This window comes from Bos mutus, chromosome 15, assembly GCF_027580195.1.
Source record: "Bos mutus isolate GX-2022 chromosome 15, NWIPB_WYAK_1.1, whole genome shotgun sequence".
Lineage (NCBI taxonomy): Eukaryota > Metazoa > Chordata > Mammalia > Artiodactyla > Bovidae > Bos > Bos mutus.
Window position 1 is genome coordinate 41,525,476 of NC_091631.1, and position 72,089 is coordinate 41,597,564.

General features: G+C 37.6%; 2 protein-coding genes across 2 annotated transcripts in view; both read right to left on the reverse strand.

The window, feature by feature from the left end:
- Positions 1 to 24,707: 24,707 nt before the first annotated feature.
- Positions 24,708 to 59,420, reverse strand: COPB1 (COPI coat complex subunit beta 1). The gene is made up of 22 exons (XM_070383987.1): positions 59,295 to 59,420; positions 58,401 to 58,554; positions 54,666 to 54,895; positions 54,078 to 54,247; positions 52,226 to 52,340; positions 50,924 to 51,016; positions 49,078 to 49,215; positions 47,127 to 47,246; positions 45,652 to 45,759; positions 45,422 to 45,568; positions 44,002 to 44,147; positions 42,450 to 42,546; positions 41,212 to 41,372; positions 40,270 to 40,390; positions 35,361 to 35,588; positions 35,023 to 35,202; positions 32,542 to 32,686; positions 31,474 to 31,593; positions 28,760 to 28,905; positions 28,081 to 28,170; positions 26,985 to 27,140; positions 24,708 to 25,054 (listed from the first exon to the last, which is right to left on the reverse strand). Exons 2-22 carry the CDS (start codon positions 58,489 to 58,491, stop codon positions 24,995 to 24,997), a joined length of 2,862 nt encoding a protein of 953 aa, XP_070240088.1. The 5' UTR covers positions 58,492 to 58,554; positions 59,295 to 59,420; the 3' UTR covers positions 24,708 to 24,994.
- A 6,358-nt stretch (positions 59,421 to 65,778) lies between these two features.
- Positions 65,779 to 72,089, reverse strand: part of PSMA1 (proteasome 20S subunit alpha 1) — a 12,943-nt gene continuing 6,632 nt past the window's right edge. Inside the window, exons 8-10 of the mRNA XM_005887549.3 lie at positions 70,946 to 71,025; positions 67,289 to 67,399; positions 65,779 to 66,149 (exon numbers count right to left, since the gene is read on the reverse strand). Coding sequence (XP_005887611.1) covers positions 66,093 to 66,149; positions 67,289 to 67,399; positions 70,946 to 71,025 — 248 coding nt within the window. The 3' untranslated portion in view covers positions 65,779 to 66,092. The remainder of the gene's footprint in view (positions 66,150 to 67,288; positions 67,400 to 70,945; positions 71,026 to 72,089) is intronic.

Sequence of the window (72,089 nt, forward strand, 5' to 3'; positions counted from 1 at the left end):
ACAGAGCCAGTAGAGATTTTTGGTTTTGGCCCCCAGAGTATTTTTAAACTCAGGAAATTTCACACAAAAATCAAGTGTTTGGCTTTACTTGAAAAATCCAAAGATCTGGCAACGCTGGACTTGCATTCCAGCAGGACAAAACCAGCTGGAACGGAGTCGTGTTCGGTCCTTTTAGGTGTGGGACCCTCTTTATAGTTTGCTACAGTCCTCGCATGTCTTAGGCTTGTTTGTAACACTCATATATGTCACCTGCCTGGGTCCTGTTTTCACAGTTTATGAATTTTTAGTCAAACAAAATGAGTCTCACTATACAAACGGTTCTGGACCCTGCTTTTTAACTTACTTTTATTAAGCACCACTTTGTGTCTGTTTATCTGCCCCACTTACAGCTGTTGTCCTCTTACTGTGCAAATGATCAGGTACACAAGTGAAGGCCTCTTGTAATCAGGTCCTTGCTATTTGATCCTTTTCCCTTCACCCAAAGTTGACTGATCCAGGGACAGACACCTAATCCAAGCTGAGACAATCATATACTCTTCTGGGAATTTGAAACTTGGACCGTCAAAATGATCAGAGCTGCCCTCATTCCTCTCCTACCAAGATTTGGTTATTTGGTAATTCATTGAATTCTGTGAATGAATTATCCCAGTAGCCTTCCAATAAATTCCTTACTCGCACACTTTTGCTTTTGCTTAAGCCAGAGCTGTATGTTAGTTTTTTTTTTATTAACTTTTCTCTCCTTTTCGCTACTGATGCTGCTACCCTTTTCCAAACTTTATAAAAGCAATACCATTAACATCTTTAAGTTAAAACAGCTTTACTGAGATGAATTCATATTCCATATAGTTTGCCCATGTAAACTGTACAGTTCAATGGTTTTTAGTGTATTCAGAGTTGTGCAATCATCATCACGGATTTAGAACATTTTCATCTCCCAGAAGAAACTCTGTACCCATTAGCAGTCACTTCCTGTTGACCCTCAGTGGTCCTCTACACTCAGCCTTAGAATACCATGAATGTACTTCCTATTTCTACAGATTTGCCTATTTTGGACCTTTCATATAAATGGAATCTTACAACATGTGGTATTTTGTGACTGACTTCTTTTATTTTGCATAATGTTTTCAAGGTTCATCCAAGCTATACTCTGTATCATGAATTCATTTCTTTTTATTACTGAATAATATTCTATTGTGTGGATATGCCATATTTTGCTTATCTATGTTGATGGACATTTAGGTTGTTTCTACTTTTTGGCTATTATGAATAATATTGCTGTGAACATCCATATACAAGCTTTTGTGTGGATATGTGTTCATTTCTCTTGGATTTACACTTACAAATGGAATCACTGGGTCATATGGTAACTTGATGTTTAACTTATTGAGGATCTGCCAGACTGTTCTCCAAAGCAGCAGCACCATTTACACTCCTACCAGTGGTATATGAGGATTCCAGTTTCTCCAAATCCTTGTTAACACTTGTTATAATCTGTCCTTTGATTTTTTCTCGTGGGTGTAATGTGGTGTCTCATGTAGTTTTGTTTTGCATTTCCCTGATGTCTAATGATATTGACCATATTTTCATGTGCTTATCAGCCATTCCTATATCTTTTTTGGAGCAATGCTGATTTGGATCCTTTGTCCACTTTTAATTGGGTTGTCTTTTTATTGCTGAGTTGTAAGAGTTCTTTATATATTTTACTTACAAGTCCCCTATCAGATAAATGATTTGCAAACATTTTCTCACATTCTGTGGTTTTTCTTTTCACTTTCTTCATGGTGACTATGGAAATCAAAAGTTTTAACATTTGAAAGAAGCCTAATTTATTGATTTTCTTGTCACTTGTGATCATTAACATTTTGACACTTCCAGATACTTTCCCAGATATTTTCTATGTATTTGAATAAATATCAGATGATGTATACTTCATTGCTTTTATGTATTTAATAAATTGTGAACAATTTCCATGACTGTATATCATTACTAACATCATAGTATACACTGCATGAATTTACTATAACCTGTTTACGCAGTTGCTTAGAGATAGACATTTAGGTCATTTCCAATATTTTGTTATTATAAGCAATCCTTGTACCAGTATCTTTGCATACATATCTAGGTTGTTTGATAGAAGAAACCAGGACTGAGACATATGACAGATGCATGATGAAAGTCAAAGAGGAGGAGAGCTCATTAAGCTTGTATTGGATAAAGTATAAGTTATGCAAAGAAGACTTGAAGTTAAGGCTGGAAAGACAAGACTGTGGCTAAATCACTGAGGGTCTCAACTGTCAGCTTAATAAATGTAGATTTGGAAAGCCATAGAAGCCTTTTAAGTGGGGTTTTGACTTGATAAGAGCCATTCTACTCCCTTTGATAATGTTAGAAAAAAGCTGACTTCCAAAACCTATGTTCTAGAGAAACTGGAGGAAAACCAAGGGATGCTACTACCATAGCCAGAAGAGTAGAAGCTTCAAGAAGGGTATAGCCAACTAGGTCATACGATAACAGAGAAATCAAATTACACAATTAAGCAATAAAAGAATTGTTGTGGCATTCATCTGAGTAAAATATCAATGGATAGGAGGAGTCTGAGAGCTGAAAGTATAAACAAATAACATAATTTTTAAAAAAACACATGGGAAATGAGGAGGTAGAGGCAGTAAATGTATTTGTTAGGCTAGGCTCTGCGGTAGCAAGAAACTACCCTCAAATTTCAGCGCCTTACATTGCTTCTTTCTTATGCTCCATGTCCTGGGTGGAATGCTCCACATGGTCACTTAGGAGCTTGAAGTTTTAACTTTTAGAAGACAGAACCCCCTCCACAATTGTCCCAGTCATTGAAGAGTCAATTGGAAGGTCACATGTCAGCTGCTCTCTGCTTTGGTCCAGAATGAGATACTAGTCCCAGTCAAAGGAGCTGGAATATGGGGTGAGCACCACTATCCCTGATATAGGCAGTGTAGACTATATAAAATGTGTTATAAAGGGAAGGAAGGAGATAAGGTAGTAGCTTGGGTGGCAGGCAATGCGTGTATTTTTGTTCTTCTGATTTCCAGAGAATTGAGTTTGTTTACAGGACAGGTGTAGATAAACAATGGAGCCTGTTATTGGTCCTGGATAAGGTGGAAGAGGGAATGATGGGCTTCAGAAAGAACACGTGGCCCTCTTTCTTTGAGATTGGCAGGAAGGAAGAGAAGGAAGTGTAGAGAGCTAATATGTGGGTGTACAGGCAGGAAACTGAGGAAGCTCACACCTGATATTTTTAGTTTCCTAAGTGAGTGACTGAACTGAACTGAACTGAAGAAGTAGGAGGCAAGTCAACTGATAAAAGTGGTACTAGCAGTGGTGCTGGCGGGAGGAATAAAGGCAGGTTGTGAGCATTCTGGAGTCTGGAGAGTGTTCTCAAATCTATCTCCAATAAGCCATCAGCCCTCGACTGGACAACTATGATAGCTTCTTATCTGGTTTACTTACCTGCACTCAACCCTTCTAACATACTACTAGTGGGTTGACCTTTTTTAAAAGACAAGGGAAATCAGATAGTGCCATCTTCTGCATAAGGCCCTAAAAACCCACAAAACCCCACTGTTTCAAAAATCCTTAAAATGGCCCAAAGATATGGCTCACCTTGACTTTTCCAACCTTGCCCTCAATTCCCTCTGTACATCCTTACAAGGTCACCTTTCATTCGCTTCCTCTTTCTTGTCTCAGGTCCTTCACAGATTCCCCTCCTTCTACCTGGAAACCCCTTCCATTCTGCTTCCGCTGCTTCCACTATGCTCATTTGAGCCCTTCCTTTAGGTCTGAAATTAAATGTTCCTTTCTCAGGAAGGTCTTTCCTGACCCTTCAGACTAGGGTAGCTCTTCCTGTAGTACATTCTTGTTTGGAGTTTTTTCCTTTGCAGCACTCTTTGCAACCGTAATTATACATTTATATATAGAGGACAAAGTGTCTCTCCTCTACACTGTAATTCCATGAAGGCAGACACTGCGTCTGTTGTTTCTAGCTACTGTTATGTGTTTAACATGCAGCACATTGCCTGGTGCATAAGAGACAACAACAACTTTGAAGAGATAACCACGATTACAATACCTCTGAATGCCCCATCAGGGGTAAAGAGCACAGAATTGTTTCAGAGCCAATCTGCCTGGTTGAACTCAGCAGCCCACATATAGGGTTGGATGATTGGACTGACACAAGTTTAGGGTTTTCAGAATCGGTGTGTTGACAGGAGGGAAATAAGGCTGGTTTTCATGCAGCATTATCAGATCTAGGCAGCGTAGGGAAGAAAAGGAAATATTAAGGGGAGTGAGGGACTAGGGAGAAGATCGTGAGGACAAAAGCCCGGTGGTATTCTGGATGTCAAGGGGGAGGTACGGTGGGAGTGAAAGTGAGAGAGCTGGGGAGTCAGGAGATGATAGTATACTAGACCTTAAGATAGCTTAAGTGGAATGGCTCCAGGTCCAGAGAAGGCCCAAGATATAACTGTGGCTGTGAAGTGGTGGTTATTGTTGCCAATATTAAGAAAGAAAGAGGCTAGAGTGTTAAATATCTTCACATAGTGAAATCACCTGGGTGATGGCAGGACTTGAAGTAGAGAATTTAGGGACAGAAGTGGTCAAAAGATAACCACTGCAAAGATAGCATAAATGGCATGAGTCTCAAAGACAGGTCCTCCCCTCATTCCTTCCATTCTTGGATCATTCATTCAAGAGTGGAGGTCCCAAGACAGAGTGTCTGATGGGCTGAACTGGATGGCATAAGTCTCAAAGGAAATAATTTTGCATGTGACAGAAGCGTGGTGGTAGGTTAGTATCAATGGGGAGTGGAGGCTCCAGTGGAATATGAGAAAATAGGCAGTTTTTAATCAAGAGATTGGAAGAGGACATTGGGGAGGCATGGTCTTGAGAGCCAAGTAAACTGCCATGAACTTACAGTTTACAGGACAGCTTTTTGTCTGTTTGTTTTACAATGGATCAAGGGTTCTTCCAACGGTGAAAGTAAAAGCAGCAATGTGTAATAATGAGAGGGCAAGCTCTGGATTAGAGATCAGAGTTCCATTTATGGCCCCACTGCTTGCTAGTTAATCAGCCTTAGCTAGTTATTTCACCTCCTGGAGCTCAGTTTTTCCATTTGTGAAACGATAGTGTCATAACTGGCTTACTGTGAGGATTGAATACATGATTGGATGCAAAACCGCACTGTAACCTGTAAAGCGCTGTCCACTTATGAGCTGTTATTATCATTATTGCCCAGTGAGTTAATGGTAGCATGTGGACAAAAGTTTGTAATTCTTAACTTTTAGAACATCATGGGAGGAAGGCAGGACAAAGGCTATCTCCATTTTACAGGTTCATTTATTCAAGAAACCTCACTGAGCACTAATCCTATGTCAGTTACTGAGCTGGAAAAGGGATAGTAAGGTGGATCAGACACAATCCATACTGCTGGAGTTCACAGACTAATGAAGAAGACAGACACAGTAACATGTTAAGTTGTGCTACCTGGTATAATAGTGGAATAGAGAGTATAGTGTGAGCACAAAAAAAAAAAAAAAAGAACTAGGGACAGCCTGAGAGAGCTTTATAGTAGAAGTGGCATGTGAGCTGGGTCTTGAAGATTAAGCTAGGGAAGAGGATATGCCATGCCCAGTAAGTTAGTGATGGAGACCCCACTAGAACCCAGGGCCACAAACAAGCAGTTCTGTGCTACCTCCCAGAGAAAAAAGCCTCTTTTGTTCCACCCAGGATCTTATTCTCTGTTTTGCTAAGGGCCTGGCTGCCATGGGAACAACACCGTCTTTGCTTAGTCCCTTTGCAATGTGCTGTTAGGGTGCAAAGGTACAGCTCAGATCCTCCAGACATGAGGCATCCTGCTTGTTTCCACCTCCTAGCCTCTTCTCAATTGCCTGATGATGCCTGTTACTGGCTGACTGCCCTGCCCTGATGTGGGAACCAATGAGAGGCCAGGAGGTCAAATCTTGAGTAGTTTCCCCAGGAAACCAGCAGGGCATTAAAGCAATCATGACTTGTCAAGCACATCCCTTCTCCCTTCACTGTTTCCTTCAATAACCTTGAGGAAAAACCAGATCTTGCCTGGTTCCCTTCCTCCTCAGTCTTTTAGTTCCCAAACACTGCTGGTCCCCTTCTCACTTCTTCAAAGGGCACTGAAGATGACCAGCCTCATTCTTGGAAACGTGGGTCCTATTCCTGTTTAATAGTCAACAGTAATAAAAGCCATGGTCTATCTATTTTATAGAGAATGTAAGAGCCTCAGAGCCTCAGAGAAGGTAAGAGATGAGGGCCTTAGGGTGGGGGAGTCCTCTTGGAGGGGCAGCAGAATATGGGACTGGACTGCATCATAAGGCATGGGAATAAGGACTGCCAAATTTTGGCTGTCTAGCATCCATCCTCCTAACAACACCTTGATTACGTGCAGTCTTGGTGGGAATGGGCATCCAGGTGCCTATCCCCCACTATGGTTGCTGAAGGGTTACAGAGTTCTACCTTGTGAGGCTGAAGGAAAATAGCAGAAGCTGTCTTCCTGCTGAGACTAGCACCACGCCTAGCCAGCAGTACCTGCTTAGCAGATGTCACCTCTTCTTCAGCACTGCCACTTTTCATCTGTGTGGTGTGAGACAAGCCACTTCACATTCTTTAACTCAAAAATGATATGTGTAAAATTTACCAGCATTCCTAATGTGTATTAACTACTATGATTGTCATAATTATAACTTAATTAGTTCTTAAAACAGTGAATGAGTTGAATCAATTGTGGTTGATCATCACAGTAGTGACTGAAATTAAAGTGATGCAGATGCAGACATTGACTTGCTGATATAGAAATTTATATCATTCATATAAAGAGATCACATTATGACCATTTTTTGAATAAATATATAGAAATAAATACATATCTGAAATGTTATGTCTCAAAGTGCTAACCAGTATTTATCTCTGGGTAGTGAGATTGTGGACAATTTTTAAAAATTTTGCCTTTATTCATTTTCTGTCTTCAGTGAGCAGACATTGTTTAACAGCAGTTAATTTTTAAGTTCAAAAAAGGCCATCACATAGTAGAGAATCAAGGACACTGGCTTGATTTAAGCCAGGGGCAAATTTAAGGGAGTCGGGCAAGGCAGCCAGAATCTATGCAATAGAGATGGACCCAGGTTGGCAGTCACAGCATACTCCCAGATAGCACACTTCTGGTTTAAAGGAAGGTCTTGGGAGTGTCTAGATGCAGAATCCAACCCTCCAGGGGACTTGAGGCCAGAGCTCAAAAAATAATTTTTGTCTCTTCCCTGTCTATTTCTCCTACTGCATCTTCTGCCATGTCATCCTTCTAATGCAAAAAAGCAAAAACAAAAGCAGCCATTTGGTTCCTCAAAATATGCCAAATTCATTTCCACCTCAGGGTCTTCTTACCTCCTTACTTCTCTGACAACCTTTCTAAGTTATTCTCCATCTACCAGGCTCTATCAACCCCATTAGCCTATTTACTTCCTTGGTAACACTCATCCACTCTGAAAACATCTTATTTGATTTTTGGCACAAAAATGTAAACTCATGAATGCAAAGATTTTTCTGTCTTGTTCACCATATACAAGCTGTCACAAGAATAGTCTTGCATAAAGAAGAAGCTCAACTAAAAAAAAAAACTCAATTAATGCAAAAGCAAAACTCATCAGGGAACAAAAATATTAAGCAAGGGAACTGAGGCAGAAATCTAGTTGTGCTACTGGAACCTAGAAATAAGGAGGGTCAGCAATTGTGAGTTTACGTTTTGGGGTTGGATTCAGAGTCAGGAATATAAGGAAATAAATACTACTTCCTTTGCACAGCAGTTATCATATTAAAAGAAAAAAAAGGTGACACTTCCGGGGGAATATGACACAGCCTGTATGTATGAGTTTATTGGAACTGTGGGCTAAATGAGTAATTTCCTGAATGATGTGAAAAGTGATGAGGCTTGTGGCATTCCGGAAAAATTTGACACAAATCATGCACTAAAGTAATCCCATGGAATGATGTTTGATAGTTTAAATGGTCACTTCATTTAAAAGGTTTTGGCCTGAAGTTATGACAACTGAAAAATTTTCACACACACCAAAATTCCTGGTAGACAGCTGTAACAGCTTTTCTGGGACACAAAGAAGCAGGTACCTAGAGTTCTATGCCACACTCTCTGTGAACAAGTAGGACCAAGGAAGAGAGGGTATGGAGGGAAGAGCTGAGACTTTTATTCAACACTTTTTACATGCCACAAACAAGGAATGAATTTTCTCATTTAATAACCCTGCAAGGCAGGCATTATTTATTTCCATTTCCAGAAGAAAAAAAATTAGGCTGAAGCAGACTGACTTGCCCAAGACCACAGTTAATAAATTACAGAGGAAAATCTGATTCCAGGTTTACTTGACTCCAAAGGCTGCACTCTTTCTACCACACTTGCCTCCCTAGCATTCCTGGAAATCCCCTTGATGAAATGTATTGCTCATCTTTAAAAAAAAAAAAAGAGAGAGAGACAGACAGAGAGAGAAGGCAATAATATGGCCTAAAAGCAGGCAGGAAGTAACAGGAAAAACTAAGTAATCCACAAACTATTAGGTTGAATCACATGACATTGCTATTAGTAGTTTTTTTTTTAAGCCCATAAAAGAGGCAATTTCACATCACCCAGCCCCATGGTATATGCGCTGTGGATGAAGATCACAACGAAAATACTATTTAACGGGGACTTCCCTGGTGGTCTAGTGGTTAAGAATTTGACTTCCAATGCAGGTGACACAGGTTCAATCCCTGGTTGGCGAACTAAGATCCCAAATGCCGTGGGGTGACTAAGCCCATGCACTGCAACTTCTGAGCCCATATGCTGCAACTCCGGAGCCTGCATGCAACAACTAAGACCTGATGCAGCCAAAAAGAAATACTTTTTTTTTTTAAGAGATAAAACACTACTGATAACCACTCCACCACTCATTTGTCCACACCTTTATATATTTTATTTCATTGCAATTTCAGTAACCCTTTTGAATGGGAAGGGTAATGATAATCATTTTCACTTTATATATGAGGAAAAGCAGGTTTGGCAACCCAACCTAACTTACCAGAGCAACTTTTGCCCTTAGGCAAACCTATAATTTTTTTTTAAAAAAGGCTTCTACCTGCCCCCACCACTATCCCACTCTCCACCTCTCATTCTGTCATAATAATTTTGTAATTTGACTCATATGACAGGCTCCTAACTGGTCTCCTACACCCCCAAACTATTCTCCAAACAGTAGCCAGAGGTCTTCCTAAATGCAAATCTGATCGTTTCACTTGCTTTCTTAAAATTCTCAGTACTTCATTCCCTGCAAGATGAAATTCAAAGGCCTCAGCCTTCACAACTGGATCCTTATTTACCATTTCCAGTCTCACCACCTGCCCCCAACACACTTTACGTTGAATAGGAGTTGCCTTTCTGTGCTATGCATGTCTGTGACTTATCCAGTTGTTCTGTGGCTGGATAGTTTCCCCATACTTTCTTCCCATTCCTTACCTGACATTCAGCAGGCAAATTTATGCTTTCCAAGGCTTACTTCAAATGTCATCTCTGTGAAAATTTTCTTGACTTTCCTCTGATAGTTTTCTGTGTTCTCATAGCTTGTCAAATAGTCCTTGATTGGGTATTCTTAAAATACTCACCAAATTGTATCTCATCCTCCGTAACTTCAAGATAATGAACAGCACTTACAACAGGTATTACAGTCAGAACCCAAGGGTCTTGGTAATGCCCTGCCTTATGGCTTAGGCTGGGGAAATAAGAGGAAAATCTTACTTCAGGTTGAGTGCCCCAGACCAGGGCACATTCTTCCATGGCTTTTCCAAAGTTCTTTATGTTAAAGGCATAAGCCAGGGACTACTTGAACTTGGGTTTATTCTTCCATTTACCAAGACTTATTTTCATTGAATAGCGCCTGTGAGTATACAATCTGCGTGAGTTACATAATAACATCTTGAGTTTATAAGTTACATTTCACACAGACACCTAGGCCAGTGGTGGAGCATCTAGAAATCAAGTTGTCCTTTGTTGCCACCATGATGGTGACACATTTAATTCAATTTGATGAACAAGAAACAATTTACTAGCAGAAAATAAAAAGCCACCGTGAGCACAAATGGTCACAAAGACAAGTTATTAGATCAAGAACATTCAGCTAGCCAAACACTCCCCTGAAAGTGAAAAGTGAAAGTCACTCAGTTGTGTCTGACTCTGCAACCCCGCAGACTATATAGTCCATGGAATGCTGTAGGCCAGAATCCTGGAGCAGATAGCCTTTCCCTTCTCTAGGGGATCTTCCCAACCCAGGGATCGAACCCAGGTCTCCCACGTTGCAGGCAGATTCTTTACTATCTGAGCCACCAGGGAAGCTCAAACACTCCTCTAATGCTTATTACTTTAAAATTTGGGAGCTGGTTTTAACATTTATGGAGAAGAAACATAAAATTGACAAACTTCTATCAAATTTTCTTGGGCCTGGAAAAAAAAGACTACCATTATTTGATATTAGCTGTGGGAATACACTGGTCCAGCTTGTGAATTATAGTGTACTAGCAGATATGTTTGAAAATAAGCTCTTAACAGTCATACCTTTACTCAAAGCATGAGTAATAATCATACTTTTACTCAAAGCATGGGGTCATTAGGAAAGAAAAAGTATGACCTTAAATAACCTCATAGAAAGAACATTTTGGTTACAACTAATTAAATTCACTTTATGTTGTTGGGCTTTAAGAAACTATATGCATAGCTTAGCAGAGTTCAGAAAATTTTCTGGACAGACTTTTTGAACCACATAGCATTTCCCCCACATTCTGGCTGGTGAAGCCCCATGTGGTAAGATTCAGTCCCCACCCTCTTTATAGGAGAATGCAGTGTTCACTTACAAGGAGATGCTAGCTCTCCGGGTGGGTTTTAAGACATCAAGATTACAGATCTAAAAATCACAAGAGCTAGAATAAGGGACCCCAGCTAATGAAATATCTTAGGCACACCCAGTGATTTGAGGCAGTAAACAGCATTTATTTTCAAGAGGTACCACTGACATGACTGATGTGATATTTTGATTTTTTATTCACCTTCAGAGAGAGACAGGCAGTATATCCATGACACACCCTGATTCGTCTCAATATAGGAGACATTCTTAGAGAGTGGGGTCTTTTTTCTCATCTAACACTCTTTTTTTTAACTGAAGCATAGTTGACTTACTACATTGTGTTAGTTTCAGGTAATAATACAATGATTCAGTTATACATAAATACATGAATATATAGGCTTCCCTATATATAATAGCCAGGAAGCATCTGCCTACAATGCGGGAAACCTGGGTTCGATCCCTGGGAAGGGAAGATATGAATATATATTAAGAATTCTTTTTCAGAGTCTTTTCCCTTTCAAGTTATTACAAAATACTGAGTAGAATTCTCTGTGCTATACAGTAGGTACCTGTTGATTATCTATTTTATACATAATAGGGTGTATACGTTAATCCCAAACTCATAATTTACCCCTTCCTTTCCCACCTAACACTTCATATCCACAACCTGTTATCTCTTATGGCTACTGTTATCTCTATAGCTACAGGCTTCACTCATTTGGTTACTCAATAAATATTTATCTACTTATCTACTGGGGACTCTGGTACACATCATATACTTAACACCATTTGCTTATCAATATTCATTTTAGGGTGTCTCAACATTTTAAATTTTCATTATTTATAATGTTTTTTTATAATGTCAAAGTTTTTGGACATGTTTTTTTCTTTTTTAAGTTATGTCTTCCAAAATGTTATTACCAGGGAAAGGTCTGACCAGGTCAAAGAATCACATAGCTACTGTTGTGTATGGTCAGGACTGCAGTGTCAGCTTTCAATTTAGAATCATTTGTGAAGTTTATAGTTGGGCCAGTGTAACAGAACACAATAAAGATGATGAAAGTCTAAACCAGAGCAATGGCAATAGGAGTGGGGAAAAAAGATGAGAAAAATACTGAGGAAGGGAGAACACTGGGCTTGATGTCTGATGGGATATAAGGGGTGGAGATAGAGCTAACAGTGACTACTGGGTTTCTAGCATAACTAACCAGAGACTCAGCAGAGGAACAAGTCTGAGCGGTAACATAAGTTTCACTTCATAATGTGGATTTTGAGGCATCTCTGGGTAATAGCCAGCAAGCGGTAGGCGCTGGAGTGGTGGCTGTGCATCGCTGGAGCAGCTGCGAGGAGATATGCCACGTCCAAGGGCAAAGGAGAAGCCCCAGCAAGATGGTAGGAGGGGCGAATTCGCATTTAGAATCAAACCCCATTCCTGCCAGAGAGGCTCAGAGGGCTCAAACAAACCTTGTGTGCCCCAGGACCCAGAGACCCCACAGAGACTGAGACAGAACTGTGGTTCAGTGTCTCCTGTGGAGGGATGGGTCAGCAGTGGACTACTGCAGGGGCAGGGGCTCTGGGGGCAGCAGACTTGGGTATGGCTTAAGCTCTCTTGGAGGAGGTCACCATTAACCCCACCATAGAGCCACCAGAACTTACACAGGACTGGGTAAACAGACTCTTGGAGGGCACAAAGAGAAACTCGTGTGCACCAGGACCCAGCAGAAAGGAGCAGTGACCCCACAAGAGACTGACCCAGACTTGCCCAGGAGTCTCCAGCAGAGGTGTGGGTCGGTGGTGGCCTGCTGCAGGGTTGGAGGCACTGAGTGTAGCAGTGCCTGCATGGGACCTTTTGAAGGAGGTCGCCATTATCTTCATTACCTCCACCATAGTTTGGCCCCTGGTAAATAACAGGGAGGGAACACAGCTCCACCCATCAACAGAAAATTGGATTAAAGATTTACTGAGCATGGCCCCTCCCATCAGAACAAGACCCAATTTCCCTCTTAGTCAGTCTCTCCCATCAGGAAGCTTCCATAAGCCTCTTATCCTTCTCCATTAGAGGGCTGCTGCTGTTGCTGCTAAGTCGTTTCAGTCACGTCTGACTCTGTGCGACCCCATAGATGGTAGCCCACCAGGCTGCTCCGTCCATGGGATTTTCCAGGCAAGAGTACTGGAGTGGGTTGCCATTGCCTTCTCCCTGAAGCATATGTAAAAGCAGATTAATATGACTGTTCCAGCCTTCAGTGACATTCAACTTTTCATTAAAAGTTCTCCTCTAAAATGCTGTTCTCTACAGCAACCATCTAATATTGATGGCCAAAGACACATGCATCTATATCAGGTCAGATTCCTGCCCCAGTGAGCAGGTGACCTCTTCAGGGCTCCATCTCCATCATGGTGCCTAAAAAGACCTTCAGCTTCATCTAGATTCAAAACCAAGTCTTTTGAATCCAAGTATGTTAACTTTACCAAACCATGATGCTTGTATATGTTTATCTTAAACTTTACTTTAAAAACACAGTAACTATAAGAGATGTTCAACTACCAGTAATGAAGGGAGGGTTATTTGCTTACTTCTAAATTTCTCTCTGGTGACCACAGACAGGAAAGTACTCAATTATTTTCTTAGGAGCAAGATAAGTGGATAATATGCAGCAGAAGCAATTTATGTGGCAGAGCACAGAGGGCGTTCATAGATACAGGGTCATCTTTGAGTACCACATGAGAAAGCAAGCCAAAAGACTTGGTTTTGAATCTATGCCTCTCACTTCCCTGGGAAATGTGTTCTGACACCAATGCTCCTGATATTCTAGGAGACAGCATCCTAGCAAGAGACAAGCAGAATGTGAAGTTTCTTCATGTGAAGCCCCACAACTCAGAAGAGACCCCAGATTCAAGAGAACAGAGAGGCTTGGGTCTCCTTGACATACAAACCTCATGGCTGTCATCCCATTGGTTGTTTTGTTTTCTTCATCCTTCACCATCATGCACACAGACTGAAAACCACAATCACAGAAAACTAATCAATCAGATCACATGGACCATACCCTTGTCTCATGAAACTATGAGACATGCCCTGTAGGGCCACCTAAGATGGACAGGTCATGGTGGAGAGTTCTAACAAAATGTGGTCCACTGGAGAAGGGAACGGCAAACCAATTCAGTATTCTTGCCTTGAGAACCCTATGAACAGTAGGAAAAGGCAAAAAGATAGGACAATGAAAGATGAACTCCCCAGGTCGTTAGGTACCCAATATGCTACTGGAGATCAGTGGAGAAATAACTCCAGAAAGAATGAAGAGAAGAAGCCAAGGCAAAAACAAAACCCTGATGCGGATGTGACTGGTGATAGAAGCAAAGTCTGATGCTGTTAAGAGCATAGGAACCTGCAATGTTAGGTCCATGAATCGGGGCAAACTGGAAGTGGTCAAACAGGAGATGGCAAGAGTGAACGTCGACATTTTAGGAATCAGTGAACTTAAATGGATTCACCCATTCACTTAAATAGGTGAATTTAACTCAGATGACCATTATATCTACTACTGTGGGCAAGAATCCCTTAGAAGAAATGGAGTAGCCATCAGAGTCAACAAAAGAGTCTGAAATGCAGTACTTGGATGCAATTTCAAAAACAAAAGAATGATCTCTGTTCATTTCCAAGGCAAACCATTCAATGTCACAGTAATCCAAGTCTATGCCCCGACCAGTAACGCTGAAGAAGCTGAACAGTTCTATAAAGATCTACAAGACTTTCTAGAACTAACACCCAAAAAAGATGTCCTTTTCATTATAGGGGACTGGAATGTAAAAGTAGGAAGTCAAGAAACACCTTGTGTAACAGGCAAATTTGGCCTTAGAGTACAGAATAAAGCAGGGCAAAGGCTAATAGTGTTTTGCCAAGAGAATGCATTGGTCATAGCAAACACCTTCTTCCAACAACACAAGAGAAGACTTTACACATGGACATCATGAGATACTCAACACTGAAATCAGATTGATTATATATTCTTTGCAGCCAAAGATGGAGAAGCTCTATACTGTGGTTCAGATCATGAACTCCTTATTGCCAAATTCAGACTTAAATTGAAGAAAGTAGGGAAAACCACTAGACCGTTCAGGTGTGACCTAAACCAAATCCCTTACAATTATACAGTGGAGGAGAGAAATGGATTCAAGGCATTAGATCTGATAGACAGAGTGCCTGAAGAACTATGGACAGAGGTTCCTGACACTGTACAGGAGACAGGGATCAAGGCCATCCCCAAGAAAAAGAAATACAAAAAAGCAAAACAGCTGTCCAAGGAGGCCTTAAAAATAGCTGAGAAAAGAAGAGGATCGAAAAGCAAAGGAGAAAAGGAAAGATATACCCATTTGAATGCAGAGTTCCAAAGATAGCAAGGAGAGATAAGAAAGCCTTCCTCAGCGATCAGTGCAAAAAAATAGAAGAAAACAATAAAATGGGAAAGACTAGAGATCTCTTCAAGAAAATTAGAGATACCAAGGGAACATTTCATGCAAAGATGGGCACAATAAAGGACAGAAATGGTATGGACCTAACAGAAGCAGAAGATATTAAGAAGAGGTGGTAAGAATATACAGAACTACACAAAAAAGATCTTCATGACCCAGATAGTCATGACGGTATGATCACTTACCTAGAGGCAGACGTCCTAAAATGTGAAGTCAAATGGGCCTTAGGAAGCATCACTACAAACAAAGCTAGTGGAGGTGATGGAATTCCAGTGGAGCTATTTCAAATCCTAAAAGATGATGCTGTGAAAGTGCTGCATTCAATATGCCAGCAAATTTGGAAAATTTACCAGTGGCCACAGGACTGGAGAAGTTTAGTTTTCATTTCAATCCCAAAGAAAGCCAATGCCAAAGAATGCTCAAACTACTGCACAATTGCACTCATCTCACATGCTATTAAAGTAATGCGCAAAATTCTCCAAGTCAGGTTTCAACAGTATGTGAACCGTGAACTTCCAGATGTTCAAGCTGGATTTAGAAAAGGCAGAGGAACCAGAGATCAAATTGCCAACATCCATTGGATCACTGAAAAAGCAAGAAAGTTCCAGAAAAACATCTATTTCTGCTTTATAGAATATGCTAAAGCCTCTGACTGTGTGGATCACAGCAAACTGTGGATAATTCTTAAGAGATGGGAATACCAGATGACCTGACCTGCCTCTTGAGAAATCTGTATGCAGGTCAGGAAGCAACAGTTAGAACTGGACATGGAACAACAGACTGGTTCCACATAGGAAAAGGAGTACGTCAAGGCTGTATATTGTCACCCTGCTTATTTAACTTATATGCAGAGTACATCATGAGAAATGCTGGGCTGGATGAAGCACAAGCTGGAATCAAGATTGCTGAGAGAAATCTCAGTAACCTCAGACATGCAGATGACACCACCCTTTTGGCAGAAAGCGAAGAAGAACTAAAGAGCCTCTTGATAAAAGTGAAAGAGGAGAGTGAAAAAGTTGGTTTAAAACTCAGCATTCAGAAAACTAAGATCATGGCTTCTGGTCCCATCACTTCATGGGAAATAGATGGGGAAACAGTGGAAACAGTGACAGACTTTATGCTTTTGGGCTCCAAAATCACTGCAGATGAAATGTGACATGAAATTAAACAACACTTGCTCCTTGGAAGAAAATTTATGACCAACCTAGACAGCATATTAAACAGCAGAGACATTACTTTGCCAACACAGGTTCATCTAGTCAAAGCTATGGTTTTTCCAGTACTCATGTATGGATGTAGTTGGACTATAAAGAAAGCTAAGAGCTGAAGAATTGATGCTTTTTAAACTGTGGTGTTGGAAAAGATTCTTGAGAGTCCCTTGGACTGCAAGGAGATCCAACCAGTCCATCCTAAAGGAGATCAGTCCTGGGTGTTCATTGGAAGGACTGATGTTGAAGCTGAAACTCCAATAATTTGGCCACCTCATGTGAAGAGTTGACTCAGTGGAAAAGACCCTAATGCTGGGAAGGATTGGGGGCAGGAGGAGAAGGGGATGACAGAGGATGAGATGGCTGGATGGCATCACCGACTCAATGGACATGGGTTTGGGTAGACTCCAGGAGTTGGTGATGGACAGGGAGGCCTGGTGTGCTGTGATTCATGGGGTTGCAAAGAGTCGGACACGACTGAGCGACTGAACTGAACAGAACTGATATCCCAGTTGATTTACAAGGTTTGTTGACAAGTATATGTAAAAACACAAGGCTTCTTAGTATGAATTTTTTGAACTAGAAACTCTGGAGTCAGTTATTATTTCATTATTTCATTTTACAGATAAAGAGATAGACCCAAATAGATACATCAATTTTCAGAAAGTTAGAGAACTGAGATTCAATTTAGGAAGAATCTCATTTAGGGGTGTTTCAGCCCACCATGCTGCATTTACTTTGTGTATTTTGTTGGGTTTATAATCAAAAATACATAGTTTTCTCAGAATCCCACAATTATATACAGAATCAGATAAAAGGCACAATCCCACTTGCCTGCTTTTGTCACTGTATAACTAACTTCTTAATCAAAGAGATTCTGTCATGCTAGATAGAGAAAACAAGAGAAAGTGGTCAATTATCAGAAGTGACTTTTGATCCAAGCGAGCAATTCTAAATAATTGTTACTGTGATCTAGCTGCACATATTTCTGTACTCAGTTGTTAATCATTCTACTATCATCCTGAAAGCAAATAAAACCAGTATGTTCATCAAAGACCATCTATCACATGAGGTGTATGGGTTGTGACAGTTTCATTTAAGTGTGAAAACAACAGTTTATATGCAAAAGTGCTAAAGCTAATTAAAAAACTGACATGATGAATACTATTATAAAGAATTCTTGAGAAATGAAGCTTCTTCTAAGTAAGTTTCTGATGTTAAGAAAAGAAAAAAAAAGCATTCAAACAGAGTACATAATTAGTATTTAAATTCTGAGGGAGGTATGAAGATAGTTTGAAGAATAGGTTTCAGTCTTTTCTGTAGTGTAAGGAATGTGAATGGGGAAAGAAATAAGAGTGAATACTTATTAACATCTACTATGTGCTAATGTATAATACAATCTATGATTTCATCCCTCACATCAATTCTATGAAATAGACATTTTAGTGAAAGTGTGAAAGTTTTAGTCGTTCTGTTGTGTCCGAGTCTTTGTGAACTGCCAGGCTCCTATTCGTAGCCTGCCAGGCTCCTGTCCATGAAATTCTCTAGGCAAGAATACTGGAGTGGGTAGCCGTTCCCTTTCCTAGGCAATCTTCCAGATTCAGGGATCAAACCCAGGTCCCTTGCATTGCAGGCAGATTCTTTACTGTCTGAGCCACCAGGGAAGCTCCAGATATTATAAGCATCTCACAAATGAGGACACTGAAGCACAAAGAGATGAGGCAGTAGTGTCAATGTATGACTAGTTGCAAGGTTCTTGTGTCAGAAGGCTTTATACCTGAGTTGACTCTTAAAATTAAACCTTGATAGGATGTAACACCCTCTCTTATGACTGTAATCATCATCTGTAAATGATGATTTTAATAATATGTGCCTGATAAGGGTCACTGAGGGGTTATATATGCCACTGAAAAAGCACTCAGTGCTATGCCTGACACATGTAAGCACTCAATAAATTAGCTATTCATGATTGTCTAAGACCACAAAACAAGTACATTCAGACAGGATTCTACACTTCTTCTGATTCTAAACTGAACTTCTGCACTGTAGCTGGTTACCACGTCAGGCTCCTGAGATTCCTGAGGGTAGAGAGTGATGTTCAAGGATGGGAAAAGATAACAGAGTCTGGAGAGGACTGTAAGGCAGGGAGATGATATGCCTGACCCTACTTTGAGGACAGCACTCAGAACTATTAGGACAAAAGACTGTAATTGTAAACTTGATCTTGGTTTGAGGGAAAGGATATAAATTATAAGCTAAGGGACATTCTCCAGTGTGGAAGAAAAAGGTCACCAGTAGAACTACTTACTTTATCCAATATATAACACAGATACTTCATACTTGATGTTATTTGAGTTTTCAAAAATATTTTGGGGACTTCCCTGGTGGTCCAGTGGCCGGGACTCTGCGCTCCCAGGCCTAGGGGCCTGGGTTTGATGGGCTACAATTCATGGAGTCGCAGAGTTGGACACAACTGAGCGATTATCACTTCCACTTCTTCCTTTCAGAGAACTACATCCTATTTGCTGCAATTAAGACCCATTACAGCCAAATAAATAAATACATATTTAAAAAATAATTTTGGTTCTGTCACTTTGCTACTGCTGCTGCTACTGCTGCCAAGTCGCTTCAGTCATGTCCAACTCTGTGCGACCCCCTAGACAGCAACCCACCAGGCTCCGCTGTCCCTGGGATTCTCCAGGCAAGAACACTGGAGTGGGTTGCCATTGCCTTCTCCATTGTGTGAAAGTGAAAAGTGAAAGTGAAGTCGCTCAGTTGCATCCGACTCCTAGGGACCCCATGGACTGCAGCCCACCAGGCTCCTCTATCCATGGGATTTTCTAGGCAAGAGTACTGGAGTGGCTTGCCGTTGCCTTCTCCGTCTGTCACTTTAGGTATCCTAAAACAAATTCCTTTGTTTTCTATATTATTTACAAATCAAGTGGAAAATTTTTTCACAGCTAGCAAAATATCACAAATATCAATCTCCTTGCTAATAAAAAAAAATTATATTGGTTTTTCTTTGTATAAAAAACTAAACTCCAATCTCTTCTAATCCCAAAATGAAAGTAACTGCACATGGCTCCCTCTAGTGTCAAGACAGCAAAATATCAAGGCCATTTAATTTTCTTGTAAGATTTACACACTTACTCAATACATTTATATATTAAGCTCTTACCTGGTATCAGATACTTTGCTTATCCTCTTACTAGATATTATGGTCCTAATTATATGATATTTTATAATGTGAGCATTGCTGTTATTTAAGTCTTGCCCCACTCTGAGACCCCATGGACTGCAGCACGCCAGGCTTCCTTGTCCGTCACCATCTCCTGGAGTTTCCTTAAGCTCATGTCCATTGAGTAGATAATGCTATCTAACCATCTCACCCTGTTGCTCCCTTCTCCTCCTGCCCTCAATCTTCCCAGCATAAATGTCTTTTCTAATGAGCTGGCTCTTCGCATCAGGGGGCCAAAGTACTGGAGATTCAGCTTCAGCATCAGTCCTTCCAGTGAATATTCAGGACTGATTTCCTTTAGGATGAACTGGTTGGATCTCCTTGCTGTCCAAGGGACTCTCAAGAGTCTTCTCCAACACCACAGTTCAAAAACAACAATTCTTTGGCCCTCAGCCTTCTTTATGGTCCAACTCTCACATCTGTACAAGACTACTGGAAAAACCATATGGACCTTTGTCAGCAAAGTGATGTCTCCGCTTTTTAATATGCTATCTAGGTTTGTTATAGCTTTCCTTCCAAGGAGCACCTTTTAATTTTGTGGATGCGGGCACTGTCCACAGTGATTTTTGAGCCCAAGTAAAGAAAATCTGTCACTGTTCCCACTTTTCCCCCATCTCCTTGTCATCAAGTGATGGAAGTGGATGCCATGATCTTAGGTTTTTGTATTTGAGTTTTAAGCCAGCTTTTTCACTCTTCTTTCACCCTCAAGAGGCTCTTCAGTTCCGCTTTGCTTTCTGCCATTGGTGGTATCATCTGCATATCTCAGGTTGATGTTTCTCCCGGAAATCCTGATTCTAGATTGTACCTCATCCAACCCGGCTGGATGATGTACTCTGCATGTCAGATAATAAACAGGGTGACAATATACAGTCTTGACATACTCCTTTCCCAATCTTGAACAAGTCCATTGTCCATTTCTGGTTCTGTTGCTTCTTGTCCTGCATACAGGATTCTCAGGAGACAGGTAAGGTGGTCTGGTACTCCCATCTCTTGAAGAGTTTTCCAGTTTGTTGTGATCCACACAGTCAAAGGCTTGAGCACAGTCAATCAAGCAGATGTTTTTCTGGAATTCTCTAGCTTCTTCTATGATCCAATGGATGTTGTCAATTTGATCTCTGGTTCCTATATTTTCTAAACCCAGCTTGTATATCTAGGAGTCCTTGGTTTATGTACTATTGAAAAGCCTAGCTTGAAGGACTTTGAATATTACTTTGCTAGTATGTGAAATGAGCGAATTATATGGTAGTTTGAACATTCTTTGGTAGTGCCCTTTGGGACTGGAATGAAAACTGACCTTTTCCAGTCCTATAGCCACTAAGGTACATGCTCAGTTACTTAGTCACGTCTGATTCTTTGCAACCCCTTGGACTGTAGAATGCCAGGCTCCTCTTTCCTTGGGATTCTCCAGGAAAGAATACTGGAGTGGGTTGCCTCCTCCTCCAGGGGATCTTCCCCACCCAGGAATCGAACCCACACCTCCTGCATCTTCTGCATTGCAGGCAGATTCTTTACCTCTGGGCTATTTGCTGAGTTTTCCAAATTTGCTGACACATTAATTAAATCCAGCAATTTAACAGCATCATCTTTTAGGATTTGAAATAGCTCAACTGGAATTCCATCACCTCCACTAGCTTTGTTTGTAGTGATGCTTCCTAAGGCCCATTTGACTTCACATTTCAGGATGTTTACTGTAGGTGACTGACCACAGTATCGTGGTTATCATTAAGACCTTTTTTTGTATAGTTCTTCTGTGCATTCCTGCCATCTCTTTGTAAGATCTTCTGTTTCTCTCAGGATGTTTATTGTAGGTGACTGACCACACCATTGTGGTTATCATTAAGGCCTTTTTTTGGTCTAGTTCTGCACATTCCTGCCATCTCTTTGTAAGATCTTCTGTTTCTGCTAGGTCCTTACCATTTCTGTCCTTTATTTTGTCCATCTTTGCATGAAAAGTTCCCTTGATATCTCCAGTTTTCTTGAAGAGATCTCTAGTCTTTCCCGTTCTATTGAAAAAGCCTTCTTACATGAACAATGCAAAGAAATGTGAGCATATAAAGTGTATTTTAAATCCCAACTGAGAGCACAATGTAAACAGCTTTTCTAAACAGTGCTATCCCACTCAATTTACATTTAGTAAAGGCACAAAACCAATAAAATGCTAATAAAGTATAAATATCTTAATGTAGTATCGATATCTGACAACTGTTTTAACTTTTTTCTCTTTTGTTCTCCTTATTTATGAATTTAAGAAAATGGCCATGTGAACCAATTTTAGCCCAAGAAAATTGACCAGAGTGTTAGACAATTTTCTGAGCGTATCAACAGAGATATATTTTTGGACATACAGAAAGATAAACCCTTGAGATTTAACATGAAATCATGGTTGTGAACACAAAACCAAAATCTTTAATGTGCTAAGCCACTTTTCCTGTCCTGTGTTATCATCAATAGGTGTTCTATAGAAAAAGGATTCCCTGGTTATATAAGATTAAGATATGCTGGGTTAAACCAAACTTTACTGAAGGACCTCTCAACATTTTCAGTATGCTAATGTGGGTGGTGAAACACCAATACAGAACAATATAAAGCTTTTCCAAACTGACTTGACTGTGGAATCCCTTTTCTCTCATAATATCTAATGGCATCAAGGAAACTAATATTCATGGGAACAGAGCCTGGGAAATGATTTAATCCGAAACTGCATCAGTTGTTCTGCTCTCATCACAAATCTCTAACGCTGGACACTGCACCCACCTGATCCCTTTTTAGCATTCCCAGTATCTTTCCTATTTGGTAGCCACTGACTCTGCTTTGAGATCTTGGTGTTCTGGAATCTCAAATGCCCTATGACCCCTGGTTCATTTGATTAAAAAAGCAAGTGGCTTCAAAGTTTCTGACATCATACGATGTATCCGTCTCCTTCACACTTCAAACAAATCATTTCATTCTCACTCAAGTGCTGAAATAGGAGATGCCGCTTTCACTCTTTCACAGACCTGATCTATGGACTCATCCTGAATGCAGCCTGAATCTTAGCTGGAAGGCAAAGTGTAATAGTTTAATGTTCAGACTTAGGTAAAAGAGCAGACTATCTCAGTCATCCCCAAGGAAAGCAAGGGCCAAAAGAACAACACAATCTGACCTGAGGGAACTGAACTCAGCTCACAAAGGCATTTAGAATCATCCTGGGGATGGTGCCCAGCCCTGGCATAAAATGAGAGAAAAGGGAGGAGAAGGTGAGGCACAGAGGCAACATGGAAACAGGACAGCTCTCTGAATCCTCTGGAGTTGAATGCTCCCAGTGCAGCTTCAGTAACTGGCTGGCTGGAAGCAACTTAATTCCTGACAAACATAAAGGAACACCCAAAGCTAAATGTGAAGATTAAAAATCTATTTTGGATTATCTGCTTTTCACTATGATTCAGAATAATTAAGAATAGTATGTTTATTTTAGGCAGTTTATAATCCTCTTTTTAAAATGAAGATGGATACAGATGGCCAACAAACACATGAAAAAAATGTTCACTCAACATTACCAATTATTAAAGAAATGCAAATCAAAACTACAATGAGGTCATCACCTCACACTGCTCAGAATGGCCATTATCAAAAAATCTACAAACGATAAATGCTGCAGAGGGTATGTCGAAAAGGGAACCTTCCTACACTGTTGGTGGGAGTGTAAGTTGGTACAGCTACTTCGGAGAACAGTGTGGACATTCCTTAAAAAGCTAAAAACAGAACTACTACATGACCCAGCAATCCCACTCCTGGACATATACCTGGAGAAAACAGTAATTTAGAACTATATATGTACCCTAATGTTCACTGCAGCACTGTCTACAATAGCCAGGACATGGAAGCAACCTAAACGTTCATCAACAGAGGAATGGATAAAAAGTATGTGATACACATATATAATGGAATATGAGCCATAAAAAGGAACAAAACTGTGCCACTTTCAGAGACATGGATGGACCCAGAGACTGTCATATAGAGTGAAGTCAGAAAAATAAATATCATACAACGTCACTTATATGTGGAGTCTAGAAAAATTTTTACAGATGAACTTATTTGCAAAGCAGAAATAGACACACAGACGTAAAGAACAAACATATGGATACCAAAGGGGAAGAGGGGAGTGGGAGTATGGAGAGACTGGAATATATATATATATAGACTACTATGCATAAAATAGACAACTAATGAGCACCTACTGTATAGCACAGGAAACTCTATTCAATGCTCTGTGGTGACTTAAATGGGAAGAAAATCTTAAAAAAAAGGGGATATATGTACACATACAGCTGATTCACTTTGTTGTACAACAGAAACTAACACAACATTGTAAATCAATTACACGCCAATAAAAATTAATTAAAAGATAAAATGAACATGGATCTGTTTTCTCAAGGTATTTGATACTTTCTTCTAGAACCTAAATTTCAGAGAAAAGCCCTTTAGAACACGATGAGGCATTTTTTAGATAAACTGATGTCAGAATATTAAGTCAGTAACCATTAATCTGGAGAAGGAAATGGCAACCCACTCCATTGTTCTTCCCTGGAGAATCCCAGGGACGGGGGAGCCTGGTGGGCTGCCGTCTATGGGGTCGCACAGAGTCGGACACGACTGAAGCGACTTAGCAGCAGCAGCAGCAGCAGCAACCATTAATCAAGTAAATCAAGGCCTATCTCATTTCATATCACTGTATCTTTAAATTCTCTTAAAAAAGTTCATATATTCACAACTCAAACAGCAATTTAAATTTATAATAGAAATCTATAATGCAACTAAAAGAAATTCATTGTTACATAACTAAAATTATGTAATTACACATTTATTCATAAAACAACAAAAGACTTAGGAATAGATCTGTTTATTGTACTGTGAAAATGGTCTTGATACATGTGAGAAACATTATATACTTTGAGGACAGCATTCAAAACTGTTAAGACAAAAGACAAACTATAATTTTAAAATCAATCTTGATTTAAGGGAAAGGCTATAAATTATTGGCTGGAATGCATTCAGCATGAACTCAGATTCTATATAACACAAAGCACAAAAAGAGTACAAAAGATGTTGGAGTCCAGTAAGCCCATACCTAGATTTTAACTGTAAAGCTGCAAAGACTTTTTTGTTTATTCTTATATACTATTTTTCTTCTGAGACAAGTTGATTTTATCTCCAAGACTTAAGGCCATTCCCTGTAAGAAAGAATGAAGATGTTTATACATAATTATTAAAACCGTATGTAATCAGTAGGTTATTCCATCTTACCAAGCCCCCACTCAATGATACCAACCAACACTGAAACTAGGATGTACAAAAAGACTCAACAAAGCTTCACTTGGTTAAGTACTTGTAGTGCTAGATTGACAGAGTCACTAGATTTCAAAAAACTAAAGAATACATTCACAAACACTCCACAGGAATTAATCTGACTGCAAATAAACCAGAATGACAGACCCAAAAGGTGGGCCATTTATTAAAGGAAGCAGTTATATTTCAAGAGTGAAAAGTGAAAGCGAAAGTTGCTTAGTCATGTCTGACTCTTTGTGACCCCATGGACTATACAGTCCATGGAATTCTCCAGGCCAGAATATGGGAGTGGGTAGCCTTTCCCTTCTCATCTTCCCAACCCAGGGATCAAATCCAGGTCTCCTGCACTGCAGGCAGCTTCTTTACCAGCTGAGCCCCAGGGAAGCCCAAGAGCCCCAGGGAAGCCCAAGAATACTGAAGTGGGTAGCCTATCCCTTCTCTAGCAGATCTTCTCGACCCAGGAATCAAACTGGGGTTTCCTGCACTGCAGGTGTATTCTTTACCAAGTATGGTTATTATAAATATGTGTGTGTGCTTAGTCGCTTAGTTGTGTCCGACTCTTTGAGACCCCATGGATTGTGGCCCGCCAGGCTCTTCTGTCCATGGGGATTCTCCAGGCAAGAATAATGGAGTGGGCTGCCATGCCCTCCTCTAGGGGATCTTCCTGACCCAGGGATCAAACCCAGGTCTCCTGCATTGCAGGCAGATTCTTTGCCGTCTGAGCCAGAATGAGGTTGTATTAGATCATATATATGATATATATTATTAGAAATATTAAAATAGTATATATTATAGATATAAATAATATATCGTTATAAATATTAAAACAAATATATAATTATATTATAAATATATATTATAGATATGAATAATATATATTATAAATAAAAGAATTGTATATATATACATATATATAAGCATCTAATGTCAACAATAAAAGTCTGTAAGTAAAGACTGGCTATAATTTCCAACAAGGTAGAGGTTTTTTTTTAGGAAGAGTTATTTCACAAGAATAAAGACATCTTTAGTGGTTATTTAAAATGGGATAAATAAAATGGGCATTTATGTGATTAAAGCAAGATTTGATATTATACCCCACCTGAGGTTAAATGGGCCAAAAGGGACCCCCACTGGTCCCCAACATTAACAGCCAAACACGTCTGTTCTATTTACCCAGTTTTAAAATATGCATTTAAGAGGCTACAAAAATTTGCACTGAGATATTTGACCAGTAATTATTGGGGCAACAGTTAGACCAAAGGGCAAGAACTCCTCAGCTCAATCTCACTCTGGAGATGCCAGAACTTTTTATACAAAGGTCACTAAAATGGACAGGGAAAAAGAAAAAAAAAAAACTTATAAAACTCCTCTCTCTAAGACCAAGCTTGTTGATTGGATCCCAAATGAAAACAAAGGTTAAAGGGATAAAAATTTACAGAATTGAGATGAAAGTATATAAAATTGTATATTTAAATGGACTTTACATAAGATGGTTGGCATCCCACGTAGCTCAGTGGTAAAGAATCCACCTGCCAATGAAGGAAATGTGGGTTCAATCTTTGGGTCGGGAAGACCCCCAGAGAAGGGAATGGCAACTCACTCCAGTATTCTTGCCTGGAAAATCACACGGACAGAGGAGCCTGGCAGGCTACAGTCCACGGGGTTGCAAAGAGTCAGACACAAGTGAGCAACTGAGCACTAGCAATGCACAAAACACTAGTATGCCAGAGGACACTATATATAGAAATGAGAGAGACACAGATTCTTTCTCTTTGTATTCAGTTCAGAGACCATCTCAAAAAAAGCAACCGTTACCTGACTCTTTGCACGGATTCTTATGTGGCCAGTAACAGGGGCCTCTGGTCCCTGTTGTATCGGCTTTTCAATGCTAACGTTTGCAAGTGCATCTTCTCCAAATATGGAACGAGCATAGAGGTTGGCTGCCATAAAGCCACAGTAACCAGAAAGTGCCTGCAAGAAATTTGGGATAAACTTAATACTAGAGAACTACACATAAGCAAGACTAAACAGCACAGGTAAATTATCACCACTTAAAGCAGCTTATTCACCACTTATTCATACATGACTGTATGAACCTGTTGATACTCGCAGAACTATACATGTAAAATGTGTGAGCTTTACTGTTGTCTGTATCTCGATAAACTTGATCTTAAAGAAACAGCACTTATCCTAATTTGCATTTCTATATTCTTTGTTTAGAGTTGTTTGACTGCCTCCTACACCAGACCTTAAGCTCTATGAAGAGACTATTTTTATTTTCTTCATTATTGTATATCCAGCAGCTCACAGAGTATCGGGCATAGAGTATTTATCAGACTCACTATCTGTTGAATAGACTAACATGAATTAAAGCCTACTTGACTTGGTCTGGCAGTATTCTTTCACTGATTAAATCACTACCACAACATTAGCAGAAATTTTATAAAGAAAACTTCCTTACATTCTCAGCTTCAGTTTTTGGTCTTTTTCTCTAGTCTTTTTTTCATACATACACAAACATAGCAAAAAATCAGAATACATTAACAATTCCATACTTGATCAGATATATTCTGACCCACAATCAGAATCAAAAGAAGAGGTCATGGACATTTTCTAATCTAGTACACTCTGGAATAAAGTTTTTAGTTAAAAGGGAGAAGACTGAAAAGAAAAGTCAATCTGACTATTTAGTTGGGTCACTGCTCTAGGGACAAGCAGATACTGCTCCTATTTCAGTAGAAAGCAGTAAGCAGATTCACACATTCTACGGTATAGTTTTTTCTAACTAGTCCAGAATGACACTGCTTTTCTCAGGCTAAGTAAAAACACAATATACTACAGAAAATACAAGAAAGCCAAGAATCTACCATTACTCTGTATCAGAGTTAAGAAGTACCCAGGCAAATCTTACCTTCTCTGGAGTGAGGCATTTCATGTTGGTTGACTTTAATATGTGCTGTAAATAGTCATTTAAATCAACTATATTTGTGTTAACTGTCACCTGTACAGAGGAAGAGGAAAAAAAGTCAAGAGATTATACTTTTAACAGAGAGAAAGCTATGAATTTCTTATCTTGGGGCTGATAAAACAATCACTTATGTGTCCTATTAAAACCTCCTTCCAAGTACTTAAGGGGAAAGGGTGGGCAATGAAAAGTAAATGACATCTACAAAATCCAACAAACTGTAGGCTGGTATCAGAACTTTCGAGTACAGATAACTTCATAGACCGTCAACATGCTGTACATAAAATAGTTCTAATAAAAATCAAGGCTCATAGGAACAAAGTTCGCTAGCAAGCCACTGACTTTGCAAAGCTTCTATCGGATACTGATGCAATGGTAAGTTTCTATTCATACACACAGGGATGGAACATTGTTTATAATGTCTTGAACAATTAGATTAATTATAGAACTGTTACTCTCACCAATTTACAACAGTAAATTAACCAAACCAGTTGCATGCTTTCCAGTTAAGGCTAATTTGTAAGCATAGATACTGAAAGACTTTGCTTTTCACATCTGGGATTAATTTTATCAAAGAATCCCTCAACACTAGCCAAAAAGAAAGATAAGGAGTTTAAGGACTAACTTTGTTTTCCCATTCAAATTCAGCCCACATCTGACGGAATTCGGCATCAGTACAAGTTGCAGGCTGGATATAGTCCATGATGTCAATGTGAATATCACTGAGGACCACACAATTTCTGTCACTTGCTGCTCCAGAGACATCATAAACTGCAATTTAAAAAGATTCCCAATCACCAAAGGCAAATTTTAATTTAAAAGTTTTCATATTTCCAAATAACAACTATGATATTAGCAAATAGTTCTGCTTACTCAATACTGAGCTCTATTGTGTATGTTTTACAAATTAATTACTTATTTAATATTCCCATTAATCCCAAGTTACAGTATTATTACTTTCCATCTTATAGAGAAACAAAAACAGAAAAGTTAAGTTGCTCAAGGTCACAAAACTGGTTAAGTGGCAGAGGCCAGGATTCAGTCAATGAGTGCTTACATAGCAGTTGCAATGTGTTATAGACACTGTGGAAAGATATACAGGTAATAGTGTTCCCACAGTATAAGGCAATGGCACCCCACTCCAGTACTCTTGCCTGGAAGATCCCATGGACGCAGGAGCCTGGTGGGCTGCAGTCCATGGGGTTGCTAAGGGTTGGACACGACTGAGAGACTTCACTTTCACTTTTCACCTTCATGCATTGGAGAAGGAAATGGCAACCCACTCCAGTGTTCTTGCCTGGAGAATCCCAGGGACAGGGGAGCCTGGTGGGCTGCCATCTATGGGGTCGCACAGAGTCAGACACGACTGAAGCGACTGAGCAGCAGCAGCAGCAAGCTTACCAAGAATAACTTCCTTTAATTTTCAGCCCCACGTCTAAAAATAAATGTATTTTTCTCTGAATCAACTTATCAACTTTCACCACCTCACTTTTGCTGCCTCTTCTCTTCAAGGTTAATACTTGCTGCCATCCGTGATGCCTGCTTTGGTTTAGGACCTCACTCCATCAGTCATCACCTCTTTTACTCTTAATGTCTTTACCTTCATACTGATTTTCTTCCACTAGAGTTTATGAACATAGTCAAGGCTCTCTCATCTTCAAAAAAAAATCTCTCATCCTTTACTTCTTGTCTGGCTACTGCCCCCTCTCAATCTTATCAAAACCAAGGTCCTACACTCAGAGTGATCTACACTCACTGTCTTTATTTCTCCAAGTCCAATGTAGCCCTGAACCTACCACTACTGCCCAAGACACTCCGTAAGCAATGTTCTACTATCACTGATAGGTAACCTAAAGGACCTTTCTTGTAGATCTTCTGCAGCTTTGGACACATCTTCAAGATTTTTCCTTACTTCTCTAACCACACTTCCTTTACAGGCTTCTCCTTCTTTTAATATTGCTCTGAATAAAAAACTCTGAACAGCTTTTAATATTCTTGTTCTCTTGGATTCAGTTTTCAAATCTCCCCTCTCTAACTCTTTATGCCCTCTTTAGTTAATTTCTTCCATTTCTATGGTTTAAAAACAAATATTCATCTCTACTTTAGACCTTCTGTTAAGTTCCAGGCTCATCTCAAACTGCCCTTCAGTAACTTAAAGACCGTTTAATTTATTACATCTCTCAGTCCTTCTCTCCTGTATTCCATTTCAGTGATTAACATAAACACCAACCCAATACACCCAAGAAGGAAATCTGAGGGTTGCTCTAGCCACTTACTGTTAAATCAATAACCATGTCCTGGACATTCTACCCCCTTAATATCTGTTATATTCAGCCCTTCTCTTCATCCTGGCCATTACTGTGCTGGTTCAAACTCTCTGTCATCTCTCACCTGGGCTACTGCAAGTCTACTAGCTAACCTTCCTGCCTCTTCCAGTCTTCTTTAGCGCTGCCATAGAAATATTTAATCATGTGATTCACCAATAGTTCCTTAATGGCTCCTCTTTATATCCAGGATCAAGTCTGAAATTCTTAGCATGACAAGTATAGTACAGCTGCCACTAACCTTCTCAACCTCACTCTTTTCTACCATCAGGCTCTAGGCCACTCTCAACTCCAGGTATATCAAACTACTTGCATTTGATTCAACTGAATCTCTGTCTGTAGACCAAGTACTGATCTTTCAAAACCCCACTTGAGCTTCAGCTCCTCCACAAAGCCTCTCCTCCCAACCCCCCACCACTCTGCGAGAAATAACTGAATCTCTGCATAGACTTCCACTTCACCAGCACAGGCTTCTGTCACAGCGCTTAACATTGTGTACTGTACATTATCTATTTCCCTTACTGAACTAGAAGCTATTGAGGACAGAGATTTTTTTGTTCCTACCACAGAAACTGCTTTTTTAAAAAAGAGAGCTTATTGACTAAATATCTTTGTGCACGCTAATCCCTAGGTGGCTTGGAAACAAACACCTGTGCACAGTTCTAGACTTAGTTCAACGGTTGATAACATTCCTTCCTCCTTTATAAAGCCTTCCATAGTTAGCATTTTCCCCCTATGATCCCAAAGCACATAGTATATACCCTAGCTCTTAGCATACTGTATTGTAACTTTATATTACTTATTCTTCTCCTCTTGCTTGACAGTTTGAGGACAGTGACTCTCATTTCTGTACATCCAGAACATAGTACAACCCTGAATAGCACAGCAGATGTCCCATAAATCAATAAATGAATGGATTCAAGTCCTGTCCTCAAGAAATGTCACACAGCTGCTCATTACAGAAATTCCTTAATAAAAACATCCAAACATCACAGGCTATAAAACAATTCCTTACCTATATTACCAAAAATTATTCCATTTTCTGTTGATGCTACTTTGACATTAGCTTTAATATTTGCAAAATCATGAGGAGCAAGAGTCAAAGGAGACGGCTTTTCCACAAGTTTCAAGTCCCCTGAAAAAAAATTTAGATGTGGCTAAAAAGACATACATATTAACCTCTCCAATCATAAAACCTTAAAATACAGCTCAATAGTTTCTGGTAAAACAAGGAATAAAAGAAGGATTATGATTCAAATATGAGGATAAAAAAAATCATTTAACACTATTATTCACATCAATATGCACATTTTCTTTTAAAAGGTAATAGGCTTCTCAGAATAATCGTATATTTAAATTCGTTTATGTGTGTGTGGGGGGGTTGTATTTGGGGCATACCATTTTATTTCAGTGAATGGATACAAACTTTTCAAAAAGCTTAAGTCTTAAACTGTACACTCCATTACAAAGAAAGATAAACCAACCTGAAGAAAGAATCAGTTCTTTATGTAGGACTCAAGCTATGCTGACGAAGACAGGGCAGAACTATGTTCTCCCTTGATTTCTTAAAGCCTCTTAACTCTTGCTTAAGTCATATAGAACTTTGTAGGGAAAGTGCACTGTTCCTATTTACAATTTGTATTTTCCAACTTCAAAGCCAGATGCGTAAATGTGTCTTTATTAAGAAGAAGGAAAAAAACTCACATTGCTAAATGTGATGATGTATTACTTTGGCCACACATGGGGTATGTATTTAGTTATGAACTCAGAAAATACCTTGTTCTGCACTAAGGCAATTGAAACTAACTAAGCTATCTGGTGAATCTGTAATATAAGCAGTTCTTATGTATATTTTAAAAAACTGACATATGTTAGATCAAGCTCACTGAATGAACCTATCTAGTAGTACCAAAGAACATAAGCATAAGAAAGTATCACAGAGGCTCAGAAACTAAGACTTGATTCAAAATGTCACAAAGAGCTCAAGAGAATTCTTATACTAAAACTTGTACATGTCTCTTAGTAACCTGTTATAAAGATTTACCATATAATAAAACTTTCCCTTTATGGTAACTTTCCTTACCCAGAGTAGCTAATTCTAACGTGCAGTTCTGCAAGGTGTCACTGGTTTGGTTCACAACAAGTACATCCAGGACGATGTCATACTGGTTGACATGAACATAGGCTTCTGCATACACAGGGTCTGAGAAACCTGTCAACTGGGTAACCTGTCAGGCAAAAACAATCAAATGACTGAGACAATCAAATATATCTTAGCCAAATGACTAGGGATGTTAGGTGATTAACAGATGTACTTAGATTAAACCAGTCATTCGAAATGGGTATAATAAAATTCTTTTATAATTTAGACATGGTAATTGAAACTTACACATTACTATGTTAAATATGTTCAGCAAATACATTAAACATTATCTCAACTTAGGAACTGAATAGATTTGAACAGATTTTCAGTTAAATTCCTCAGCACATACACTCACTGGTTGTTACTTAAACTCGGGAAAAATAATTACAAGCAAGAAATTCTTGTAATTCCATGAAGATAAATTTTTAGATGTACCCCCACCAAAACTTTTAAAAGAACATCCAGTTCAGTTCAGTTGCTCAGTCGTGTTCGACTCTTTGTGACTCCATAAAAAAAAAATAAAGAAAAGAAAAATCCAGAGTATATATAATATTTTAAAAATGTAAAACATAACATTTCACCAAAAACTTAGGCAGCAAAAGAAAAAAATAGGTAAATTAGACTACATCAAAAATCACAAACTTTTGTGCATCCAAGAACATTATTAACACAGTGAAAAGGCAACCCAGAGAATGGAAGAAAATATTTGTAAATCATACATCTGATAAGCGACTTGTATCCAGAATACATAAAGAAATCCTACAACTCAACATATAGAAAACAATCAACCAGATTAAAATCACTCTCAAAGGACTTGAGTAGACATTACATCCAACATTACTAATCACTAGGGAAATGCAAATCAAAAGTAAAACAAAATGTCACTTCATACCCATTAGGATCGTTACTATAACAGAAATGAAAAGTAAGTGTTGGCAAGAAGATGGAGAAATCAGAACCCCTTCTGCATTGAAGGTTGGAATGTAAAACAGTGCAGCTTGCTACATGGAACAGTACAGCAGTCCTCAAAATACTAAAGCAGAATCACTATACTATCCAGCAATTCCATTTCTGGGTTTAACACAAACGAAAGTAGACCTCAAAGAGATATCCAAACATCCACCTTCATGGCAGCATTACTCACAACAACCAAAAGTTTGAAGCAACCCAAGTGTCCATCAACAGATGAACAGATAAACAAAATGTGGTATATATTTAGCCTTGAAAGGAAAGGAAATTCTGACACGTTACAAACTGGATGAACCTTGAAGACATTAGGCTAAATGAACTAAGAAACCAGTCACAAAAGGATGAAATTGTATGATTACACTAATGTAAGGTACCCGGCATAGTCAAATTTACTGGGATAAAAAGTAGAATGTGACTACCAAGGGCTGAGGCAAGATGGGAATGGGGAAATATTGTTTCATGGGCATAGAGTTTCAGTTTTGAAAAATGAAAATAGTTCAGGGGATAGATGGTGCTGATAGTTACATAATAATGTCAATGTACTTAATGCCACTGAACTGGACACTTAAAAACAGTTAAGAGGGGATTTCTCTGGGAGTCCAGTGGTCAAGAATCCACCTTGCAATGCAGGAGATGAAGGTTTGATCCCCGGTCAGGCAACTAAGATCTCTTATGTTGCAGGGCAACTAAGCAAGTGTCATAACTGAGACCTGATGCAGCCAAATCAACTGATATATATATATATTTAAGTAAGTTAAGAGAGTAAATTTGATTTTATGTAAATTTTACCACAATTTCAAAAAACAAAGTGAAAAAATTTTATAACTGTAATACTGTCAATATCAATTACCAATTTTAAGGGAGAAAGTGTTTTAGTAGTTCCTATTCTGCCACTAATCTTACCTTGGGCAAAAAAATCAATTTGAGACTGTTTACTTATCTAACAGAGGAAGGATTAAACTAGGTCATGGATGTGTAAATTTAATATTTGAGAAAAGAGAGATATAAGAATAATTTTCCTAATGAAATCTTATATGGAACTCAATACATTAAGAATATAAAAGTGGAGTTGCACTGTTTAAAGTAGCAGGGGACAGGAGAAACTGAGGGCAGGGTGTGGAGGAGGAGGCTAGTGTTCTACGTTTTAAAAGCTCTAGTTAACCTCTCAGGATCCCTTGGCTCAATGTTTTAGTTTACGGTAATTTGACACACAACTGGAACAAGTTATGAAATCAGCCACAGGACTAATAGTACTAGCATATAGAAAAGTATCAGGTTCCACTGAGTTTCAATTCACGTTTAATGAACCTATCAATCACAGTAAGGACAAAAAAATATCCTGTACTAGTTATTTTTCTTTTACAGTAAACAGCAGGACAAACAAATTCTTGATTAGTACTTTCTTAAGCAGCCAATTTAAATAATCCACTGGTGTATTTGATATATCGTTACCTTGTTAAGTTTAGATGCTAGGGGATCTGCAGCTTCTTTTCTCTGTGTGTTACCCATTGCTGCCAGCAAACTCAGCTGAAACTGATCTTCCTTGCAGTTCATTTCATTCTTTGCAGTTAGTTGCATGAAGGAAATGGGGTCATCAGGCTGTACTGTCACATTCCTCTTTTCAGATTCTTTCTGTGTTGCAAAAACAATATACCAACTCTCATTAATTTGGGAAAAAAAGATAGCTTTTTGGAGGCCTTCAACATAGACACTCCTCACACATGAGAACTGAAAAATCAACAACAAAGAACACAAAGCACTTTTATGCCTTTATCATGTATATACCTTACCTTTTGGGATAATTTTTCTTCTTCAAGTTTAGCAGATAACATGTGAGAAAGGGACTGTCTGCATTCCTTATTGAAAATGTCATTCATTAAAGGTGAACATTCAGATAAGACCTTGAGGCACAAGGAGATTCGATCTACATCATCGTCTGTAATCGGCTTCTTAGGAAGAGAGGATTTTCCCAAATGTAGGATAGTGGCCATGAGCAACATTGCTTCAGCAACAAAAGACTAGACAAGGAAAGAAATGGTTTATTTATTGTCAGGCTTCTCCAAATGCAATAATGTCACTTTAATATAACTCAAAATCCAAGAAATTAAACCTAATATCACTTAACCTGAATATTTTAGATTTTATTTTTTTACACCCTTCTCCTTCCTGCCATCCTCTAAAACCTTCATTAACCCCCAACTGATTGAGTAGAGATTTTAAAACTATTTTCTCTCACACTTTCCAACTTCGGAAAGTTAAAAGAATGATTTTTTGTTACTGTTCAGTCTCCAAGTCATGTCTGACTCTGTGTGACCCCATGAACTGCTTTGCCAACCTTTGTTGGCAAAGTGATGTCTTTGCTTTTTAATACACTGTCTAGGTGTGTCATAGCTATTCTTCAGGAGCAAGTGTCTTTCTAATCTTGTAGCTGCAGTCACTGTCTGCATTGATTTTGGAGCCCAAGAATGATACACTTCACCAATTGTTAATATTCTGCCAAAACTGTGTTCTTATTCTAACCATATATGTACATTTATTTTTTTGACTTGGGCTTCTGAGGTGGCTCAATGGTAAAGAATCTGCCTGCAATGCAGGAGGTGGGGATTCAATCTCTGGGTTGGGAAGTTCCCTTGGAGAAGGAAATGGCAACCCATTCCAGTATTTTAGCCTAGGAAATCCCACGGACAGAAGAGCCTGGTGGTCTACAGTCCATGGTGTCACAAAGAGTCAGACTTCTGACTTAGCAACTAAACAACAACAACAATTTTTTTGGCTTAACGTATGAAAGCAAGAATCTTTACTTCATAAGTGCTTTAGCAAACATCTCTTGATTCAGGACAGTTTCCTGGATAATCATAGTATCATTATCTCACCTAAGAAATGTAACAATTCCCAACTATATCTACTACACTCCAAATTCAATTAAATCTTCCTAATTGTCACAAAAATTTTTTTTTTTAAATCCAAGACCAGGTTCATACATTTTATTTGATTATTATTCTCTTGAGCCCCTTTTAACCTAGACCGGTCCCTTGGTTTTCTGTACTGTTTTCCACCATTGTGATGTAAATGTATCTACACATTGTGATCAGCATACAGATATGAAAAAATTATCAGAAGCCTGGGAAGGATAAATGTAATAATCCTTTGTGTCCAGATATGGTCTCTAGAAGGAAAGAGAAGGGGAGACAGAAAAAGGTAGCTAAAGAAATAATAACCAAAAATTTCTCATATTTGATAAAAACTATAAAACCACATATTCAAGAAGCTCAATGAACCATAACCAAAGGAAACATAAAGAAAATCACACTAAAGCATATCCTAATCAAATGACTGAAACCTGAAATTATAATTATAGTGATAAGGAGAAAATCCAAAACCAGCTGAAGGAAAACAGGACACACTCCACAAAGAGGCACAAGAGCAACATCTTGATAGTACTGAAAGCCAGAGAACAGTGAAGCAACATCTTTACAGTGCTAAAAGAAAAAACTGTCAACCGAGAACGCTATACCTCAAAGATATCTTTCAAAACTGAAGGAGAAATAAAGGCTTTTTCAGACAATCAAAAACCTAAAGAATTAACTGTCAACAGATCTGCACTACAAGAGAAGTTAAAGCAAATTCTTTAGGCAAAAGGTGTACGATACCAGAGAGAAAGTCAGATCTACATTAAGAAATGAAGAGTGTTGGAAAAGCCATAAATGAAGGAAAGCCAAGACAGCATGGTGATGAACAACCAAACCTCCTTCTGCCTTGTACCAAAGGTGGCAAATTTCTTGAACTAGTATGTTACCAGAAAGCTGGTTCTCTTAAACAGATTCCAGGAAACGCTCTCCCAACTTGCAGAACCAAGGCATAAAATGTTGGAGATTTTTAAGAAGCATAATTTAAAGAACAGACAAGACCTAAATAAATAAATAAGGGCCCTCAGAGAATTACAAAGTAAGTTATTCCTCATAAATAAAAGTAAATGATTAAAAGAGATAACACATCTTATAATTTACCTGATCCTCTGAATCTTATTTATGGATTTAGGAGGAAAGCTATATGATGGAAATTTTTTAAAAAAATCCTTGCTATTATAAACAGTGCTGTGATGAACATTGGGGTACACCTGTGTCTTTTTTTTTTTTTTTTAATTTACTTTTTTTTTTTGAACCCTCCTCTCTCCCCCCTCCCCATACGTGTCTCTTTCAATTCTGGTTTCCTCAGTGTGTACGCCCAGCAGTGGGATTGCTGGATCATAAGGCAGTTCTATTTCCAATTTTTAAAGGAATCTCCACACTGTTCTCCATAGTGGCTGTACTAGTTTGCATAGATGAATGGATAAGAAAGCTGTGGTACATATACACAATGGAGTATTACTCAGCCATTAAAAAGAATACATTTGAATCAGTTCTAATGAGGTGGATGAAACTGGAGCCTATTATACAGAGTGAAGTAAGCCAGAAAGAAAAACACCAATACAGTATACTAACACATATATATGGAATTTAGACAGATGGTAACAATAACCCTGTATACGAGACAGCAAAAGAGACACTGATGTATAGAACAGTCTTTTGGACTCTGTGGGAGAGGGAGAGGGTGGGATGATTTGGGAGAATGGCATTGAAATATGTATAATATCATATATGAAACGAGTCACCAGTCCAGGTTCGATGCATGATACAGGATGCTTGGGGCTGGCGCACTGGGACGACCCAGAGGGATGGTATGGGGAGGGAGGAGGGTTCAGGATGGGGAACACAAGTATACCTGTGGCGGATTCATTTTGATATTTGGCAAAACCAATACAATATTGTAAAGTTTAAAAATAAAATAAAATTAGAAGAAAAAAAAAAGAAATATACTTCAGAAAACTCTTACTTGAAATGAGGAAAAAAAAAAAATCCTTCAAAAATCCCTAATCTAAAAATAAAGTGTCTTATTATATGGAGGTTTGACTACATGAAAGAATCTAATGGATTATTATGGAACTATTAAATATTATTATGATTAGGAAGGGTTTAGAAGAGCATAGGGAAAATGTTATAAAGTTAAGTGAAACTACAATATGGTAAAACACAAAATGATCACTACTAGGGAAAAAGTGTTTCAAAGATAAAAGTCATAATAAACTCTTTCTGAGGAAAGGTTTTTGTTGACCTGAACTGAACTGAATGGAATCCTATTTTTGATGTTTCTATCTCCACTACAATATTAACAAGATTTGTACTTCAGTGTTTTAACCATGACTGATTTTTTTCTCATTAATTTTCATTACATCACTCCTTATTTTAACAATGTGAAAAAGATATGAATAAAAATAAAATAAAAAACACTCAGTTTTACCACAAAGTGATTTTTTTTTTAATGAAAGCAAAGATTTTTTTCAGGCAAATGAAAGCTGAGAGAATTCATCTTCAGCAGACCTGCATTATAAGAATAATCAACTTCTTCAGGCAGGAAGAAAATATCAGATAGAAATCTGCATGTATACAAAAAAATTAAAAACACTGTAAGTATAACTTTTTTCTCATTAAAAAATATTTAGAAGAAAACTGACTATTTATATGGATGAATGGATAAACAGTAACAGCAGAATATTAGACGGCCTGAAAAAAGAAAGAAGTTCTGACAACACTATCATTCAAATGAACCTTGAAAACATTATGCTAAATGAAATAAGCCTGTCACTGAAGGACAAATATTGTATAATTCCATTTATAATAGGTGTGTAGAACAGGCAAATTTATAGAGGCAGAAAAGCAGAATGGTGGTGGCCAAGGACTAGGCGAGGGAATATGGGGTTATTGTTTGCTGGTTATTTCCAGTTTGGGATGATGAAAAAGTTCTGGAGAGGGATAGTGGTAATGGCTAACAATTTGAATGTACTCACAACACTGAACAGTACACTTAAAAATAGTTTAAATGGTAAACTTTATGTTACATGTATTTTACCATGAAGAAAAATATGAAAATAAACAAAGCAAAAATGAAAAAAAAAAACACAAAACCCAAAAAGGTACTTGAACTGTGTCCTGTTTCCAACTCTCAATTACTTAAAACTTGCAAGTATATCCCTTCCCAACATGAGTCTGGTCACTAGGTAAATAAGAAAAGGGAAAGAAATGGTACATATATACATAAAAGATAACTGACTATTTAAAGGAAAAATAATAATAACGCATCACAGTGTTGATTAAATGACACGCAGAAATAAAATATAGGACAATAACATAAAGGATGGCAGTAGTGGTTGGGTAGAACGACAGTACATTATTGTAAATGAGTATATAGTCAGAATGGTCAGAAGCCACGAAGAAGGTATGAACTGCAAAAATGGGAATATATTTAAGAGGCATTTCTAGGATAAAACAGACTATGACTGGCAGGATGAAGATGCTAGAGAGACAGGCATTTCCTTCACTGGGCTCTGACTAATCCCAGCAATCAGAAATAACTTCATAAACCCATGTATCACTTCCACTGGACTAATCATACTGTGTTGTTATTACATTACTATGTCAATTTTACAATCATTATACTATATATCTATATTTCATTATATTACTGTGTCCATTTCCCCATTTAAAGCATAAGCTCTTTTATGACAGGAATTAAGCATTCATTCACTTTTGGGTCCTCACTGTTCAATGCATATAGCAGGCACTCAATACTCATTTTAGGTAAATGTAGAATAAATGAACTTACATTTTGCTTTTTCTTCTCCTGAACCAAAGCCACATAGCGCAAGGCAATCTTGGTCAGAGTTGTGGCAAGGGAGGCAGCAACAAAGAAATCTCCATCCAGAAGGAATCCTCTTAGGGGAGGTCTGCAAAGCAATCAAGGCAAATGAAACCCACCAACTTCTTAAGCAGCATGCAGCTTTTGTACAAATGACTCAAGGAAGCCTATTTCATACTCTCACTGCCACCCTTCGATGATAAAAATCTCCACTAGCTCCCTCTTTACCTCTCAGAATAAAAAAGGAAAAAGATTTTAAAAAATACATGGCTTTAACACATCTGCAATGTTAAAAGAGCTAAATAAATAAACAGAAAACTGTTAAAGGTGTATATTCATTTATTGCATCCCTTTGGGTAGTTCCAAACCTCTTTAAGCCTCAAATTCCTCCTCTATGAAATGTGGCTAATCAACAGAATACTGTCAAAGACTATCAGAGACAAGCTATTTATTTAGTACAATGCCTAATACATAGTAACCATTAAAATTTTAGACATCGTCAAAATTTTCATCATCTTCACTATATAATTGGAGAGCAAATATGGAGGAAAACATCAAATTTTTTTCCATCAATCAGAAGTGCAAAATCTTGAAAATATGTTTTCCAAATGTTATTTGGAAATAAAACTCAAATATCATTAGTTACCTCCACTTAGTATTTTCTATGTGAGTAAAGTAATCTTAGTTTAAATAGAACACAGTTCAATGAGAATATTTATTAGGAGCAGAGAATTAAAACTATTAACACAATTTCTGGAAGAAAGAACTTAAACATCCTTTTCCTTCCAAGTATCTTAAATAGTGAAGATTTCTATTTGGATCAAAAGAGTAAACTAATAAGAGAAAGAAGTCCTCTGACTGTTTTATACACAGAAGTATAGCTCGCAGGTCCCAGGTGCTGCAAATTACCTTTCTTCCTCTTTCTTGGTTGGTCTAGAACTGCTAAGGGCACTCTGAGTTGCATAGGTGCCCATCTCAGTTACCAATTTCTGAACTGGACCCACAGTTATTTCTTCTTCAGGTTTTAATTCACCAGCTTCTTTTTTAATCTCTGACTCTACAATTGGGATCTAAAAATCAAAAGGAAACATCAAATATCAGTAGGAAGCCAAACATATTTAAATATCCAATAATTCTTCCCCAATCAGGGATTGAACCTGCACTCCCTGCATAGGAAGTGTGGAGTCTTAACCACTGGAATGCCAGGGAAGTCACCCAACTTCCTCTCTTTTAAACCAAGTAGATACTATGCATTTATTTCTTAATACCAGTCTGCTGCTGCTAAGTCACTTCAGTCGTGTCCTACTCTGTGTGACCCCATAGACGGCAGCCCACCAGGCTCCGCCGTTCCTGGGATTCTCCAGGCAAGAACACTGGAGTGGGTTGCCATTTCCTTCTCCAATGCATGAAAATGAAAAGTGAAAGTGAAGTCGTTCAGTTGTGTCCGACTCTTAGCAACCCCATGGGCTGCAGCCTACCAGGCTCCTCCATCCATGGGATTTTCCAGGCAAGAGTACTGTAGTGGGTTGCCACTGCCTTCTCCATAATACCAGTCTATCATCTAATTTATGAGCTCCAGGAGTCGTCAATCATTATCTACCGACCTTATTATATAGATGAAAAACTTGATGTCCAGTCAGGTTAAGGAAATTATATCCAAAGTCCCAGAGTTATTACTGGCAGAAGCAAGACTGGAATCCAGGTTCCTAACAAGCACTGTCCTTTCTATTCTACTATATGGGCTTGTTTAGATGAGGAAAATGCTGCCAGTTTTAGTACATAAATAGGTATTCTAAAGTCAGCCCTGTTCTTACAAGAATTCTTTTTTTTTATAACACAGAGGATTAAGCAGAGTTTTACAATTCTTTTTCCTTTTTTAAAATATATAACCTTTTGTTCAAATAAAATTTTATCCAGAATGGTAAATACTACAGATAAAAGAACATGTGTTATCAATGCAGGGGAGGACAACTCCCCTAATTTCCCATTGACCAGAGGCTTAATTATCTAGGTAATTAAAATTTTTTCAATGTTCTTTAGCCCAAACACTAGTAAATAAAAACACAAAAGTAAATCACCACATAAAAGTCAGATTTACTAAAATAAAAATCACCACATAAACTAGCATTTATTAAAGTAAAACATACCTCCCCAAGGGACCTGCGGACCTCAGTCATCACACTCTGAATGTCTTCCTTGGTACTACAGTATTCTCCCAGGATCCACAATGCTCCTCGGTAAATCCTAAGGCAAGAATACAAGTTACGAAGAACTGACTCGGCTAACAAATTTTGAAGCAGTGATCTTTTTTTGTGAGTTTAAGCTTAAGGAAGAAAAAAATATTCTGCAGTTCCAAGGGACTATGGATGAAATGTTAAGAAAGAATATAACAAGACACTAAGTTTCTTTGATTTTCTCCTGAAGTCACAAGAATTAAAAGGAAAGTAAGTGTTTTTATTTAGGAACATTCTACAACTGGTAAACCCAGGAGTTTAAAAAATAAAATACCCAAATGTTTCCCAGACATGTGTTGTCTTTCATTTCAGACAGAATTTAAGGTAAATTTGATTTTATAACCTACCACTATTAAAAGTATGTATTATTTTTATATAAAAAGTAATTCACTGAAGAGGCAGGGATGCCAAATAGACCAATGAAAAAGGAAGGAATGCAGAGAATCAAAACAACAACAAAAAAAACCTCAAATAAAAGCAAGCAACAATTTTCTAGTTAAAAATGTTGAAGTGAATTAAGTCTTCAGTCATCTTTTCCCTAAGATTTTCATTAAATTTATTCCAAAAAAATTCTAGAAACTGAAACCCTAAGAGGTTATGGCTGCCAAAAGCTAAACTTTGACATGATTTTTTTTTTCCAGAAAGGAAACAAATCTTTCTCACTTCCATAAATCTCAATACATTTTCATATCATAAAACCAACATTGTACTCCCTTCTTTTCTATACAGGCAGATATAAGGCAAGGCTACTACAATCCATCAGGTGATTTAAATGAAGCAAACTCAGCTGCAATAGTCCTTTCTCATTAGCAAAGGCTATCTGAAGGGAAACATAACAGATTTAGGCTGTTATTTTCAATCCTCCACTTCAGTAAATGCTAAAGAGGGAATATAAATAATAATGGTATCCCCAAAATAATACCTTTTAAAAATATTTGCCTTATCAGATTATTCCTTGCAAGTGTATAAAATGCAATTGATACTTAATACTGATCTTGTAAGCTGCAATCTTGAGCTCATTTATTAGCTCTAATAGTTTTGCTTTATGTGCTGGGGTGGAGGGTGGGGGTAATTCTTTCCCTTGTTAATATGGTGGATTACATAGATTGAATTTTTTTAACTAGTCTTGCATCCCTGTAATAAGCCCACTTGGTCAAGGTACATAACAAAACAAATAAATAAAAATATGTTTCTTAGTCACTTTAGAATTTATGATGCTTTAGAGGAAATGAAAATGGAGAAACCTATCTAAATCATACCTACCTACCAAAAATTTTTTTGCTGATAGATTATGGATTCACTAAGAGTGAGAGTAGGGGTGACATGTTTCTGACATTTATTTTGTCTCATTTTGTCTTAACTGTTTTAAGACAGCTCTCCTGTCTTATATTTTCTATGAACTTACCCTTAAAGACAGAAATTGGTAAAATGCTTAACTTTACATTTAAACAGATTTTAAACCTACTTGACAGATTTGATAGCATGAAAGACTTCAAGCATCTTCTCAACAATAAGCATTCTCAGGTTATCAAAGCGCTGAATGGCTTCACGAACAAACTCCAAAACATCTGCAGCTGCTGCTTCATTACTGTCACTGAGAAATTCCATTAACTAAAAGAATAATAAAAAGGGATAGCAATTACACATTTTCAGAAAGAAAATTACCTATTACCTAAGGTTAATAAGTAAACTGAACAAGTTTACAAAGAAAATAAACAATACTTCTCAAATACACAGCAAAATGTAAGTTGAGAGACAAGTCCCATTATGTAAACAAAGGCATGATGACTCTTCAGTTTACCTGCAGCGAAGTTTATTACAAAACACATGATAAAACTGAAGCTAGAGGACTTCCCTGCTAGTCCAGTGGATAAGAATCCACCTGCCAGCACAGGAGACACAGGTTTGATTCCTGGTCCAGGGGTCCAGGAAGATCCACATGCCCTGGAGCAACCAAGCCCGTGCACCGCAACTACTGAGGCCCATCACCCTAGAGTCTGTGCTGCGACAAGAGAAGCCACTGCAATGAGAAGCCCACACACGACGACTAGAGTAGCCCCTGCTCGCTGCAACTAGAGAAAGCCCATGTGCAGCAACGAAGGCCCAGCATAACCAAAAAAAACAAAACTGAAGCTGGAAATCCACAATTCAAAATAAATTAACTGCAGACACACAAAGTTGTAACTAAAAGTAAAATCACTTTAGAGAAAATTCAGAACTCAAAGTCAAAATTTCAAATTACAATAACATACCTCATTTGTCTGACAATGACAGAAAGAAAAACATTCTTGGTATGCTAGTTTTTCCTCTAAATCCTTCAAATTTAAGAGATTATCTTAATTGATTATCTGAAAGAAACTTATTTGCCCTACTGATTGATTTATATACACAGAATATTTTACTATAGGTAATAGTAACAAACATTAAGGGCTTCACTCATAGCTCAGTTGGTAAAGAATCTGCCTACAATGCAGGAGACCTGGGTGCGATCCCTGGATTGGGAAGATCCCCTGAGAAGGAAACAGCAACCCACTTCAGTACTCTTGCCTGGAGAATCCCATAGACAAAGGAACCTGGCAGACAGTCCATGGGGTCACAAGAGTCGGACACGACTTACCAACTAAACCACCACCAACAAACATGAGTTATAATATGGAGGTATATTTGTCATTATTTTTTGTTGTTGTTTTTTCAGTGAAGATGTGAGAGAAAGAAGTCAGAGTTCTTATCCTTTTGAGCTTAGTAGCAGACAAAGATCTCTTCTGACCATGAGATTTAGTGATTATAAAAAGCTGAGATTTCTAGAATTTAACTGTCAAATAACTAAAATTTCCTAATTCTTATTTTTAGAGAATTTCAAAATTAAGATCACTGAAATTACATACCACAGGAATAACATTTGCAGCCATATCTGGAAATCGGACAGAACAGGAATGCAATGTTCGCACAAGGAGTTGTCTGTATTTGTCAGTATCTTCATGCTCTGACACATTATTTGTTTTAATTACTTCCTTCTTAAGGACAATAACCAGCTGTAGAACAAAGCAAAAATAAGTGAGAATGACATCATGTTTGGCTTCATGGCTTACAAAGTGCTGTCAGAATTTTGTTTTACCTCTTCAACATTCCTAGAGGAGACAAGATCCAGTGCTAACTGCAGGGTCTTCTTGCGTACTTCTAAGTCTGGTGTGCTCAAAACTCTTAGGATGTCCATAACCAGATCCTAAAAAAGAACAGAAATAATCTAGAATTAATATCAGTATTTCTGGTCACAAGAAGAAAATCTTAACTGTAGAATAGAGGGTTCTATCATGACCTTAATTCTATGATCAATAATAAAATCACTACTGTTGGACAAAACAGATAATTTGAGTTGCCTGATGTAAGGCAACATGAAGTATGTAATATCACATATGATGCATTCAAACTGAACATGTTTACTCTGACTCTGTCAAGCTTTAGCTCAAACGTGCAGTTTATAGGAAATACAGAAGTCAGAGCAACCAGCTAAATGACACCGAAAAAAGTAACCAGATACATCCAGAAGGAGTCTCTCGAACAAGTCAGTGTTCTGAAAAAACGATACTGCTCAAATTAAGAGACTTAAGGAACCACACATGACAATTACATACATCACAACCAAGTGTGATGTATGGCTATAAATAGGAAAAATCAAACGAAAAGGGTGTTTTAAGAATATCTGGGAAAACTGGATGATTCATTAACAATTTTGTTAAGTGTGGTAATGTTATTTTGGCTCTGTAGGAAACTAATATTTTAAAGAAGTATACTTAAAATTCTATAGCAAATATTTTTAAATATAGCAAAACAAAATATTTCACTTCTTTAAAACTTTATATTTTTAAAAAATTCTGATAAAAATGTTCTAAAATTTTTAAGGATAAACTCCTCTATAACCTTCACTTATACATACCAGTTGTTAATAGCTCACATTTGCTGTGTCTTATTCTCTATACTCCTAAACGTTTCACTGTATACCCAAGAATAAGAAAAATTTCGTATATAACACAATTATAAAATTTAGAGAACTTAACACTGATTAACGATACTATTAACTAATACAGAGTTTGCATTCACATTTCTCCAACTGTCCCAATAATGTCCTTTTGGAAAATGTTTTTGTTGTTACTCTGATCCAGGATCAGCATTGAATGTAGCTTTATTTTTATCATGGGGCTTTAGTTTTACAATAATCATTGTCACAGATTAAACAGGTATATTGATAATTTTCTAGAATCTAATCATCTTTCATTCTCAGTTGGTGTTAATTACTTTGCAAAAAACGTAAATTAAAACTAAAACAAATATATCTCTACTGGTAAGAACACCAAGTGCAGTACAAATAGAAAAGATAAAAGGTAACACATTAATTCATGTTAGAAATTCCTTTTAATAACAAAGACAATACCACAAAAGGCTACGCTGCTTCAAGAGTTATACCTTAGTTGACCAAAATTTAAACTGCCAAAATCTCCAAGCATTTAAGCTAACCAAGATGAAAAGTATTGGGAATTATTTCAATTTGTAAGAAGATTCTATTTAGGATTTCTCTGTTTCAAAAATATTTACCTGTAGTACTCGTTCATGAGCAGGATGTTCTTTTAATTCTATCAATCGATCTAGAACTATAAGCTTTACATTGTTGTCACTCTCCTTAATAATTAAATCAATGTAACACTGAGCAGCAGCCTATGTAAAAAAAAGAAATACATTTTAAGAATACATTCATCTATCTTAAACATAGAATCTGAAAATAGTAAAGCCTCCAAGAAGCCAAAATACATTCACTATCCTGCACTGAAAATTTATGCATTTTTCTCAGAGGAATGTGTCCCTCTACTACCCAAGTTCTAACAAATTTCATTATTTTTTTAAATTACAAAAAATTGGAAGCATCACAAATTAAAAGGATGAGAAGAGGCTGTTACAGGTAGGAACCCTCATTAACAGCCAAAAATTAAGGGCTGAACCTAAGGAATAAGGCAGAAAAAAGCAGATAGAGAATCCCAAACAGTTTAGCTACTGAGCAACTTTTAGTTTAGGTACAAACTCTAACCCACTTGCATTATAGAACAGAAAAAATCAAGAATATAAAGATGGCTCTGAGTCATTAAAAGCAAAGGACAAAGAAATCTGAAAGAGCTCCTAATGACTAAAGCTAGGACAATTTGATCAACAAAATAATAATATTAGATTATAATCCATAGAATGAAACATCCATACTGATATAAAGAAGAAAAGGAAGGAAAGAAGGAAAGGAGACAGCGAGGGAGGGAAGAAGGGATGAAGGAGAATGGACAGCTCCTCCCTGCAGAACTCCAAATAATAAGTGTAGAATGAGGCTAACAAAAAATCACCATTAGAATATAATAGAAACTGCTGTAGAAAAGATCTACTGATATGTGCTAAAACTAGTTGGGTATAAGTCTGAGGAGAAATAGGGTATTTGCACAGTTTCTAAGTATGTTCTCAAGATATTTATTGATTACAAAAGGAAAAATCATAAGTCAACAGTAGAGAAACCTGACAGAGACCACCTTAATCGAATGATCAAGGTTAACATCACCAGTAATAAGGTATATCAGTATCATGTAGGATAGGATACACTGAGAATGGTGTACCACTTCTGTGGTATTTCCCTAAAATATTTGCACATTAAACTAATGAGGAGAAAATGCCAGACAAACCAAAATTAAGAGATATTTTACAAACAAACTGACCCAGTACTCTTCAAAAGTATCAATGTCATGAAAAACAAGGAAAGGCTGAGGAACTGTCACAGACTGGAGGACAGTAACACATGATAACTTAGTGTTACATGGGATCCTGGACTGAATTCTGGGACACAGAATGAACTTTAGTAGGATAACTGGTGAAATTTGAATAAAGTCTATAGTTTAGTTAACAATATTGTTCCAATGGTAATTTTAATTTTGACAACTACACAATTGTTATGCAAGACATGAACATCATGGGAAGCTGGGTGAAGGGTAATGGGAACTTTGACCTATTTTTGCAACTTTTCTGTAAGTTTAAAATTATTTCAAAATAATACATTAAAAAGAATTTTTTAAGTATTGGTGGTAAAAGCACTAAATTCCCCTATTTGTACAATCTGGGTTTTTACAATAATTCATTCTATGAATAGAGTAGGGTTCCTCACATAGTCTTGAGAGAGTACGTTAAAATATTTCATTATTGAAAACATTCACTGGAACCTTTTTAGGGTCCGTCATTTAGGATTCAGCATCGATTTCCCCAGATCTAGTTCTTAATGTGACTGAAGTATAGGGTGGAGATCTTAAAATACCAGTTTCAGAAACTAAAAATACTGCTATTCTGTCACTTTTACTTTTTATATACATACGAAAGCAAAAAGTAAGAAAAGAAGGTTGGACTACATTGGAAATCAAAGAATTTTCTAAAATTTGTAGTTGATTGTAACGTCACTAAATCAAAAGTGAGAAGACAGCATATCTATCGTCTAACTGGCACACAGACACACAAAAAAGGACAGGACCTTGATGGCAGTAGGTGCACTAGAGAGTGTTACTAATGTTCCAGCAGCTTCGTATTTCACAGCAGGGCTAGATGACTGTAGTAAGTTATAGATGCAGCGAATGAAACGAGCCCTTTCTGATGGATTAGCATGACAGACCTGGAGAAGAAAACACAGGTTTCAACTGAATTCAGGAACACGTGCTTTCAAACACATTCTTAAAGACAGATGTCAGCTTATGGGATATGCTGCTGCTGCTAAGTCGCTTCAGTCATGTCCGACTCTGTGCGACCCCATAGACAGCAGCTCACCAGACTTCCCCGTCCCTGGGATTTTCCAGGCAGGAACACTGGAGTGGGTTGCCATAGTTTTCTTCATTTGAAAGCTAAGAGATGTCCGCCAATGCAGGATGAGACACCGTGATACAACACTGGTAATTTCAGGAAGAAATAGATTTTACTTCAAATAACCAACTGTTACAGCTACTCATTCATTCAATAATAATTTATATTTCCACTTTTTCATAAAAGATTTTCGGATGGCTTATAATTAAAGACATGCACACTATACACAAGACATTAACCAAGTAACTAACATGCATACTGTAACAGGTATTAAATTTGGTCCTACATTTCTATTCTGGATGTCACATCAAAAAGGTAAACATGATGTATTATATGAATTTCAATAGATAATAATAGAAAAATACTAGCTTTTTAATAAAGCAAGAGCACTTCTTTTTCAAGTACTACTATTGTACTTATTATTTGGGACCATATTCAATGTTGAGAAGACAATTAACATTTTCTATTCCATTCTAAATGTATCTTAACACTTTTACCTGTGAAGTAAATATTTCTTATTTTTTCTCTTTTGAAGTTAGCATTTGTTAGATTTTTCTAAAATGTACACAGTCAAATCTCTATTACTCCACTAAGACTCAAAACCTCTTTCCTCTTACTACAACCTGGACCCTACTAGACAAAGAAGTCATTGGACAGCAGAGAACTCCTACTTTTGAGAATCTCAGTGGCATCCCTAAACCATACAGATGAATTACATTTATATATTTACATATGTAATATTCATAGTTCTGGCTTCATCTTAAATGTCAATTCAAAATGACTGGATACCCTGTGTTGAAAGAGGCCTCTTTCCTGCAGAAGCAAAGAGGATGTAATGAGTTAGCAGGGTCCGCTATGTATTATGTCCATGCCATTCTATGCAATAAAAGTCATTCCTAACATATATTTTTGTTGGCCTCCAATGGTATTAATAGTAAAACTGGATGTTACTGCATCTTTTATTTTCTCAGAATATTAAGATACAATCGATATTTTGAAGGATATATTGAATTAAAATGTTGTCAATAAAGTACTTCATTTTAAAACCCAAATCTCTGATCAAGTTTTAAAATTCCTGTGAGTCAATGGCATAAAATGTCATATTAACATATTTAAAATCTTTCTATTCTCTTTTACAAACAAGGAACAAAAATATATTTAAGATTTTTTTCATTTGTCTTTAGATTTCCAAAGTAGTTGGGTATGTATTCAAAAAAAGATCTTGACTTTTAGTTCAAAGCCTAATTCACAGTCAATTCAGTGACTGAGCAGTACACCACAATTTCTTCACATATGTATTGGGTCAAACCATGAATTTTTTCAGAATTCTTTATGGAGATTTAGAAAGAATGGAAGAATTTGGAAAATATGACAAACCAAAGGGGGTAGGGAAGACTTTAATAGGCCATGCTGCAAAATATTTCTACTGTTAAAACATGTTACCCCATCAATTAAGTTGTGCCCTCAAGATTGTTTAACCTTATCTCAAACTCTTAATTTTACCCATTATAGATTAGTTTTACCTTATAAATTAGTTCAACAATAACCAACTGAAGAATATCTCCAAATGTCTGAACTTGATCAATACAAGTACTTAGGTAATCCAAAGCTCGATCCTGAAAAATTAAGAATATATTTATCAAACTCAACCTCATTCAATAAAAGGACTTAAAGAACTTTAAAAAACATACACAACTAAACCTAAAACAAATGAGGAAATCAGGGCAAAGAAAAATTAATTGAAGGAAAAAAATAACGGTTAACACATAAATAAAAGATACAAAGTCAAATATATTTTCTATTAATAGAAATGGGCCACAAATCTAGCGTCAAGAATTTTATAGCAGCAAAACTAAGGAGAAAAACACTATGTATTACCTGATTCGGGGTATCTACACAACCTAAACAAACCAATTGCCTATGAGTACAGTTATTCCTATTTCTGAGACCTAAAATAAAAATCTGATTCTCACACCCTTACTATGTAACATAGAGAACATACCTATGGTCTCATCAACATCTCTACAGTAAAAGTATCAATAAATTTTATTCAAATTCTAATTATGTAGGTAAATAGCATAATACCAAACACACAGGTCAATAAAACCACTGTACAAAAGGACAAAACTCTGTGGCCTAAATAAGCAGCATTCTTATAATCTTGTTTACAAAGATAAAATGATAGCATCTAGATTTCAGAAGAATGGATAGAGTCCATTATTTTTCAGTCTTCATGCATATTTTGATAATAAATACTGGATGGCAAAAGTTCCAAGATTAAATGCCACCAATGTGTGCAGAATCTCTGCTAAGCAGCAGAAGAATAAACTTTAATTACCAGCAGAGCTGGATATAGGGCTGACATTTACTTACGAAGTTTGAAAAGCCTAACAAAAACATACATCTACATTGAAGTCCACCCTCTTTCAAAGCTATGGCTCAGGACAGACCCTATAAAGAACTTCTGTTTTTCTCTATTAAACAATTTTAGATCTTTACCAACAGAAGGAAAAATAAAGCCCCAAACCTGGGTGCCAAAGCATATGGCAACAATAATTTCAATCTGGAAGAACTGTAAAATGGCTGTTATTAAAAATGTCTGTCTGGTGTTTACTTAAAAAAAGAAAAGAACACATACATAAGCAATATACCACAAAACGAATTTTTTAAACTCTGTTTTTATATAAATTAAATTCAAAAATCTAAAAAAATCAAAATAATACAAATCATATGTACTACAAACAAAATTACTAAAAACTTGTGTCTGTAATATCTTTAATTCTCATTTAAATAGTCATAAAAGTATTTTTTTAAAAGTACTTCACCTGATCTGCATGAATTAGCATCATAAATGCATTTCTTTTGCAACTTGCATCCTTCTCATTCACCAGGAAATCATGGATCAATTCAGGAGCATCCGGTATAAGATGTTCAAAGTTTCTTCAAATAAAACAGGTAATATTCATATTTAGTAACTCTCTGGACTCTACCAAAATTAACCTTTATCAAACCTTATACCACTATTAATTGTTTTGCTTTTTTAAACTTTAAATCAATTAGAAAATTGTGAGGATGAATCAGAAATTTATATCTTCATCTATTTATCGAATTGTTTTTTAGTTCAAATTAGAGAAAGCTGATTTATTCAACATGCTATCTATCAACTGGACAGCTCTAATAATTCTCTTTCATATACTTTAGGGCTATAATATTGATGCTCATAATGACAACCTTGAGGTACTGAAAGATCCTACATTAAGGATTATTGGAGGGACTTCTCTGGTGGCCCAGTGGCTAAGACTCTGTGCTTGCAATGGAGGGGGGCCAGTGTTCAATCCCAGGTCAGGGAGCTAGATCCCACATGCTACAACTAAAGATTCCACATGCTGCAGCTAAGCTCCCATGCAGCCATACAAATTTTTTTTTTTTTTTTTCCAGTGGCCAATCCTTTACAAATTTTTTAAAAAAAAAAAAAAAAAGAATTATTGGAGAAGAAATAGTCCCTTCAATTTTATTATTTATGCACTGTATTTATCTACTTTTTACTTTGAAAACTTAGAAGTGTTTGTAGTATACAGAACAATGAACACCTGCTTAATAAAAACCATCCCCTAGCTTTTTTTTCCCCTTAACTTTAACAATAATTAATTCATAATCATTTTGGTTTCACCTATGTCTCACTTCCTCTCCTCCCATATTATTCTGAAACAAATCCCAGACCACTTAACATTTCTTCTGTAAATGTATCAGTATGCTTCTCTAAAATTAAGAACTTTCTTTTTAAACTAACATTATCATGTAGTAAAAACTAATAATTTCTTACTATCATCATATAGACTGTTCAAATTTCCAGTTGTCCTATAAACATTATAATTTTTTTGTGTGTACTGTAAGTTTAAATTCTGAAATCTGTGTAATCTGTAATGATAACTTTCAAAGAACTCTACATTATTAACCAGACTACCACCTTCCTGAACAGATAGCAAAGTCCAATATAACAGTGAAAGAACTGTGAAATTACTAAATTATTGACTATTAAAGTACAAAGATGTTTATATAAATTACATCCTAATTCTAAATAGACTGACACCAGTGACTGTAAAAACCAAGCATTCCAGCCTACTAACTCACTCTTTTAAAGTTCAAACTTTAAAACTGCCTTTTTAGAACTGCTTTTTAAAGTCCAAAATTTTCAGTTTTCTAAGAACAGGAATCAGCTGAGAACTGCAACCCTTCCTATTAAAAGGTTTTCTCCTTAAGGCCTCTAAGTATAAAAAGAAAAGACCCACATCCCACAAAAAGAGAATTCTAAAATAAGGTCAAAACCTCAAAGTTATGGGCTAAGCAAGTCAATAAATTAATTAGCTTGGGTTGGAGTACTAAAATTGAGAAAGACAGGTAGAGATGTAAACTGGACAGCATACAACCTGTTTAAACGGGGCCCCTGCCATTCACTTCCAGCAGATTACTGTCATGCAGAAACCAGGACCTGGTGTTGCCAGATCTTTTTGACTTTTCAATGTTAACAACTTAATGATAATAAGGAAAAATGTTCAGGCTAATCAAAACATATTTGCAAGGTACATAAAATCTGTAAGGAACCACTCTGAAACTTCTTCTGGTCTGAAAGACTAAACAGTCCATATAGAAGTAAGCCAAAGGAGGACCTTTGTTTACCTATAGATAGTATAGATGGCCAAAACAGCATTTCTTCTAACATAGCTGTGTCGATGCTCCAAACAAGCACGGATAGCTGGCATTAAAGGTTCCAGTAATTCTGCCTCTTTCAACTTGCAAAGAAAACGAAGAGTTGATCCTCGAATAAATTCATTAGGATGCTGAAGATCCTGATATAAAAATCAAATATGAAATGCTGAGTCCAGTATTTTACAAAAAACCACAACGTTTAAATACAAAATTTTTCAATAAAAAAAAAATTAGGAAGTAGGTTTCAGGACAAACACCTAGATTATTATACAATTTCCATCAGACTCCTATAGATTAAAGCAATTTTTACTTATCACATCAATGTCTTATATTCTATGTGTCGCTGTTTTTTATTAATAACACATAAAAATGCATGGACAGTAACTGGAAAAAAGCAACAATAAAACTTTTCACAATAACTTTTTACAACTTCTGCTCAAATCTAAAACTTACATTTCTGAGATTTAATTTTAAAAATTAAAACAGAGCCCACACCACCAACTTTACAATTATTTAAAAATCAAAGCAATATTTGGAAATAATTACGGTTTGGTTTACCTTTCTATATGCATCACAAACAAGGATCATTTCATGTAAAAGCCTCCCATCTGGAGTTGTTTTAGGAACAATTTCCCAAAATACCAGAAGTAATTTTTTGATGGTATGATCCTGAAGAGGTAGCACAAAACGAATGATGGTCATCAGAAGTCCAGGAAGTTTTTCACCATTCAGAATCATAATGATTACTTTCTTCAAAGCTTCAGTCTTTGACTTCACGTCTCCTTTTTCTGATTAAAAAAAAAAAAAACCAACATTTTTTTAAAAGCACAATTATTTTAAAAGAAAATTCCTCAGATAATTTTAAAAGCAATTAACAAAATAAAATATGTTCTCACTTTATCAGCAGCAATAGTAATAAAGGTACCAACCCAAGTGACAAGGGTTTTCCACCTGGCTCTGCCAAAAACAAGCTGTATGATTTTATAGTCATTTATCTCTGAACCTCATGATTCTTTACATATAATAGAAAAGCACTGGATTAGATCTTTGACCCCAAACCAATGGAGTTAATGTGGAAGCCATGAATCTATAGGTGTACCAAAAAATGTGTATCTCAAACACACCTGTAGCTATTTTTCAAAATGTAAACAGATACATTATGTGCTTTGGAATTCAAAGTAGCTTTTAGTCAGTACCTATTTTCTAAACCAAAGTTACAGTCACTATTATGAAGGGTGGGGATGGGGATAAGTGACCTTTTTTAACATTAGGAAGAACCTCAAACTCGGAAAAGTTGGGAATTAACACACTAGATTAATTCCAAAATCTCATCATATTTCTACAGATTATAAAACTTCAGAATCTTTGAGAAATTACCTAAAAAATTGGAGGAAAGTTAAAATGTACTGGATCAGCAACCATTATTTATTATTAAGGATGACACATTTAAGATGTTAGTTTACTGTTACTTAACCTAAAAATAAGTGCTCTATGTTATGCAAAACAATCTATAATTTCACATCATTATTGCATACTGAAGAATTTATGGTTAAAATCTTCTGGATCCAAAATTTGAAGGCAGAAACGTTAAGAGACAATATACTGAATACTGATGAATTTAAGGTATGCATTAAAAATGCAACACAGGACTCCCCCATGGTATAATGGATAAGAATTCACCTGCCAATGCAGGGACACGGGTTCGAACCCTGGTCCAGGAAGATTCCACAAGTCTCAGAGCAACTAAGCCTGAGCCACAACTTCTGAGCCCAAGTTCTAGGGCTTGTGAGCCACAACTACTGAAGCCAGTGTGGCTAGAGTCCATGCTTGTCAAGAGAAGCCACTATAGGGAAAAGCCAGCACACAGCAACCAAGAGCAGCCGCCATCCCAACCTCCCCACAGCCATAGAAAGCCTAAGCAACGAAGACCCAGTGCAACCAAAAATAAACAAATAATGTCTTTAAAAGAATCGAACACAGTGAGGGTTACTGCCAAAGTTATACCGTAAGTGTCAATGTGAAGTGAAAAAGTGTTATGCTCAGTTGTGCCCGACTGCCCAACTCTTTGCAGCCCCATGCATGGCAGCTTGCCAGGCTCCTGTGTCCATAGAATTCTCCAAGCAAGAATATTGGCATGGGTTGCCATTCCCTTTTCTAGGGGATCTTCCTGATCCAGGAATTAAAAGCCAGGTTTCCCATATTGCAGGCAGATTCTTCACCATCTGAGCCACCAGGGAAGTCTTATAAGTGTCAATATTTTTGTTTAAAACAGACTAACTTCTTATGCATCTCTCCATGCTTCACAGTATTATATCTCCTGTTACACATGGAAAAAAAAACACAAAAAACTGTGTGCCATATCAAATCAAGAAATGAACAAATGTAAAAGGATGAAGTTAAGCATTAATCTGGGCATACCTTCAGTTTTTTTTTTTTTTTTTTTACTATGTATTTATTCATTTGGCTGCTCTGAGTCTTAGTTGCAGCATGTGAACTCTTAGTTGCAAGATGGGATCTAGTCCCCTGATCAGGGATCAAACCCAGCCCCCTCTGCATTGTGAGCATGCAATCTTAGCCACTGGACTACCAGGGAAAATCCTGAAAAATCCATTTGTAACTAAAGGTTTAAAAGTTTTAAAAGTAAGTTTATTAGTAAACTTGAAAAAAATCAACACCATTTATTTCAAGTTCCCCAATCCTTATTTCCATTTATTATAACAATTCAAATTGAGGTGAAGAATGCTTCTTTTCACATCCTCAAAATTTTCAAAGCTTCTTCTCTTTTATGAAAAACAGAGTTTTAAATACCAATTTAATTCACCAAAATATACTCCAGGAAATGTAGAGTCATCAGGGCTCATATCCAGTGATCAAAGGTAAAGTGAAATTAAAGCATATCAGTGTTTCACCAAACAAAACTATTTGTTATTCAAACTGAAAACTATTTCTAAATCTTTTCATCTCAACTCCATTGAAATTCAGTAAAAAATAAACGTAAAATTCAACACTACTTATTTATTTACTTGGTAGGTGAAGTATAGTTAAGAAAAGAGTATTTTTACAGTTAAGGACAAGTTTGTCCTTTACCTTATCATCCACCAATAAACTTAAGTATTTGGGGGTTTAAAAGTGAAAAACCTTTAAATTATGAAAATTTGAAGATTTTGAAATTAGAAAAAAAAAGTAATGAAAGTTTATTCAATTTTTATTCCATTCTACTCTCTTACATTAATATAGGGGAAAAAAGGAAATACAGTATGTGTGGCTTTTGTAAACGAAGATCAGCTTAAATGCCATAAAAAAATATTTATTTTTCCTTCTCTAGAAATAGGCCTCAATAGAAACCGAATATTATGTAACCTAAAATCACAAGGTATTCCATTACTGCTGATTAAAAGCAGGAACATGCAACTAAAATATCATCTCCTTTCAACCTGTAAATTATCTTCTAAAAGACACTATCAAGATTTGAAGCATAATTTTCCCTCTAGTCTGTTTTAAACGGTAGTTATCAGTTTAAGTAAAACTTATTTTTATTAGTTCAATTAAGCAAGAATTATTATCTTGGAATGTGCATTACTTTAAAAAATTTTTGACAGAATCACTCACAAAAAGGAGATACAGTACACACTTTTAACATTCAGAAATAACGTTTTTGTTTTCTTCTTTGCATAAATGCTTTAAAAATCAAAAGCTTAAGTGTTTCTGAGAAAACATATATATGTTCCAGTGTTGACTTCATTTGTTCAACAGGCAGTAAAACAAAAAAAACAAGCCACATAATATGAAGCTAAGTGCACATGGAAATTAAAACATTCTAATACACACTCTCAATCTGTTATCTACAGAGAACTGTCGGCTACATTTAAACAAGCCACTATGTTATCTTAAGGAATAGCTAAAAACTAAACCACTACATGTATTTAGCTGATATAGCCCACCATGATCTACGGAGAAGGCAATGGCACCCACTCCAGTGTTCTTGCCTGGAGAATCCCAGGGACAGGGGAGGCTGGTAGGCTGCCGTCTATGGGGTCGCACATAATCGGACACAACCAACTGAAGCAGCTTAGCAGCAGCAGTATCAGCACCATGATATAAGCTAAGCTGAGATGTTCTTTTATTTCCAAAAACCAATACTGCACGCCTAAAGTAACAAATTTTCATTTTTAGCAAGACAAAGTTTTATTGAAGAGATCTTTAAAAAAAAAAAATAAGTATTTCTAATTATAAAGGAACTTGAAATGCAAGTGAACTTTTTACTTTCATTTTCAAAATATTACCAACATTTACCTAGATCATTTTTTAAGCTAATTTCAGACGGTGGTTCTGAATCCATTGGCACGTTAATTAACGTATAGCAGACGTTCTCCGCAGCCGTCATGGTTCCCGGTTACAGCCTACTCTCGATACAAGATTTAAAGATAACAGATGCCAAAAAAAAAAACCTAGAAAAAGAAATATAAATATATTACAACTGATAAAACAAAATAAAAACAAAACCAGTAACTATAGTGATCTTTTCTGTCTAAAGTTCATTCAGCTTAGCTTATGAATTTTACAGCATTAGACGGGGAGAGTCAATCTATATTACTTTGCATAGAAATAAATCCTGATGTATTAAAACACACACTTGTCAGCCTTAGCCTAAGTTACATTATCTCCCACCCCACAACCCCGCCCAGAGTCTAGAAAGCTGTACTGCAGAATTAAAGCCCACAATACAGTGACAAGTCCCCCAGCCCCACCCCATCACTATATAAAAGTGATTTTTAAACATAATACACAATCGGAACTTCTCAAGTTAAAAAGAGCCCGGGCAAAACTACTCTGCTTAAAACCCTTACAGCGCTTTAATACTTTCACCCATGCGACCCGACTCTGTGGACCAGGAGTCCCTCAACTGGTGCTCTGCACCCCCACGTCCCTTCCCCGTTCCTTCCCTCCAGCAAAGGAAGCCCCGGCCGGGAATGGCGAGCCCCAGGGGCCTGGGAGGGAGAAGACCCCGGGCCAGTAGGCAGGCCAGGATGGGGCGGCCCGCTCAGAGCTTCCCAGCCCTGCACTCCACTTCGCCAGGCCCGGACGCTAGCGGCCTAGTCGCTTCCGAATCTCCCCGCTAGAGTCCAGTTCCTCCAACTTTGCCCAGCCCAGGGAGCGCCTCCAAGATGAGGGGGCTTGTAGGCCGTTACCTGACTCCGAGGGGCAGCAGCTGGGGCAACAGCGGAACCGTAGACTCCGGCTCCAACCCGCAGCAGCGGCGGCGGCGGATCCGCAGAGTCCTCCGCTGACGTGGAAGGGGGTGGGGAGCCGACCCAGGCCGCAGCCACCTAGCCCCTACGGCAACTCAGAGAGGACAAGCCCTCTCCGTCCTGCGCCTGCGCGTTCCGAGTGCGTCGCAAGCATTTCTAGTTCCGAACTTTAAAAGTCTCTTCCTGTTTTCTTAGCGTCGGCTGCTTTAGGCGGAAGAGGAGACTGGAAACACAAGCTAAGTTTTCCCTGCAAGCCTGAATTAGGCGTTGAGGTCATTTAAACACTACTTAGAAATTGTATTTTCAGCCAGAAACTCCACAGCAGCCAGTGTAGGACAGGGAGTGCTTGGACTCAAGAACATTTTATAGGACTGACGGCCTAGTGGGAAAGAATGCTATCCTGGGAGCTGGAATCCCCTTTCTAACTCACCCACGAATAAACTTGGAAAGTAACTAAATACAATTTGAGGAAGTAACTTAAGTTCTTCCAAGAGACACTAGATTGTATGAAGATCCGTTTCAGTTCTTAACGCCTCTGCCTCTGCAGTTAGGCTGGAGTTCCTTGAACATCAAAGTCGCACTGGTTATGATTTCTGGTCTTTGTTTAGTAAAGGTCCCTTTCATGATCCTTTAGAAGAATCTAGATTAAATTTTTTTATGCATAAAGGGAGATTGATAGTCACTGTTTTAAAGGATTTTACCTGTTTCCAAAGACCTAATTGTTACAGCTACAATCAGCCATAGTACCTCCGATTTTGCACATTTAAGGTTCCACATCCTCACCCTTCCCACCTCCCCCCATCCCCCAAAGAGGATTTTCCGACCAATCATTAATAATAAAAACTTCTTTGAGGCCACGCAAAATACTGTGAATACAAAGACCTGACAGAACCTGACATAAACAAGCTCACCTCCGGGAGATAGAACACAAATAGTGCCTCTCTATGGACTGGAAGAAACACAAGCTGGAATCAAGATTGCCGGGAGAAATATCAATAACCTCAGATATGCAGATGACACCACCCTTATGGCAGAAAGTGAAGAGGAACTAAAAAGCCTCTTGATGAAAGTGAAAGTGGAGAGTGAAAAAGTTGGCTTAAAGCTCAAAATTCAGAAAACAAAGATCATGGCATCTGGTCCCATCACTTCATGGGAAATAAATGGGGAAACAGTGGAAACAGTGTCAGACTTTATTTTTCTGGGCTCCTGAATCACTGCAGATGGTGACTGCAGCCATGAAATTAAGACACTTACTCCCTGGAAGGAAAGTTATGACCAACCTAGATAGCATATTTAAAAGCAGAGACATTACTTTGCCAACAAAGGTTTGTCTAGTCAAGGCTATGGTTTTTCCTGTGGTCATGTATGGATGTGAGAGTTGGACTGTGAAGAAGGCTGAGTGCCAAAGAATTGATGCTTTTGAACTGTGGTGTTGAAGACTCTTGAGAGTCCCTTGGACTGCAAGGATATCCAACCAGTGCATTCTGAAGGAGATCAGCCCTGGGATTTCTTTGGAAGGAATAATGCTAAAGCTGAAACTCTAGTACTTTGGCCACCTCATGCGAAGAGTTGACTCATTGGAAAAGACTGATGCTGGGAGGGATTGGGGGCAAGAGGAGAAGGGGACGACAGAGGATGAGATGGCTGGATGGCATCACTGACTCGATGGACGTGAGTCTGAGTGAACTCCGGGAGTTGGTGATGGACAGGGAGGCCTGGCGTGCTGCGATTCATGGGGTCGCAAAGAGTCGGACACGACTGAGCGACTGATCTGATCTGATCTGATCCATAATCCAGATATTTTGAGGTTTGTTCTTTCTAGAACCATCAGACAAAAAAGTAATTCTTTGAGAATCCAAAATATATCACAAAAGCCATGTGCTCCTCAAACCCATTATTCATTTTATTAAAACTATTTTTCTTGAGATCCCATATATTCTTCATCTAGATTCTTTCAATTGTAAAAAAAAAAAAAAAAAAAATCTTGTATAGCTATAGTACAATATCTAATCCAGGAAACTGACACTGATACAATTCAGTCCTCATTCATACTTTACCAGTTTTACGTGTACTCATTCTGTATTTAGTTCTGGGCAATTATATCATGCTAAGATTCATATGATCACCACTAATAATTCCATTACAGAGCTCCCTCCTACCATCTTTTTGTCACTATCCCTTCCCTCCTTAACCCCTGGATACTACTAACCTGGTCCCCATGTATGTAATTTTGTCATTTCACAATGTAACCTTTTAGTTTGGCTTTGTTTTTCACTTAAGGTTAATTCCCTTGAGATCAACCCAAGCTATGTGTGCAACAAGTTATTCCATTTCTGTCTTTATTTTTAATATGGAATTTTCACAAATGCAGTTATCTGGTTTCCAAGTCCACTTCTCAAGAAGTGGCAATCTATCAGCATGAAATGACCCATAAGGCATTAAAAACTAAACTTAGCAGTAACAAAAGCTCAGCAGTTTGAGTCTGTGCTGAAAATTGTCATTGCCAGTGTATATACCTTATTGTATATATTTTTTAAATTAACTTAAATTGGAGGCTAATTATAATATTGTAGTGGTTTTTGCCATACATTGACATGAATCAGCAGTGCACATGTGTTCCCCATCCTGAACCCCCCTCCCACCTCCCTCCCCATCCCATCCCTCAGGGTCATCCCAGTGCACCGGCCCTGAGTGCCCTGTCTCATGCATTCAACCTGGACTGCTGATCTGTTTCACATATGGTAATATACATGTTTCAATGCTATTCTCTCAAATCATCCCAACCTCACCTCCCACAGAGTCCGAAAGTCTGTTCTTTGCATCTGTGTTACTTTTGCTGTCTCGCATATAGGGTCACCGTTACCATCTTTCTAAATTCCACATATATGCATTATTATACTGTATTGGTGTTTTTCTTTCTGACTTACTTAACTCTGTATAATAGGCTCCAGTTTCATCCACCTCACTAGAACTGATTCAAATGCATTCTTTTTAATAGCTGAGTAATATTCCATTGTGTATTAAATACAGAGTTTATTAACAGGTATCAGGATCTTATAGAGCCTAATTCTTCCTCACTTGTTATAACATGCACTTTGTTTTGGGACTTCTTTTTATCTAGCATATATCATTTTGAATGCTTTTTAAATTATAAATTGAGAGCAAGAACCTGTCATATAAGAATTGAAAATTTTAGACATCTAGAAAATCAAGGCCTAGAGAAAAGGGACTTGTCCCCCAAATCACAAAATGGTTCAATACTGAAAAAACTGGGATGAATCATGTTACCCACTTCACTGCATCTTATTTTTAACTATTCCAGTTCTTCAAAGATGCACATATGCAGTCCATCCTAAAGGAGACCAGTCCTGGGTGTTCATTGGAAGGACTGATGCTGAGACTGAAACTCCAATACTTTGGCCACCTCATGCAAAGAGTTGACTCATTGGAAAAGACCCTGATGCTGGGAGGGATTGGGGGGCAGGAGGAGAAGGGGACGACAGAGGATGAGATGGCTGGATGGCATCACTGACTCTATGCACATGAGTTTGGGTGAACTCTGGGAGTTGGTGATGGACAGGGAGGCCTGGAGTGCCTCCGGGGGCAAATTCATGGGGTTGCAAAGAGTCGGACACGACTGAGCGACTGAACTGAACTGAATAAATTCAAAGTGAATTAAATGTTATCTTTATATCAAAGTGATAGGTTTTATGAAGATATTATTAAGAATTTCATTATTTAACAGACTAAATGGAATGACTGAGTATCACACACTGGATAAAACATGAAAAGGCATCAAAGTGAACTCTGTACAAATAGAACTGAATCTTATTGGGGTGGGGAGGATTTTAAGTTCTAAAGTCAGTGTACCAGACTAAAATTACATACTGAAAAAAATTACTAAAATTTCTCGCAAAGTACAATACAGATGAGTACACCCACTAAGTCTGGAGACAGGTGGAATGACTCCCTTTCTGTTTTGTGTGTTTCATGAGCTTGACACAACTTCACTGTAGGTCAAATGGCACTGGTGGGCTCATTGCAAGCTCAAATGGCAGGCTCTTGAAGCTGATTCCAGAGTGGAGACCAACATCTCCACATTCCTGTATTTAGTTATAGGCGGACTTCCCTGGTGGCTCAGATGGTAAAGAATCTGTCTGCAATGTAGGAGACCTGGGTTTGATCCCTGGGTTTGATCCCTGGGTCAGGCAGTTCCCCTGGAAAAGGGAATGGCTACCTACTCTGGTATTCTTGCCTGGAGAATTCCATGGACAGAGGAGCCTGGCGAACTACAGTCCATGGGGTCAAAAAGAGTCAGACATGACTGAGCAATTAACATTTTCACTTTTCATTCCTTCAACAAGGATGCCAGAGTTTCTCTTACCACTCTCCCTTCAAGAAGTCACAAAAGAGTTAAACCTATTAAGATTCACATAAATTTTCCCACTTAACCTTTGCAATAATTCTCCAAAGGATTTCCCTAAAGCAGGGTTAAGTCAACTGTTCAAAGTCAAAAGCAGCTAATCAGTAGAATTAAGTCTAAAATCCAAGTTGCCTATCTATGAATCAACTGTTCCTCTCTAGAAAGATATGAATCTCAGAAAATAACTCCTTTGGGCTTCTGAGCAGTAAAATTCTGGATTACAGGCTTTGTCTTTTATTTTTTGGCTATGCCACAGGGTTTGTGGGATGTTAGTTCCCTGACCAGAGACTGAACCTGCCTCCCCTAAGGGGAAGTGTGGAGGCCTAACCAGAGGACCTCCAGGGAAGTCCCTGGCTTTGTTTTTTTAAAACAGATTTCCTCTAATTTCATTTTGTATGATCTAAGATAAAAATTGTACTCAGTATTTACATACACAGTTCATAGGCATAATGGAAGGCAGGCTAAAGATTATGCTAAAGTAGGGCCGGGCAGGATATGAGGAAATGATGGTTTGAGATTAAAATTTCCGTTTTGCTATTTTTATTGACTACGCGAAAGCCTTTGACTGTGTGGATCACAACAAACTGTGGAAAATTCTTAGAGATGGGAATATTATACCACCTGACCTGCCTCCTGAGAAATCTGTATGCAAGTCAAGAAGCAACAGTTAGAACTAGCCATGGAACAACAAACTGTTTCCAAATCAGGAAAGGAGTATGTCAAGGCTGTATATCATCACCCTGCTTATTCAACTTATATGTAAAGTACATCATGCGAAATGCCAGGCTGGATGAAGCACAATCTGGAATCAAGATTGCTGGGAGAAGTATCAATAACCTGAGATATGCAGATGACACCACCCTTATGGCAGAAAGCGAAGAAGAACTAAAAGAGTCTCTTGATCAAAGTGAAAGAGGAGAGTGAAAAAGTTGGCTTAAAACTCAATATTCAGAAAACTAAGATCATGGCATCCAGTCCCATCGCTTCATGGAAAATAGATGGGAAACAGTAAGAGACTTCAGTTTTTTTGGGCTCCAAAATCACTGCAGATGGTGACTGCAGCCATGAAATTAAAAGATGCTTGCTCCTTGGAAGAAAACCTATGACCAACCTAGACAGCATATTAAAAAGCAGAGACATTACTTTGCCAACAAAGGTCCATCTAGTCAAAGCTATGGTTTTTCAAGTAGTCATGTATGGATGTGAGAGTTGGACTATAAAGAAAGCTGAGCACCGAAAAATTGATGCTTTTGAACTGTGGTGTTGGAGAAGACTCTTCAGAGTCCCTTGGACTGCAAGGAGATCCAACCAGTCCATCCTAAAGGAAATCAGTCCTGAATATTCATTGGAAGGACTGATGCTGAAGCTCCAATACTTTGGCCACCTGATGTGAAGAACTGACTTTTTATTGGAAAAGACCCTGATGCTGAGCAAGATTGAAGGAGGAAGAAGGGTACGACAGAAGATGGGTTGGTTGGATGGTATTACCAACTCAATGGACATGAGTTTGAGTAAGCTCTGGGAGTTGGTGATAGACAGGGAGGCCTGGTGTGCTGCAGTCCATGGGGTCGAAAAGAGTTGGACACGACTGAGCAACTGAACTGAATTGAACTGATTTTTGCAAAAATTCCCTACACTGAGACCACAGATACTACTACTGCCATCTGCTGGTTGTAATGAAAAATCATTCCCATGTTAATAATCTTCCCACTACTATTATTAGAAAGTGGTTTTTTCTTAGGTTTTACTAGGAATCTCCAAGGTTAAACTCTAAAAATCAGTATTCTGGACCAAACCTCCATGGGTTTCTCATGCAGCCAGTCTATTCGCTGGGGTGTTAGTATAAGGCTGTTATATGTAAGAGGTAATATTTTTCCTGTCACTAAAAACAAGGCAATTTAATTGGCAAACATGGTGACCACATATGATGATGACACAGCTGTAATCACAGACTACTATTTACAGTTGAAGCTACTTAAAAAGCAAAAACCCCAATACATCAGCAGGTGAAACAATTTTATTTCACAGTTGTCTTTAAAACCACAAAGACACTATGTTCTTCATATAAAAACATTAGTAGAGAGAACTATACTTTCTAGAAAATGATTATAGAGGCCCTCTTAAAGAAAAATGAACCCAATTATATGGTTTTGGTGGCAGCTTAGGAAAAACTCACATCTGAACTGATTCCTAAAACATACCATTCTATCCCACCATTCTGCATCTTTTGGTTCAAAGTGTAGATTACTGTCATCAGAATGTGCTCCTGCATTCTTACATGTACGACAATACATATATAGACTGGTTTATTGTTTAATGTTCCATTGGTTCATCAGCCTTTTCTGCAGGTTCATCAGCAGGTTGAGTAGGCTTAAGAGAGGAAGAAAAAAGAAAGTATGTAAAAAGAACACTTAACCAATATACACTTTTACTCACAAATATTACATAATAAAAAGCAATGAACAATTCCAGCATTTCATCATACTTTGTTGTGCTTAAGAATAAAGGCTTTTCTTATCACTACTAGCCTTAAAAATAGAACCAGCACACTTTAGACATTCTTTTCCTCCTTAGCACTAATAAACACAGCAAGAATATTTTCCAACAAAGCAGCTGTGAGGTACTATCCTGCACTGTTTCCAACAGCAGTTAAATAATGCAAATCTTACTGCTCCAAATACCAACATCTTTTTCAAGTTAAAAAAAGAATTCATGCTGTAGAAGAAATTTCTGTACTTTTTTCCCCAATTACACAGCTATTAAATAAGCACCTATAAAAGCAAATGTGTATTCAAATTTTGACAAAAAAGGCCAGTATTTAACCTGAGATTCACCAGTACTTCTTGATCCTTTTCTCAATATTTGTGAAGAGTCAACTTAGTTTCCCAAGCTGGTCACCAGTGAGTTTTCTCTCAGTCCCACCTCTGATAGAATCTCGGCTAGCCCTATGACTTGCCTTAACCAACAGAATGTAAAGAGGAAATGCTGTGCCAGTTCTGGGCCTCAGCCTTAAGAATGCCTGGCAGCTTGCGCTTCTGAGCTTTTGAACTTTTGCAACCTCTGAGCTGCTTCCTGCCAGAGACACTCTGGTGAAGGAGAGGCCCTGAGACTACATGGACAGAGGCCCAGCCATCCTTCTAGCTGTCCCTCCAAGATACCTGGCAAATGTGAGTAAAGAAGACACATGAGTAAAGCCATCTCGGATGTTCCAGCCCTATCTCCTCAACTGACTGTAATGTTTGAGATACCCGAAGTGACATGAGCCAAAGAACCATCTAACTGAACCCTCAACACACAGAACTGAGAAGCTACAAAAGAGAACCAAATCAGCCTTTTTGTGTTTTATAGAGATCACTGAACCCCTCAGTATTAGTTCTTAGTTTTCCTACTGCCACATGAATTATGAGCCTATCTCAAAAATTAAAGACAAAAACAGTAGATTTACACAGTTGTGGTAGGAATAGCAATTTACAATAGAATTAGTCTCTTGGTTATAATTAGTTATATACCTGTGCCTTTCTCTGTGGTCTTTCTTCCAGACCTTCCAGGAATGGAGACACATCATCATCATCATAAATCGTAAACTCCAAGTCTTTACCAACAATTCCAATGGAAACATTCTGAAGGGGAAAAAAAGGTAAAAATTAAAAATCAAGAGAATTTAGGTTGGAAAAATGCTTATGATAAAAAGAAAAAAGTTGAATAAAAATTTGTACAGCACTTGAATGAGACAAAAAAAACAGGGAAAAAAAGAAGAAAACTAGTAAACTTTTGTAATCTGCAGATTTAATATTCACTTTTGATAACCACGAACAATCCTGAAGGTCTGTGTCACCTAGAAATTTGCAATTTGGCTCACAGTCAGAATGTGAAGACCAGTGTGAGGAAACAAATCATTTGCTAGGAAGTAAGCCTTCATTCTTTACCATCTGAGAGGTAAAGCCTACATTCTAAGAAATAATTAAATTTGTTCCTTCTATAAGTTAAGACATAATGGTTCTTAGGGAAATAAATTTTGGGTTCTAAAATATTGAGTTTAGGGGACTTAGAACCATGTTCTACATGGAAAAATTAAAAAGCAACTCTTAAAATGTTCAGTGAATGCTAACCAGTACAGTAGAGCTCCCATAAGATTAAAATTTCAGTGAGAACTTGAGACATTAAGGATATATAGGGCATTCTCTATGATTCAATAAAAATGTAAAATCAGAAAGCCAGATACCTGAGCAAACTTTCCAAGTTGTAAATGCCAACAGTCAACTGTATACCCCGAATTTAAAAGACAGTCATCTTGGAGTGATGGCATTATAGGTATTTTTAAAACAAACAAATAAAAACAATATAATACACTTTAATGTACTTTCCTAATTTTTTTGAAAGAAAATTATTTTTATGATAGGAAATGCTGTTTAAAAAGATTATACAGGTTATAAAGTCTTCATACACATATTAACTATTAATAACCCAATCATAACAAAACGTATTTTTTAATATGGTAACTGATCTCTCTAGTGATCATTAACCTCAAGGAGACCTTTAGTTGTTGTATGATACAAGTTTCTAGATCATTCAATCTCCCCTTCCCTGGACAACTCTTTCTAACATTCTCCATTTCTCTTGCAGCTCAAAACCTTGTTTCTAATCAACTGAGAAAACAGAAGCAATCAGAAGAGAATGTTCATAAGCTCCCATAGTATCCAATCTTTCCTATATCTATATCCCTAGATTCTCTCCCTTCGTGTTACTGGGAATGAAGAGCCCCAGTCCTCTCTGAAGCCTACCTTTTCAGCTAGGTGCTGTTGGTGATTGGTCCAGCAATTCTCATTTTTATCCTATATAGATGTTTTTATCTTTTTTTCCCTTAATAATGATGTTTAATCTACTTAGTGCACATCTTTACTTGTTTATTTATTTATTTACTTCTGCACTATGTAGCATGCAGGACTTTAGTTCTCCAACCAGAGATGGAACCCATGCCCCCCGCACTGGAGTGCAGTCTTAACCACTGGACCACCAGGGAAGTTCCATAAATCTTTTTCTTGATATTGGATTATTTTTATAACCATGCAGCCAACTATTGTAATCTCTCCCATCTTAAAAAACCAAAACAAAACCCCTTTTTTTTCCACTACATTCTCTACCAACCACCACCCTCTTTCTCTGGACCCGTAACAGAAAGTCTCCTCCAAAGAGCTGTCTCCAATTTCTCTCTTTTTCTCCTGACTCTATTCCTAGCACACTTTTCCTCTCCATTCCATTAAGACTGTCTAGTCAAGTTTCAGTAACATCACTGCTAATCGAAATGTTAATTCTCAGTCCACATCTTTCATGGCCTATTGGCAATGTTTCACGCTCTTCTCCTTAAAAGTCAGTTCACCTCTCTACTGGTGGGTTCTTCATTTGTTAGTTGTGGGTTCAACCAACCATGGATCAAAAATATTTTGGAAAAAAATTCCAGAAAGTTCTGAATAGCAAAACTTAAATTTGCTGTGCCCTGGCAACTGTTTACACAGCACTTATATTGCAATTACAACTATTTACATGCATTTACATTGTATTAGGTGACACAGGCAATCTAGAGATAATTTCAGGTACACAGGAGGATTGTGTATAGACTATATGCAAGTATGACATCATTTTACATAAGGGACTTGAGCACCCTTGGATTTAGGGATCCATGGTAGGGGATTCTGGAACTAACCCCCCACCACTGATGCCAATGGATGACTGAAGTTTCTTCATTTCCTTTTAAAGATGCCTCATTTTCCATGTTTTTCTCCTACCTCCCTGGCATATTTCTCAGTCCCTTTTTGCTGATTCCTACTCTCACCTTCTAATCTCTAAAGGATAGAGTACCCTTGACCAAGTCTTCAAACTTGTCTTCAAACTTATTCTAATCTTTCAGAAATCAAATCCTGGCCAGTCTCTAAATACCATTTTTACACAAAGACCTCAAAACTTTAGTTCTAGGATAAACCAATCTCCACCAAACACTAGGGGGTGAACATCCAATAATCACTTATTCTGTATCACCAAATGGACACACAAAAGGCATTTCAAATTTTGTATGTTCTAAACTAACTGCCTGATCTTCTGTTCCTCCAAATGTCTCATCCATCTCAGTAAATCATAAGTCTATCCTTCCTCTAATCAGGCAAAAATGCTAAAGGCATTTTTTAAACTCACACCTCACAACCAATTCGCTAGCAAACCTTTCTGGTTCTAATTTCAAAACATATGCAAAATCGAACCACTTCTCATCATCTCCAACTCTATGACTCTGTTCTAATCTACCACAGTCTATCACCTGAATTACTGTAACAGCCTTGAAACTATTTCCACCCATGCCCCCTCTCAAAATGGCAACGTGAGTGACTTTTAAAATCTACATCAAGCCACAGTATTGGTCTGCTCAAACTCAAGAGTAAAATCCAAAGTACCTACAATGTTTACAGGACATATGCTATGTGGCCTCCATTACCTCTCTGACTATTCCTTCTTCTCCTCTTGATTACTGACTCCAACACAACTGGCCTCCTTATGTTGAATACTAGCAACATTCTGAACTCAAGGCCCCATATGCATAGCTCACTCACTCAACTCTTTTAGATCTTTCCCTCAAATTTCACTTTCTCAGTGAGACCATCTCTCACCACTCTATGTTAAATTATACCCACCATGTCTCCTTCTTATACCCTATTGGCCATTCTTTCTCCTTTTAAACCTGTTTTATTTTTTCTAAGTATTTATCATATTCTAATATCCTAAATAATCTACTTGTGGGTACACTGTCTCTCTTTGCCCAACTGGATGTATGTCCCAGGAATGCCAAGATGTTTGTTGTATGCATTATATTTTCTCCATGCCTACTGCCTGCATGTGATTGGTGCTCAATGTATATTAAAAATACAAAGATATTCCTATCTCTTGATGAAAGACATTCTGCAACAGAATTATATGTTTTATTGCTTTATACCAAAAAGAAATATTTAAAAATCATTTCAAAATCAGTCATTTACTGAATACCTTAAAGAGAAAGAATGAGCCAAGGAAACCATCTTACAAATTAAAGAACTGTAAGTATACACACCTCTATTACTTACATTTGTATAATAAATGATTAAACTATAATGTTAGTATCCCCAATTGGAAAATGTGATACTTACCTTTGTAGTCAGGTCCTGTTCTGCAGGAAGGGTTTCCCGTAAGGCACGCAGACCATGCTTAACCAGTTCATTCAAATTGCCTAAATATAATAAATTAACAATTATTTCTTAATTCTGTTTTCATGCTAGGCTTCCTTTATTTATTTGTCAGGTCTATAGTCTGAAATCATGGTTTTAGTCACACACTAAATATATCATAATAAAAAAAAGTCTAATGTTTGGCCATATAATCTCCTAATAGTAATTAGATTGCTATTGTTTAATGAGAGAACGAATGCATGATTTTTGTTACTAAAGTTACCCTTTTCTTATGCTAAGTTAAGATACAAATCAGGATTTTACAGCTCAAAGTTTTGTAAAATGTACTCTGTGAAATGTTTGTCACTGTATTTGCTCTTTATAAAAGAGTCTCCAATTGCTTGTATGTGGTCAGTATTGCCCTGATACCAAAACTATACAGAGCTACCAGAAGAAAGTAAAACTACAGATCAGTACCCCTGATTAACAAACACACAAAAACCTCAACAAAGTATCAGCAAACTAAATCCAGCAATGTTTATGTTTCCATAAACATTTTACGTATATATAATTTATGTTATACATCATGACCAAGAAGGATTTGTCCCAGGAATGCAAAGCTGGCTGAACATTCAAAAGTCAATGAATGCTAGGCAGAACACTCGATGACATAAATCAAAGCAAGATCCTCTATGACCCACCTCCTAGTGTAACAGAAATAAAAACAAAAGTAAACAAGGGGGACCTGATTAAACTTAAAAGCTTTTGCATAGCAAAGAGAACTATAAGCAAGGTGAAAAGACAACCCTCAGAATGGGAGAAAATAATAGCAAATGAAACAACTGACAAAGGATTATTTTCCAAAATATACAAGCAGCTCATACAACTCAATGCCAGAAAAACAAACAACCCAATCAAAAAGTAGGAAAAAGACTTAAACAGACACTTCTCCAAAGAAGACATACAGATGTCTTCTAACAAACATATGAAAAGATGCTCAACATCAGTCATTATTAAAGAAATGCAAATCAAAACTACAATGAGATATCACCTCACACTGGTCAGAATGCTGCTGCTGCTGCTGCTAAGTCGCTTCAGTCATATCCGACTCTGTGCGACCCCATAG

What these genes read in the sequence shown, in the direction of transcription:
- COPB1 (XM_070383987.1), bottom strand. Translation starts at nt 58,491, where the DNA reads ATGACGGCTGCGGAGAACGTCTGCTATACGTTAATTAACGTGCCAATG. An exon ending in GCCATCTATACTATCTATAG is followed by an intron (nt 52,341 to 54,077) that starts GTAAACAAAGGT and finishes TTTTATTTGAAG; the next exon opens with AAACTTTGAACATCTTATAC. An exon ending in GTGCACCTACTGCCATCAAG is followed by an intron (nt 47,247 to 49,077) that starts GTCCTGTCCTTT and finishes TTTTTTACATAG; the next exon opens with GCTGCTGCTCAGTGTTACAT.